Source organism: Emys orbicularis, chromosome 1, assembly GCF_028017835.1.
Source record: "Emys orbicularis isolate rEmyOrb1 chromosome 1, rEmyOrb1.hap1, whole genome shotgun sequence".
Taxonomy (NCBI): Eukaryota; Metazoa; Chordata; order Testudines; family Emydidae; genus Emys; species Emys orbicularis.
The window spans coordinates 145215822-145287910 of NC_088683.1; the positions used below are offsets into that span (position 1 = coordinate 145215822).

Genomic DNA, 72089 nt, shown 5'->3' on the forward strand with positions numbered 1-72089 from the left:
ACTAACAATTTTATTTGAGCATAAGCTTTCGTGGGCTACAGCCCACTTCATCGGATGCATAGAATGGAACATATAGTGAGGAGATATATATACATACAGAGAACATGAAAAGGTGAGAGTTGCCCTACGAACTCTAAGAGGCTAATTAATTAAGATGAGCTATTATCAGCAGGAGAAAAAAAAACATTTGTAGTGATAATCAAGATAGCCCATTCCAGACAGTTTGACAAGAAGGTGTGAGGATACTTAACATGGGGAAATCGATTCAATGTGTGTAATGGCTCAGCCATTCCCAGTCTCTATTTAAGCCTAAATTGATGGTATCTAGTTTGCATATTAATTCAAGTTCAGCTGTTTCTCGCTGGGAAATTTCTGTTGCAAAATTGCCACCTTTAAGTCTGTTACTGAGTGACCAGAGAGGTTGAACTGTTCTCCTACTGGTTTTTGAATGTTATGATTCCTGATGTCAGATTTGTGTCCATTTATTCTTTTGCATAGACACTGTCCAGTTTGTCTTCACCCACAACTATTTCACATTTGGGGACAATATATACCTTCAAGTCAGCGGCACAGTATGCCAACATTTTTATGGCTGACTTAGAACAACGCTTCCTTAGCTCTCGTCCCCTAACGCCCCTACTCTACTTGCGCTACATTGATGACAACTTCCTCATCTGGACCCATGGAAAAGAAGCCCTTGAGGAATTCCACCATGATTTCAACAATTTCCATCCCACCATCAACCTCAGCCTAGACCAATCCACACAAGCAGTCCATTTCCTTGACACTACTGTGCTAATCAGAGATGGTCACATAAACACCATCCTATACTGGAAACCTACTGACCGTTATACTTACCTACATGCCTCCAGCTTCCATCCAGGACACACCACACAATCCATTGTCTACAGCCAATCTCTAAGATACAACTGCATTTGCTCCAATCCCTCAGACAGAGACAAACACCTACAAGATCTCTATCAAGCATTCTTAAAACTACAATACCCAGCTGCTGAAGTGAAAAAAATAGATTGACAGAGCCAGAAGAGTACCCAGAAGTCGCCTACTACAGGACAGGCCCAACAAAGAAAATAACAGAACGCCACTAGCTGTCACCTTCAGCCCCCGACTAAAACCTCTCCAGCGCATCATCAAAGATCTACAACCTATCCTGAAAGATGATCCCTCACCCTCACAGATCTTGGGAGACAGACCTGACCTCGCTTACAGACACCACAGAACAAAAACACTAACCCAGGAACAAAGCCCGATGCCAACTCTGTCCACATATCTATTCAAGTGACACCATCATAGGACCTAATCTCATCAGGGGCTCGTTCACCTGCACATCTACCAATGTGATATATGCCATCATGTAACAGCAATGCCCCTCTGCCATGTACATTGGCCAAACCAATGTTTAAAAATGTTTAATGTTTAAAAAAAGAAAAAAGAACAAAAACCCACCAAACATCAATTGTCTTTAAACTCCTCACCTGGTGTGCTTTATTGGGTAACATAGCTATGAAAATAGTTGCAAGATACACACATCTGGGTTTGTTGAAACATGTTTTGAGTGAGGCTAGGCATGCCTGAGAATTTACATTTTATATTTTTTACAAAATTCATCACCATCTGGTTGTTTTGCCCTAAGTCGTTAGAATACAATTTTAAAATCTGGTCAAAAGATAAACCCTTGCTACAATGATGTAAGGAAAACATGCAGTGATAGCCGCAGGTGACAGAGAGGGGGTCTTGTAATTGTCTAGTGTGAAACACAATGTCGGTGGCATTTTTGTTTAAAAATTTCATAATGCTTCTAGGAAACAACACTGTTCGGGGGATGCCCATATGAATCAAAAAAACTCTCCACGGTTGTGCTCCGCCAGATACAAAGCGAGCCAGTGTTCACCCGGTTGGTTGTGTGGATGCGTGTTGACCACCAAACCTAGGGGTCTCTGTGACAGCTTGCCACCAGGGAGCCAATTGCGAGGGAACACATCTAAGAAATTCTTTTTTGTGTAAGGGTCCGTTGATAAGACAGGTAAGAGCTGCACAGTGTCCATATTCACATGTCGTCAAACAGAACGTATCTCCTCTGATTTATCTCTATGATGTTGTCAAAAACCCCATACATGATCATATTGACGGTTACCGTCAAAGCCTTCCTGAAATGTATTTCTGCTCTCAGTTTCCTGGTTTTAATCGGGGAACAGTGATCGGCGCATTCCTGGTCAGGAGACAGGTCAAAGGCAAACAAGGTGTAACCCTGTGGAAACTTCTCACAGTCGATTAACAGAGAACAATCTTTCATGTGTTTACCAGCCGTGTGTACCAGATTCATGTATTCTCTCACGCAGCATTCGGCCTCGAAGTCTGGTTGCAGAGGCTTGGTTGGTATCTGTTCACCATCCACATACAAGGCCACAAAATTAATATCATAATTTTTAAAATGAAAGGGGTTTTTAACATAACTTCCGCTAACAGCATCATTATCCACAAACCCTAGGACAAGCATTTTGGGTAACTGTCCCAAGAACAGATTCTCCTGGTTACTGACCCTGCTGCCCGCAGGGATGCTAAATACTTACATTCCCACATGGTCCATGGGGTATTTAGCATTAGCAGTAAGCAGGGCCTTTGCATGTCCCAGACGGAACACCCGGTGCCACCTGTACTTTCTTCACAAAAAGGGACGCCGATACAATGCGCAGTTTAAAGCCTTCAGCTGCATCACCCATTAACAGAAGGAGTCTTTACTGCACAACAGTTTAATTTTCACATACACTCCATTCAACAAAACTTTTTCTTAAAAAAATAGGTCGCTGTGTAGCTGACCCAACAGCTCTACCATCCTGCTCTGGGCCATTAGCTTTGAATGCCTCACAAACCCTAGATTCCCACCATCCAACTCCATTTCTTTGTGTTGTCCGGGAGTGTCTTTGTAAAACAGGCCATTGGAAAATTGCGTGGCGAGCATGTCGTCGCTGTAATTGAGCATCGATTCTATAAAGGCCCTGTAAGGATATGTGACGTTATTGACACAAACTGGGACCGTATAGATCACTGTTGCAACCAATCAGTTCCATCTCCTATTACAATCTTGCAACATAGGTACAGGACTGTGGCACTAAATCTTGTATAAAAGGGGTCAAATAAGGTGTCTAAGACAAGGTTATGGTTTGCTGGTTATGATTATGCTATCTGTATGCATGTATCATTTTTGTATTTAAAATTATAAGTATTGACTCTATATTGTCTGTATTTCACACTTGTGTTATGCTTCTGGGTGACACCCCAGATAATTTGGCATCAGCACTGCCTAGCCTGCTTGATGGCCCATTAAGGACCATCAGCTATACAACTGACCCATTGAGAGAAGGCAGATACACCTTGTGACTCAGCAAGGCATGCAGGGACATGCCTATGGACAGTGCTAAGATTTTTCCATGCCATGTGCTGGATAGCTTTTTTTTGGAACAAAGGAAGCAGAGGCCACATGGCAAGAAATTATAAAAGGCTGCTGCATCTCCTCCATCTTATCTTCAATCCTGCTTCCAACCTCTGGAGGAACTTTGCTACACCGAAGCTCTGAACAAAGGACTGAATGACCCATCCAAGCTGTGGATGTATTCCAGTGACTTGATTTGAGCCTGCAGTTAATTCCATCACTGCTACAAGCCTGAACCAAGAACTTTGCCATTACTATATGTAATTGATTCCATTTAACCAGTTTTAGCTCTCACCTGTATTACTTTCTTTTTATGAATAAACCTTCAGATTTTAGATTCTAAAGATTGGCAACAGCGTGATTTGTTGGTAAGATCTGACTTGTATACCTGGGTCTGGGGCTTGGTCCTTTGGGATTGGGAGAACATTTTTTCTTTTACTGGGGTATTAGTTTTCATAACCGTTCGTCCCCATAATGAGTGGCACTGGTGGTGATACTGGGAAACTGGAGTGTCTAAGGGAATTGCTTGTATGACTTATGGTTAGCCAGTGGGGTGAGACCGAAGTCCTCTCTGCTTGGCTGGTTTGATGGGCCTTAATAATAAAGGAAACCCAGCACTGGGCTGTAACTGCCCTGCTCTAAGCAATTTCTCCTGAGTTGATACTCTCTGTTGTGTCCCGCCAGAGGCCGCATCATTACAGGGTAACAGTTGTTGCTTTGGCTTACTAGGTGGTCTCCCAGCGGAACATCCAACTGGCTAAACATAGATGCTACTGGGTAATTCACCAGGCCCACCTCGGCGTCCCTGGCTAGTTCAGTTCCATCTCCTATTACAATCTTGCAGCACAGGTACAGCAACGTGTTGTTTAAATCCATGTAATCTGTGCCATTCCTTGCTATAAAAAGTCAATGGGGGCAGACTCCGTAATGGCCAATAGAGGCGGCACCTCGATGTAGATGCTTTTCCCGATGCTGGTCTGCGTGGGGGCTATTTGGAACAAGTCTAGTTTGGATTTGGTGCACTCTTCAGACCCGCAGCGAACAAAAGCCATGTTGATTAAAATATCTCTCTTTAACCAGGTGGAGAGTGTCTCCTCTTTACCAGGCTTCCTCTTGGCCTTTTGCTTATGGCCTGCCCTGCATGTCAAAGCTCTTCTTTTAAAGGGTTTCAGGGAACCTGTGCATTGCGGGTATGAAGCATATCTCTTTCTCTTCCTCCTTTTAATGTACATCAGCCCCGATTCCTCCTGTGAAGCTGGATTCCCCACCTTTTCCAGAACAGTGTGGGAGATGTGGCCTACCACATCTCTAGCTATGTTTTGAGCAGCAGTTTTTATGTGGGGTTTAATAATCTCTAGCCCCCTCCTCAAAATTGGTACGGCTTTTCGAAAGAGGCTACGGAATATTCCACCCATGGCAGCCCCGTACATCACAGGGGCCCCATGATATCCAGGAAGGGCATATCCAACCTGGGCTTTGTAATAGTTCCTGTAGATGGTAGGGTTGCCGAAATTTTTTAGGATTGCCATAATAGTGTTTTGCTTCTTAGAAACCTTGCTCTCTCCGGGGACGCAGGTGCAGCTTGATGATCACCTTGCCGAAATGAAATGAAACATGTTTGTTCTGATCTGTCTTTATTTCAATGGTGATGGTGTTGATGTGGTGATTACTGACAGGAACGTAATGAGGTTTATCGTAGATGATGGTGACAAACTAATTGTTCCTTCCTTGGACGGGGACGCAGCGTAACAGGGGAATGGAAAGGTCCCCCACAAACTGGTGTTCTATGATATCTGTGTTCAGATACAAGGAGTTGAAACCCCCTGTGATGTCTGCTTAAAAGGGGATTTTTTGGACACTGTGCTTGGGGTCCAAAGCCAGAACATTAGCTAGCTCCCTGCCAGTAGAAAAAAAATATAAGGAAAATCAGCAGATTTAAGTGTAACTTTTCTACCCACAGGGTTGTAGTTCATGTCCACCTCAGGTGGTCCTGGGTGACAAGTCACAGTATTGTTCATATGATCCAGTTATTCAGGTATGGACGAGTAATAACCTTGTCGTAGGATAGTGTCAGGGGGTAGCCGTGTTAGTCTGTATCTACAAAAACAACAAGGAGTCTGGTGGCACCTTAAAGACTAACAGATTTATTTGGGCATAAGCTTTCGTGGGTAAAAACCTCACTTCTTCGGATGAAACTCCATGTCATATCTCCAAAGGTGATTTAGAAACGGGTGTCTTGGTTGATAGTGTTCCAGCTGTGTGGGTGTTGTATTTCCACTAACTCCACCTCCCAGGCACCTGGGAGATCCAAGGGCTTAATTAGCCATATTGTAAAGTTTGAGCTGGTGTTTTGGGGAAAAATTGCAGAGCTGGCATTGCTGGGCAAACTAATGTAAAACCCTCCGTTGCTCATTTTTCTCTCTCTCTCTCTCTCTCTCTCTCTCTCTGTCTTTGCAGCAGGAATCTTTTTTGTTTGTGTCTAAATGTCACAGAGTTGACAAACTTCCACCCAGCTGTTAAACTTATCGGGCCATCCCAACCATTTCACCAGTAGCTGCTTTTTTCTCCCATTTCCTTTCTCTGCTAGAACCTTTTCAATCCTGTAAATCCTGTCTCATTTGGGTTTGACTTTTTTGTAATTCTTCAGGGTAAAAAGATCCAGTAACTGTCTCACCCTCGCAATCTGCCCCCCGGTTAAGGCTTCATCCACTATGAATATCTCATTGGTAAACGTTTGTTCATAACCTTTTTCAAAAGCTCCTTTGGTTTTAGATAGTCTCACGTGGTTGCCTTTTCTAAAAGGGGCAACAACCAGTTTTATTTTAAAACCATCTCCATAAACCGTTTTCCATACCTTCAGGGAATTTGAAAGGTTAACATCAGAGGGTCTGGTATGTATAGTTCTGTGAAAGGTCTGGTTGTAACTCTTTATAAAGTCAGGTAACACATCGATGTAGCGAAAGGTGTTATGGGCTGCAAAATATCTCCACATCCTAGTTTTTAAAGTTCTGTTAAACTGCTCCACAACCCCTGCTTTGACTTCATTATTAGTAACAAAATTGTGAACGCCATGCCGCTTTAACGATCCGCTTAAATGTTTGTTTAAAAATTCTTTCCCCCGATGGGTTTGTAATTTTTGAGGCACGCGACCTTTGCTGAAACTAGCTTTAAAGGCCTTGGATACCTCACCACTTGTCTTGTCTTTTAGGCCTAAGGTCCGGGCATATTTGGATAGAATGTCTATCACTGTTAAGATGTACTTAAAACCCGCTGTTGTATTTGGGGAACCGGTGCATATCCACCAAATCTGTCTGTCATTGCATATCCACATCTGAAACAATGGTCTTGTTTCTTTTAAAACATATTCAATCTGGTTTGTGTAGAGTGTAAGCATCCTGGTCTGAAAGCCAAGCTGTTACCTATCTTCTATTTAAACTTTTAATATGCTTTTTGGCCACTTGGAAAGGAGGGTTTACCCCGCTGAAGCTCCCAACTTCCCCAGGGGTGTAATATATTTTCTTTAACAGAGCTGCATACGTAGACATGACTGTTACTTGTATTGTCTTTTACTAACACGTGTATGGAGGGGGGACATATTCACATTGACACATTGAAATAAGTTTTATTAAGCGCCTGGTTTAACATGACCTTTTACAGTCGCCTGCGAAAATGGACACCATGACCCCTACCATTAGGGAGTCTGAGCTGGTTCATTCCTCCATTTTGTTCTTTTCTGGATTATCCTCTCAAGATCCCTGTCTCAGGCAGGAGCAAAAACAGCTGACACAGGGTAAATTTACCCCCACAGGGCTACCAATGTGTAAGTTCTCAAAGACCTCCAGAAAGGCATCATTGAGCTGTCAAGAGATTTTCAGAAAAGAAACGTATGTTCCTGCTCTTTGTTTTAGATTTATGCAACCCTGGTTCCTAACCCCATTACACACACACACACACACACACACACACACACAAATCCTCTAAAATTACTTCTTAATTGTTCATTTACCTGAGCGACATCTTTTCCATCCATCTTGTCCACCAGTGACTCTCCCGAGCTGTGGTCGCCTTCCTCCATAGGGGTGGACAACAACAGGCCGTCATGCTTGTCGGTCTTCCTCTCAAGTGGTTGGGTTTAGGGGTCAGGTTTTGGGGTCGGGTTCCGGCATATCCATCAATGGTTGAGTCAAAGGGCCCTCATCAGAGCTGTCGCTGATTTAGCACTTTCTCTGCACAAGTCCAAAGGTGCTCGGGGCTAAAACAAAGTCCAAAGTTCTCACGGGGGCAATGAAGTAGTCCATGTTTCCTCTCAGCATTTCCAAAATTTCTAAAACACGCATTCTTGATAAGGGATGGCCTCTTCTGCCCAGCACTGGGACTTATGAGGTGGTAGTGATGCGCTCTGATTGGCAGTGGAAGGTGGGCTTAGAGGGGTCACACGACCCTCTTCTGGACAGTTCATCCTGCCCCAGAACCTGCCCTATTTTGGTAAAATCTGATCTGTGGCCGAAACCCATCATGACTGGTAGAGGACGGTGGGAGGAATTCTTAGAGGAGTCACATGAACCACTTCCGGACATCATCCCGCCCCGGAACTCTCCCGGGTCGGTCAAATATCCTCTCGGGGCTGGTTCTCAGCAGCTGAAACCTCTCCTGATTGGTAGAAGGAAGTGGGAGGAGTTCTAAGAGGGGTCACATGACACACCTTGTTTCCCGTCATGTGTCTGGATTGACCCCAGAAATCCCCCCAGGGGCGGGACTTCCTGTGACAGGTGGGTGGGGTTTAAGGGATCAGAGGGAGGGGCTAACGTTTCATTGACAGTAGGGCCCTTATACTACTCACCAATCATCACCATGCGAATTCTGCATCTGTTCTTGAGTGTTTTAAACTGTCAGCTTTCTGGATCTTGGAGTGTGTCTGTATCTGTGACCTGAATGGGCCTTTGGATGCTACAATAATATACAGGAAATAATGATTTGATTATTAATAACTAATAATTAATACACCTCCTGCTTTATTGCCAGGAGGTTGAAATAAGAAGGCTGCAATAGTGAAAAATAAACCAACCTGGCTTAGGGTATGGCTACACTACTAAATTAGGTCAAATTTATAGAAGTCGATTTTTTAGGAAGGTATTTTATACAGTCGATTCTGTCTGTCTCAAATAAGCGCATTAAGTCGGTGGTGTGCATCCACAGTACCGTTGCTAGCGTTGAGTTTCGGAGTGTTGCACTGTGGGTAGCTATCCCACAGTACCTGCAGTCGCCACTGCCCATTGGAATTCTGGGTTAAGTTCCCAATGCCTGATGGGGCAAAAACATTGTTGCATGTGGTTTTGGGTACATGTCATCAGTCGCCCCTCCCTCCGTGAAAGCAATGGCAGACAATCGTTTTGCGCCTTTTTTCCGTGCGGACGCCATACTGTTTTCAGCAGACGGTGCAGTAGGACTGCTAACCGTCATCATCAAACCACCGCTTCCGCTGCAACTCTGCTCTCTTGCTCTCCTGGTGCCATGAATCCACTTCGCAGGTCCTCTATATGACCGTCGTCATCCACCGCTTCCGCTGCAACTCTGCTCTCCTGCTCTTGTCTCACCATACCACAGCAAGCGTGCAGCCCACTCAGCTCAGCTCACCAATACCGCCGTTGTTGTGTCCTGGTGCTGCTGGCAGCATACAGTGTAGTAGATCTGCAAAACTGGTCATCCAACCACCGATTCTGCTGCAACTCTGCTCTCCTGCTCTTGTCTCGATAGCGAATTTCTCCATGTTGGCTGTCATGGGCTCCCGCTTCCTCTGCAACTCTGTTCTCCTGCTCTCATGAATCCACCTCACAGGTCCTCTTGTCCTTCTCTATAAATATCTATTCTCGTGACATCCGTCGTCAGCCAGCGCTTCCGCTGCAAATCTGCTCTCCTGTAGACTCCATACCACGGCAAGCATGGAGCCCGCTCAGCAAACTGCGGCAGTTATGAGCATTGTAAACACCTTGCACATTATCCTGCAGTATATAAAGAACCAGAACCTGCAAAAGTAGGCGAGGAGGCGATGGCAGCGCGGTGACGAGAGTGATGAGGGCGTGGACACGGACTTCTCTCAAAGTACGGGCCCCGGCAATTTGGACATCCTGGTGGTAATGGGGCAGGCTCATGCCATGGAATGCTGATTCTGGGCCCAGGAAACAAGCACAGACTGGTGGGACCGCATAGTGTTGCAGGTCTGGGATGATTCCCAGTGGCTGCAAAACTTTCGCATGCTTAAGGGCACTTTCATGGAACTTTGTACTTGCTTTCCCCTGCCCTAAAGCACAAGAATACCAAGATGAGAGCAGCCCTCACAGTTCACAAGCAAGTGGCGATAGCCCTCTGGAAGCTTGCAATGCCAGACAGCTACCGGTCAGTCGGGAATCAATTTGGAGTGAGCATATCTACTGTGAGGGCTGCAGTGATCCAAGTAGCCAGTGCAATCACTGAGCTGCTGCTATCAAGAGTAGTGACTCTGGGATATGTGCAGTTCATAGTGGATGGCTTTGCTGCAATGGGATTCCCTAACTGTGGTGGGGCGATAGACGGAACCCATATCCCTGTCTTGGGACCGGACCACCTTGGCAGCCAGTACATAAACCAAAAAAGGTATGTTTCAATAGTGCTGCAAGCACTGGTGGATCACAAGGGATGTTTCACCAACATCAACATGAGATGGCCAGGAAAGGTACATGATGCTCGCATCTTCAGGAACTCTGGTCTGTCTGAACAGCAGCAGCAAGGAACTTACTTTCCAGACCAGAAAATAACCGTTGGGGATGTTGAAATGCTTTTAGTTATCCTTGGGGACCCAGCCTACCCCTTAATGCCATGGCTCATGAAGCCATACACAGGCAGCCTGGACAGTAGTCAGGAGCTGTTCAACTGTAGGCTGAGCAAGTGCAGAATGGTGGTAGAATGTGCATTTGGACGTTTAAAAGCACACTTGTGAAGTTTACTGACTCGGTTAGACCTCAGCGAAACCAGTATTCCCATAGTTATGACCGCTTCCTGTGTGCTTCACAATATCTGTGAGAGTAAGGGGGAGACGTTTATGGCAGGGTGGGAGGTTGAGGCAAATCGCCTGGCCACTGATTATGCACAGCCAGACACTAGGGCGGTTAGAAGAGCACAAAAGGGCGCGCTGCGCATCAGAGAAGCTTTGAAAACCAGTTTCATGACTGGCCAGGCTACGGTGTGACAGTTCTGTTCATTTCTCCTTGATGAAAACCCCCTTGGTTGACTCTAATTCCCTGTAAGCCAACCACCCTCCCCTCCCCCCTTCGATCACCACTTGCAGAGGCAATAAAGTCATTGTTGTTTCCAATTCATGCATTCTTTATTAATTCGTCACACAAATGGGGGGATAACTGCCAAGGTAGCCTGGGAGGGGTAGTGGAGGAGGGAAGGAGGGAAGGACAAGGCCACACTGCACTTCAAAACTTATTGAATGCCAGCCTTCTGTTGCTTGGGCAGTTCTCTGGGGTGGAGTGGTTGGGTGCCCAGAGCGCCCCCCCCCCCACATTCTTGGGCGTCTGGGTGAGGAGGATATGGAACTTGGGGAGGAGGGTGATTGGTTACACACAGGCTGCAGCAGTGGTCTGTGCTCCTGCTGCCTTTCCTGCACCTCAACCATACGCCGGAGCATATTAGTTTGATCCTCCAGTAGCCTCAGCATTGCTTCCTGCCTCCTCTCATCACACTGACGCCACCTATCATCTTGCTCCCACCACCTCTCCTCTTGCTCCTGCCATCTGTCCGCTTGCACATCCTTCCTGTCCTCGCATTCATTTTGTGCTTTCCTGCACTCTGACATTGTCTGCCTCCACGCATTCTGCTTAGCTCTTTCGGTGCGGGAGGACTGCATAAGCTCAGAGAACATTTTATCGTGAGTGTGTTTTTTTCACCTTCTTATCTGTGCTAGCCTCTGGGATGGAGATGATAGGGGGAGTGTTGAAACATTTGCAGCTGCAGGAGGAACAAAAGGGAGAGTAGTATTTAAAAAGACACATTTTAGAGAACAATGGGTAGACTCTTTCATGGTGAACCAAGCTGTTAACATTACATAGCACATGTGCTTTCGGTAGAAGGTCACATTTTGCCTCTTATATTGAGGGTCTGCCCGTTTGGTGTGAGAGATCACACAAGCAGGGCCAGGCAACAGAATTCAGCTTGCAGGCAGCCATGGTAAGCCACAGTCTTTTGGCTTCTTTAACCTTCATAACATGTGGGAATGGTTTCAAACAGCAGCGCCCTCATGTCCCATACCAAGCACCCGTTGGGTTGGCCCTTTAAAATGGGTTGGCCATTTAAAAGGAGGGGCTGCAGTTTTTGGGTTAATGTGCAGCACAAACCCAACTAAATCCCCCTCCCACACACACACACCCAATTCTCTGGGATGATCGCTTCACCCCTCCCCATACCACGTGGCTAACAGCGGGGATGATTTCTTTTCAGCCACAAGCAAACGGCCACCTATGAATGTCCCCTTAATAAAATTCCCCTATTTCAACCAGGTGACCATGAATGATATCACTCTCCTGAGGATAACACGAAGAGATAAAGAACAGATGTTGCTTGAATGCCAGCAAACACCGGGACCATACGCTGCCATGCTTAGGTACGTCTACACTACGGGATTAATCCGAATTTATATAATTCGAATTTGGGAAACAGATTGTATAAATTCGATTGTATGCGGCCACTAAGCACATTAATTCGGCGGTGTGCGTCCATGTACCGGGGCTAGCATCGATTTCTGGAGCGTTGCACTGTGGGTAGCTATCCCATAGCTATCCCATAGTTCCCGCAGTCTCCCCTGCCCATTGGAATTCTGGGTTGAGATCCCAGTGCCTGATGGGACCAAAACATTGTCGCAGGTGGTTCTGGGTACAGCCTCACCCCTCCCTCCCTCCCTCCCTGCATGAAAGCAACGGACGGCAGACAACCATTTCGCGCCTTTTTTCCTGGGTGAACACTGCAGACTCCATACCACGGCAAGCATGGAGCCCGCTCAGCTCAAGACAGCAGTCATGAACATTGTAAATACCTCGTGCCTTATCATGCAGTTTATGCTGAACAAGAACCTGGAAAACCAGGCAGCGAGGAGCAGGCTACAGCAGCGCGGCGACGACAGTGATGAGGATATAGACATGGAATTCTATCGAACCGCGGGACCCGGTGCTTTGGAGATCATGCTGTTAATGGGGCAGGTTATAGGCATGGAACGCCGATTCTGGGCCCGGGAAACAAGCACAGACTGGTGGGACCGCATAGTGTTGCAGGTGTGGGACAATTCCCAGTGGCTGCGGAACTTTCGCATGCGTAAGGGCACTTCCATGGAACTTTGTGACTTGCTTTCCCCTGCCCTGAAGCGCCAGAATACGAGGATGAGAGCAGCCCTCACAGTTGAGAAGCAGGTGGCAATAGCCCTGTGGAAGCTTGCAACGCCAGACAGCTACCGGTCAGTCGGGAATCAATTTGGAGTGGGCAAATCTACTGTGGGGGCTGCTGTGATGCAAGTAGCCAAAGCAATCACTGAGGTGCTGCTACACAAGCTAGTGACTCTGGGAGATGTGCAGGTCATAGTGGATGGCTTTGCTGCAATGGGATTCCCTAACTGTGGTGGGGCGATAGATGGAACCCACATCCCTATCTTGGCACCGGAGCACCAGGGTATCCAGTACGTATACCGCAAGGGGTACTTTTCAATGGTGCTGCAAGCACTGGTGGATCACAAGGGACGTTTCACCGACATCAACGTGGGGTGGCCGGGAAGGGTTCATGATGCTCGCGTCTTCAGGAACACTACTCTGTTTAAACGGCTGCAGCAAGGGACTTACTTCCCGGACCAGAAAATAACCGTTGGGGATGTTGAAATGCCAATAGTTATCCTTGGGGACCCAGCCTACCCCTTAATGCCATGGCTCATGAAGCCATACACAGGCAGCCTGGACAGGAGTCAGGAGCTGTTTAACTACAGGCTGAGCAAGTGCAGAATGGTGGTAGAATGTGCATTTGGCCGTTTAAAAGGTCGCTGGCGATCGCTACTAACTCGCTGTGACCTCAGCCAAAGAAATCTCCCCATTGTTATTTCTGCTTGCTGTGTGCTCCACAATCTCTGTGAAAGTAAGGGGGAGACCTTTATGGCAGGGTGGGAGGCTGAGGCAAATCGCCTGGCTGCTGATTACGCGCAGCCAGACACCAGGGCGATTAGAAGAACACACCAGGAAGCGCTGTGCATCAGAGAAGCTTTGAAAACCAGTTTCATGACTGGCCAGGCTACAGTGTGAAAATTCTGTTTGTTTCTCCCTTCATGAAAACCAGCCCCCTTTATTGACTCATTCATTCTCTGTAAGCAACCCACCCTCCCCCCAGCTTTCTTTCAAAGGAAATAAAGTCACTATCGTTTAAAAATCATGTATTCTTTATTAAGTGATTATAAACATAGGGAGAGAACCAAGAAGGTAATCTGGGTGAGGTTTGGGAGGAGGATATGAGGGAAGTATAAGGCCACTGATCAAATTCAATATAATGACAGCCTTTTGGTTGGGCTGTCCACTGGGGTGGAGTGGGAGGGTGCACGGAGCCTCCCCCGCCCGCGTTCTTACACGTCTGGGTGAGGGGGATATGGAACATGGTGAGGGGGGAGGGAGGTTATACAGCGGCTGCAGCGGCACTCTGTCATCCTGCTGCCGTTCCTGAAGCTCCACCAGACGGCGGAGCATGTCCGTTTGATCACGAAGCAGCCCCAGCGTTGCAGCCTGCCACCTCTCATCTCGAGCGTCCCTCAAGACCTCACGTTCACTGGCATCTTTCCTAAATTTAGATACAGTGTCCTTCCACTCATTCAAATGAGCTCTTTCATTGCGGGTGGATTCCATTATTTCTGTGAACATGTCGTCTCGCGTCCTCTTTCTACGACGCCTTATCTGAGATAGCCTTCGGGACGGAGGAGGGAGGCTTGAAAAATTTGCAGCTGCTGTAGGGAGGGTTGAAAGAAAGGAGTGAATTTTTTAAATTGATACATTTTACAGAACAATACTTATACTCTTTCATGGTGAAAAACACTATTCACATTACATAGCACATGTGATTTCAGTACAAGGTCGCATTTTCCATCTTAATATTGAGTGCCTGTGGCTTTGGTGTTAGAGATCACAGACGCAGGTCCGGGCAACAGAATTCAGCTTGCAGGCAGCCATGGTAAGCCATTGTCTTTCGGCTTCTGCGCCCTCCTTTCCCACATACCAAGCAAAGCCTGTTGACTGCTGTGGTTTTCCTGTTAACCTTCAGCAGCAGAAAACAAACTAACCCCCCCACCATCCAATTCTCTGGGATGATCGCTGTATCCCTCCCCCCACCGTGTGGCAGGTATCAGGGAAGATCCCTGCAGAAACCAAACTAACCCCCCCGCTCCCCCCCTCCCGCTATGAATTCCCTGGGATGATCAATGTACCCCTCCCCCGACCGCGTGGCTGGTAACAGGGAAGATCCCTGCAGAAACCAAACTAACCCCCCCGCCCCCCCCCGCCATGAATTCCCTGGGATGACCGCTTTACCCCTCCCCCCACCGCGTGGCTGGTATCAGGGAAGATCCCTGCTAGCCAAACGCGAAAAGCTCTGGGCCAATTTCCCCCCCCCCCCCGCGCTTGGCTAACTGCAGGGAAGGATTTCTTATCAGCCACAGGCAAACAGCCCAGTAGGAATGGCCACCTCTGTCCCCTTAATTAAGTTCCCGTATTTCAACCAGGTTACCATGAGCGATATCACTCTCCTGAGGATTACACAGCAAGATAAAGAACGGATGTTGCTTGAATGCCAGCAAACACCGGGACCATACGCTGCCAGGCTTTGTCAGGCAATGATACCAGATTACTTGCTGCAAGCATGGCGTGGTCAAGTGTCCTACCATGGAGGATGGAATAAAGCGGCACTGCCCAGAAACCTTGTGGCAAGGCTTTTGGAGTACCTCCAGGAGAGCTTCATGGAGATGTCCCTGGAGGATTTCCGCTCCATCCCCAGACACGTTAACAGACTTTTCCAGTAGCTGTACTGGCCACGAATGCATCCCAAGTCCTCAGAGCAAATTAATCATTAAAAAACGCTTGCTTTTAAACCATGTTTTATAATTTAAAAGGTAAACTCACCTGAGGTCCCTTCCATGGGGTCATGGTCTTGGCTACTGGCTTGGGAGGCTTGGGAGGGTACTTCAGTCAGGCTGAGAAAAAGATCCTGGCTGTTGGGGAGAACGGAGTGCTGGGTGCTCTCTGCAAGCTCGTCCTCCTCCTCCTCCTCCTCCTCCTCCTCCTCCTCTTCCCCATCCGCAGAATCCTCAGGTGTAGAGACTATCCCCGACCCGGATTCCACGATCACAGGTGGGGTAGTGGTGGCGCCCCCCCCTAGAATTGCATGCAGCTCAGCGTAGAAGCGGCATGTCCGCGGCTCTGACCCGGAGCGACCGTTTGCCTCCTTTGTTTTTTGATAGGCTTGTCTGAGCTCCTTGACTTTCATGCGGCACTGATCTGAGTCCCTATTGTGGCCTCTCTCCATCATGCCCTTGGAGATTTTTTCAAAAGTTTTGGCATTTCATCTTTTCGAACGAAGTTCTGCTAGCACTGAATCCTCTCCCCATATAGCGATCAGATCCTGTACCTCCCGTGCGGTCCATGCTGGTGTTCTTTTTCGATTATCAGCCTGCATGGTTACCTGTGCTGATGAGCTGAGGTATCTGTGGTATCTGTGGTCACCTGTGCTCTCCATGCTGGGCAAACAGGAAATGAAATTCAAATTTTCCTGGGGCTTTTCCTGTCTACCTGGTCAGTGCATGCGAGTTCAGATTGCTGTCCAGAGCGGTCACAATGGTGCACTCTGGGACAGCTCTCGGAGGCCAATACCATCGAATTGCGGCCACACTAACCCTAATTCGAATTGACAAAATCGATTTTGACGCTACTCCGCTCGTCGGGGTGGAGTACAGAAATCGATTTTAAGCGCCCTTTATTTCGAACTAAATGGCTCCGTTGTGTGGACGGGTGAAGGGTTAATTCGAATTAACGCTGCTAAATCCGAATTAAAGTCGTAGTGTAGACCAGGCACAGTTATGCAATGATTCCAGACTACGTGCTACTGCCCTGGCGTGGTAAAGTGTCCTACCATGGAGGACGGAATGAGGCTGCCCTCCCCAGAAACCTTTTGCAAAGGCTTTGGGAGTACCTCCAGGAGAGCTTCACTGAGATGTCCCCAGAGGATTTCCACTCCATCCCCAGACACGTTCACAGACTTTTCCAGTAGCTGTACTGGCTGCGAATGCATCCCAAGTCTTCAGGGCAAATTAATCATTAAACATTCTTGCTTTTAAACCATGTATTATGTTTACAAAGGTACACTCACCAGAGGTCCTTCTTTGCCTTCAATGTCTGTGATCCCGCCTTGGGTGGGTTGGGAGGGTACTGTCTCCAGGGTGATAAACAGTTCCTGGCTGTCGGGGAGAATGGTTTCTCCTCTTCCTTGCAGTGTGCTCTCTTCAACCTCCTCCTCATTATCTTCCTCGTCCCCAAAATCTTCATCCCTGTTGCGTGAGACTCCCCCCTTGCAGGAGTCCGCAAACAGGGGTGGGGTAGTGGTGGGGGCACCCCCTAGAATTGCATGCAGCTCATCATAGAAGCGGCATGTCTGGGGGTCTGACCCGGAGCGGCCGTTTGCCTCTTTGGTTTTTTTGGTAGGCTTCCCTGAGCTTCTTACATTTCACGCAGCACTGCTGCGGGTCCCTGTTATAGCTTCTTTCCTTCATTCCCTTGGAGATTTTTTCAAATATTTTGGCATTTCGTCTTTTGGAACAGCGTTCTGATAGTATGGATTCGTCTCCCCATATAGTGATCAGATCCAATACCTTCCGTTCGGTCCAGGCTGGAGCTCTTTTGCGATTGTGGGACTCCACGGACACCTCTGCTGATGAGATCTGTACGGTCACCTGCGCTGATCAGATTGCCACGCTGGCCAACAGGAAATGAAATTCAAAAGTTCCCGGGGCTTTTACTGTCTACCTGGCCAGTGCACAATGGAGCACTCTGGGATAGCTCCTGGAGGCCAATACCATAGAATTGAGTTCACACTACCCCAAATTCAACCCGGCGATGTTGATTTCAGTGCAATCACCTTATTGGGGAGGAGTACATAAATTGATTTTAAGAGCCCTTTAAGTCAACAAAAATGGCTTCGTTGTGTGGATGGGTGCAGGGTTAAATTGATCTAAGGCTGCTAAATTCGACCTAAACTAAAGTGTAGACCAGGGCTTAGAGGGGAATTGAAGGCTGTTATAAAAATTATATATGTGTGATAAGAATGAGTATATATGAGCAGTCAGGAATTGTAGAAAATTGATAAGGTAAGCAAAGGCATACAAGGAGAAATCCATAGCTAGCAGAATTAAGGACAATTGGAAGCAATTTTTAAAGTATACTAGCAACAAAAAGAATCCTAAAAATAGTATCAGTCTATTTACTGGACTGAAATGGTAGAATTATCAGTAGCAATGCAGAAAAAAAAATATGAGTGTTCACTATATATTTTTATTCCATATTTGGGACAAAGTCAGATGAAGTAGTCATATCCCATGAGGATAAGGATGATGATGAAGAAGAAACTCAGGAGAATGTTAAACAGCAGCTACCATTAGACATTTTAGAATCAGCGGGTCTGGATAACTTGCAACCAAGAGTTTTAGAAGAAGTGGCCAAGAAGCTGTCTGAATCATAACTGTTGGTTTTCAGTAACTCTTGGAACACTGAGGAAGCTTGAAAAGACTAGAAGAAAACTAATGTTGTGCCAGTATTTAAAAAGGCTGAACAGCATGACCTAGGTAATTGTAGACCTGTGAGACTGACATTGATTCCAGGCAAAATAATAGAACTTCTAATATGGAACTCATTTAATACAGAATTAAAGAGTGTAATATAATTAATGTGAATCAACGTGGGTTTATGGGAAATGGATCCTGTCAAATTACCTTGATATCTCTTTTTGGTGAAATTACAAGTTTTGTTGATAAATAGCATCATCGTGGTTATGGACTAAAAAGTGATTACCTGACAAGTGGAGCCACTGATAAGCTTAAGGTGCAAATTGCACAGGTCACTAATAACAGTTTCCTTACTCACGGAGCTACCTAAGATTTTTATCTAGTGAGATTGGTGAATCAGACAAATAGAAATAGGAAGAATTTATTTAAAAAATAAATCCAAGCATAATTATATGAAAACAAATACATATAACACAACACCCCCCCAGCTCACATTCTTGCAATCTTATGGTGTCCTTTTGTATCCCAAGCTACTATTGTAAAATTTTGTTAAATCTTATAACATTAGGTTAAGATGTCATGCTAACTCCTTTCCTACATAGGCTATCATAACTACTAACAGACCCACTAGGCCTCATCTTATTGTCAAGCCTTCATTAGTTCATGCACAGATTCTTATGTAAACCTACTAGCAAGTCTTGCATTACAGCTCTAATATCTTCTATTTTACTATCTTCAAACATTTTAATATGCCTTAACACATGATATATAATCTAATCTTGCAACACAGATTAGGTAGGCGTTACAGGTCAACACAGGTCTCAAAATGTAACTGTAAACTGGGATTTATCATTGAGTGGGTGTGTTTCTAGTGGGGCCCCACAGGGATCAGTTCTTGGCCTTATGTTATTTAACCTTTTTTATCAAAGACCTGGAAGAAAATAAAGTAATCTCTGATAAGGTTTGAAGATTACAACAGACTGGGGGAGTCGTAGATAATGAAAAGGACGGGTAATTGATACAGAATGATCTGGATCACTTGGTAAACTGGACACAAGCATATAATATGTGTTTTAATATGGCTACATGTGAAGTTATATATTTAGGAACAAAGAATGTAGACCATGCTTATAGGATGGGGGACCTTATCCTGGGAAGCAGTGACCCTGTGAAAAACTTAGGTTTGCCAACCCTCCTGGATTGGCCAGGAGTCTCCTGGAATCGGGGTCAATTTCCTGGAGGCTACTGAAGCCAATCCAGGAGATTTTAGATGGCTAAAAGTCTGGCAGTGCAGCGGGGCAGGCAGGCTCCTAGACAGAGGTGCAGCCAGGGGGCTCAGCATGCTGCCCCCACCCGGGGCAGAAACTCCACAGCTCCCATTGGCCAGGAACTGCAGCCAATGGGAGCTGTGGGGGCAGAACCTACAGGCTGAGCCACCTGGCCGTCCCTGAGCCTAGGAGCCAGACATGCTGGCCACTTCCAGGAGCCGCCTGACGTAAGCACCGCCCAGCTGGAGCCTGCACCTCTCACCGCGTCCCACATCCCAACTCCTTGCCCCGGCCCTGAGTCCCATCCCGCACCCAAACTCCCTACCAGAGCCTGCATCCCTCGCCCCCTCACGCACCGCAACCCCCTGCCCCAACCCTGAGCTCCTTCCCTCACCCAAATTCGCTTCTGGAGCCCACATGCCTCACTCTCTCCTACACCCCAACCTCCTGCTCCAGGCTCAGCCTGAAGCCCCCTCCCACACTCCAAACTCCTTGGCCCCACCTCCCAGCCTAGAGCCCGCATCCCCTCCCATACCCCAACTGCCTGCCCAAGCCCAGTGAAAGTGAGCGAGGGTGAGGGAAAGCAAGTGACAGAGGGAGGGGGGATGGATTGAGTGAGGGCAGGGCCTCAGAGAAGGGGCGAGGCCGGGAAATGGCCTTGGGGAAGTGGCATGGGTGTTTGGGATTGTGCAATAAGACATTTGGCAACCCTAGAAAGACTTGGGGCTCATGGTGGATAATCAGCTGAACATGACCTCCCAGTGCGAAGCTAGGGCCAAAAGAATTAATGCTTGGATGCATAAAGAGAGAAATAATGAGTAGGAGCAGGGAGGTTAAATTACTTCTGTAGTTTGCGCTGATTCTACCCCTACCGGAGAAACTGTGTCTAATTCTGTTGCCCAATACTTAAGAAGGATTATCAAAGAACCTACACAGATGTAAGCAGAGTCAGAATGAGCTCTACCCTGACATCTGGTGGTGAGATGTGGAAAAAGACTTCAGGGGCTGATCTTGTCTGCATGGGCACACCCACCCCACCTAGCCCATGATGGGACTGCTTGCCCAAATGGTCATTTTGGCTGCTGTGGGAACCACAGTCTCTTGGGGTTAGTGTTATTGGGGCAGGTGTAATAAAGTGTTGCTATCCTGGTTATGTGATTCAAGGACAGTAGAACTGTACTCGGCACTTTATGACGGATGGATTCGCCCTCAACCGAGTAGCACTTGCTAGGCAAGGGACATGGGTTCCAAAACCCAGTGAGTTGACAGATGGATGGATGGAGTGAGCTATTTTTGATTTCTTTAGGAGGCTTGTTACATACTGCAGAGCTGAAATCACTGATTCCTAGGTTTACATTAATACCACTGCTTTGGGCTAGTGGTTCAGAGTGTGCCAGCACTGGGGTCCTCTACTAACAGCTGAAATCACTAAAGACCTGATGTTACTAAGAGCCCCCTGACTTTTGGGAAGGCTCCAATGCCCTTGTTCAGGGCAGATAATTTGCCAAGTGGTACTTGATTAAAACAAAAGCCTCCAAAATGTTCAGGGTATGTTGAAGAACATCAATATGCAGATTCTCTCCTCAATCTTCTAGACCAGTCCAGCTGGTCCTTCCATGGAAACAGAACACACAGAGGTTTGATGGGTTGTACCCTCTCATACAACGGTCTAACCATCATCTCTCAGTCTTTAGTTGTTCTGTCTGCTTCAGGTAGAGAATGTCATGCTCCTATACCAGATATGAACCAGCTACAGTGCTTGCTTCTGAGCGAGATACACACCAAATGTGTTCCTCATAAGATCCTTTAATGCTCAGACAGATGTGACAGAAATTAACTTAAATAAGGTATGTTATGTACATCACCACCTAGTGGCTAAATAGTAGAATACAGTTGAATATGCCATTACATCTCCCCCTTTAAGTTCTACATTCCTACCATTTACAATATTTACAGTCAAGTATCAGAGGGGTAGCCATGTTAGTCTGGATCTGTAAAAAGCAACAGCGAGTCCTGTGGCACCTTTAAGACTAACAGATGTATTGGAGCATAAGCTTTCGTGGGTGAATACCCACTTCGTCAGACGCTGTTCTTTGAAGCTCAGTATATATCAGTCTGTTAAGTGTCTGAATCATACTATTTTTCTAATTATACAAACGCATAACAACTTGGTCATCTGGCTGTGCATTAGTTACAGCGACAGGCTGTAGCTGGTCTAGAATCCTTGGGTCTTCTTCTAGATCTGCATCTGCCATCTGTACAGTTTGCTCTGTTGATTGTTCTTTCTCAGGAATAAACAGATGTCAACTGTTTCTGTTAAACTCTCCACTCTCAGATTCAATCACATATGATCTGGGCATTAAATTCTTTTTTTTCCCCCATGACAGCTGGAGTGTTGCCCTCTGTAGCTCAAAGCAGCACGCTGGAACCCCCACACTCACCCCTGTCATATAAGTATAAATTTCATAGAATGATGCCATGTAAGATATTATATGAAAGGTTATGATCTCCTGAAACCCATTGGACTGTCAAAATACATATATCGTTAATGTGTGTGACGTTATGAAATTTTGCTGTATGGTTGTTAATGTAAATTTGAGATTCTCCACTGCTAGTTACGCAGTGACAACAAAGGAAGTGAGCCACTCCCAGAAGGATGTTAAACGACCATTAATCAGCAGGGGAGTGGTAAGAAAGGGATGTACAATGCTATAAGAGGGGTGTACAAGCATCACACAATGAGGGATTGCTCAAATCTGTGACTCAGAAAAGACCCCCAGGACATGTCTGGGCTAGTGTTTTCCAGGCACATGGACTGAGGATATAAAATAGAGGACAATGGCATCATGCTTTTACCTTTCTCCTCCTGCACCTACTCTGGAAGTAGCAAGAATGCTGGGAAGACAAAGACTTGAACTGAGCAGACAAGTCCCAGGCTTAAAGAGGAAACCTGTGTATTAAAAACGGTAACCTCCCTGCAACATCCAGCGGAGTGAGAAAAACTACTTTATCCAAATACTGCCTAGTCTAATAAGATTTAAGAGTAAGGGTATGTTTACAGTACAAAATTAATTCGAAGTTATTTTATTCGAATTTCCAGAATCAAGTTCATACATTTGATGTTATGTGTCCCCACTAAAGCACGTGAATTCGGTGGAGTGCGTCCACAGTACCGAGGCTAGCATCGAATGGAGGAGCGTTGCACTGTGGTAGCTATCCCACAGTTCCTGCAGTCTCTGCCGCCCATTGGAATTGTGGGTTAAGCTCCCAGTGCATGATGGGGCAAAAACATTCTCGCGGGTTTTTCTGGGTGTGTGCCGTCACTTGTTCCTCCCTCCGTGACAGCTATGGCAGATGCCATGCTGCCAGCAGACGGTGCACAGGGCCGGCTCCAGGCACCAGCTTAGCAAGCAGGTTCTTCGGGCGGCCATCGTGAACAGAGCCGCACAGCTTCCGCCGCTTTCTCCATGTTGTCTGTCCTGGGCTCCCCTGGAAGATACAGAAGGCAACAATTCCCTGCTGTTTCTCGGCCATCATGAACAGAGCTGCACAGCTTCCGCCGCAAACTCTGCTCACGCTTCCGCCGCAAACTCTGCTTTCCCGCTCTTGCAGCTCTAGCGAGCTTCCCGACTCCGTGAAAGCTACAGAAGACAACCATTTACTTCCTTTTATCGGCCATCTTGAACCGAACAGCTCATTTCGCGCCCTTTTTCAAGGATTACCCGTGCAGGTGCCATTGCACGGCAAACATGGAGCCCGCTCAGATCTCTGCTGCAGTTTTGACAATTGTAAATACCTCACGCATTATCCAGCAGTATGTTCAGTACCTGCAAAACCGGGTGAGAAATGACGACAGTGTGATTACTATACTGATGAGGACATGGACACAGACGTTCCTAGATGCATGGCATGTAGCGATTGGGAGATCATGGTGGCATTGGGCCAGGTTCATGCCGTGGAACGCTGATTCTGGGCCCAAGAAACAAGCACAGACTGGTGGGACCGCATTGTGTTGCAGGTCTGGGATGATTCCCAGTGGCTGCGAAACTTTCGTATGCGTAGGGCCACTTTCATGGAACTTTGTGACTTGCTGTCCCCTGCCCTGAAGCACAAAGACACCAAAATGACAGCATCTCTCACAGTTGAGAAGCGAGTGGCCATAGCATGTGGAAGCTTGCAATGCCCGACAGCTACCGGTCAGTCGGGAATCAGTTTGGAGTGGGCAAATCTACTGTAGGGGCTGCTGTGCTGCAAGTAGTCAACACAATCATTGACTAGCTGCTATCAAGGGTAGTGACTTTGGGAAATGTGCAGACCACTGTGAATAGCTTTAATGCGCTGGGGTTCCCTAACTGCGGCGGGGAAATAGACAGAATGCATATCCCCATCTTGGCCCCAGCACACTGTGGCAGACAGTACATAAACCACAAGGGGTACTTTTCCATGGTGCTGTAAGCACTGGTGGATCACAAGGGATGTTTCACCGAAATCAACGTGGGATGGCCGGGAAAGGTGCATGACGCTCGCATCTTCAGGAACTCTGGTCTGTTTGAACAGCTGCAGGAAGGGACTTACTTCCCAGACCAGAAAATCACTGTTGAGGATGTTGAAATGCCTATAGTTATCCTCGGGGACCCAGCCTACCCCTTAATGCCATGGCTCATGAAGCCGTACACAGGCACCCTGGACAGTAGTAAGGAGCAGTTCAACTATAGGCTGAGCAAATGCAGAATGCTGGTAGAATGTGCTTTTGGACGTTTGAAAGGGCGCTGGTGCAGTTTACTGACTCGGTTAGATCTCAGCACAACCAATATTCCAATTGTAATTGCTGCTTGTTGTGTGCTCCACAATATCTGTGAGAGTAAGGGGGAGACTTTTATGGTGGGGTGGGAGGTTGAGGCAACTCGCCTGGCGGCCAATTTTGCACAGCCAGACAACAGGGCGATTAGAAGAGCGCAGCAGGGTGCACTGCGCATCAGAGAAGCTTTGAAAGCCAGTTTCATGACTGGCCAGGGTACCGTGTGACAGTTGTGTTTGTTTCTCTTGAAGTTACTCGCCTCCTATATATATGAAAGGAAATAAAGACAAAATTGTTCAAAAACTGTTCTTTATTATTTGTTGCAGAACGCATTGAGAGAAATTAGAAGGTAGACTGGGGAGGGGGGGGGGTTGGGTTAGGGGGGTGTAGGAGGAGGGAAGGACAAGTCCAGAAACCAAATCAAAAGTTCGCACATGCCAGCTTTCTGGTGCTTGGGCGATCATCTGGGGTTGAGTGTGTGGGTCCCCATAGCCTCCCCCCTCGTGTTCTTGGCTGTATGGGTGAGGAGGCTATGGAACTTGGGGAGGAGGGAGTTTGGTTATACAGGGGCTGCAGCAGCAGACTGTGGTCTTGCTGCCTTTTCTGCGTTAGATCCACCATACAGCGGAGCATGTCAGATTGCTCCCCCATGAGCTTGACCATAGCGTCCTGCCTGCTCTCATCGCGTGCCTCCCTCCTCTCTTCGTGTTCCTGTAATGCTTTACGGGACTCCGCAATTGTTTGCCTCCATGCATTCAGCTGGGCCCTATCAGTGCGGGAGGACTGCATGAGCTCGAAGAACATGTTGTCCCGAGTTAGTTTTTTCCACCTTCTAATCTGGACCAGCCTCTGGGACAGAGTAGATAGGGGCCGCGTTGAAACATTTGCACCTGCAGGAGGAGAAAAAGGGAGGGTAGTATTTTAAAAAATACATTGCAGAGAACAAAAGGGGCACTTTGGTATGAGTAAACCATCACACACGGCTGGGCAATGGAATTCAGCTTGCAGGCAGCCTAGGGGCACACGGGGTTCTGCTTCTTCTACATTCATTTCAATGCTTTCAAACTGCTGAGCCCCCTTTCCCACAGCAAACAATGCCTGGCGGGTTTGCCATATAAAAGGAGGGCCTGCGGACTCTCTGGGATGATCACTGCACACAACAACCCCCCCCACACCCCCGCGCATCCACCATGTGGCTCCGATGAGGCTCAGAGCAGGGATGAGCCCTTTACACTAAATGCGAACAACCCAGCACGGCTGGGTCGTCCCCCCCCCCCGTCACGCCCCGCACCGCATGGCTCCGATCAGGCTCTCATTCATCAGAAGTACCTTCTCCAGGGTCATGGTCCAGGAGCCCGCCTTGGGAGTGAGGGGAGACTATTGGTTCCAGGGTTAAGAATAGTTCCTGGCTGGGGGGAAAACGGATTCCGCACTTGCCGCCTGTGCACTGTCATCCTCCTCCTCCTCTTCGTCCTCCAATGTCTCTTCCTCCTCGCTCCATGCAACTTTCCCCTGGCAGGTGTCCACGGACAGTGGTGGGGTAGTGGTGGCATCACCCCCCATAATTGCAGGGAGCTCACGGTAAAAGCGGAATGTATGGGGCTGTGACCCAGAGCGCCCGTTTGCCTCCCTGGCTTTTTGGTACGCTTGCCTGAGCTCCTTGATTTTTGTACATCACTGCTCTGTGTCCCTGGAGTAGCCTCTTTCCGTCATGGCCCTGGAGACTTTTGCGTAGGTATTTGCGTTCCTTTTTTTGGAACATAGTTCTGCCATAACAGACTCATCTCCCCAAAAGGCGTTGAGATCCAGTACCTCCCGTTCAGACCATGCTGGAGCTCGTCTGTGAATCCGGGACTGCGTGATCTCTTGTGATGATGGACTCTGCATAGTCGCCTGTGATGGTGGACTGTGCTGATGGTCACCTGTGCTGCTGGTGACCAAACAGGAAATAGAACAGGAGTACTTGTGGCACATTAGAGACTAACAAATGTATTAGAGCATAAGCTTTCGTGGGCTACAGCCCACTTCTTCGGGTGTAGATTAAGGCCTTCAAAGTTAGGTCAACATAAGTCACCTTTCGTCAACCTAGTTGTGCATGAGGCTACACTCAGATTTGCCTCCTGCTGATGTAGGTGCCCCGTTATAGTGACACAGTAACACCACCTCCCCAAATAGTGTTGAGTCATGGTCGACCCTACTGTGGTTGACACAGTGCAAGTATAGACGTTGCAGTCCTCCAGCAGCTGTCCCACAATGCCCAACACTGACCGGTCTGGTCACAATTGTAAATACCAATTCCCAGGGGTCACATACACCAGAAGCCAATTCCCCCCCTTTAAAAAGCCCACATATTTTTGGAATGATTGCCCAGCTTGGTGAGCACACCTAGCAGCTCTCCATGGCTGTTTGTGCGGGCTACAGATGCGCCTCACACAGGGAACAGAGAGGTTAGGAAAACCTTGTTCACCAGACCTTAACACCCCACAAGGAACGCCCCTCCGTTTGAAATAGATAAAGATACATGGTAAACAACACATTCATTCAACTCGCCATAACGTAAAACCTTAACTTCTGGCCTCAGCAATACTAACATATTTATGGCTGACGCATGTAAACTGGCCATATATGGGACCATGGGGAATATATGAGACTCACCCCTGCTTGCTTAGTACCCTCTTCAACTCAAGAAATGGGTTTCAGATTCCTGCTGGCACTGCCAGTCTAACCTGCCTTCTCTGGTTTGTCAAATTGGGTTTATAACTGCTGGTGAACCACAGCGCCACTCATTAGACTGCTTCCCAGGCTGGTGAACCACCTGTGGTTCATTAATTATATAGCAGTGTAACTCCACTGATTTCACTGGGGTCACTCCAGATTTACACTGCTACAAGTGAGGAGAGAATCGGGCCTAAGTGCTGAGTCTATGGGTGCTCCGGGGCTCAAGCAGCCATGGGGGAAAAAAACAGTGGGGGTGGTCAGCACCCGCCAGCCACAGCTGGGCTGCCGTTCAGCTGTTTGGCAGCTGGTGTGGAGCAGGGCCGGCTCCAGGCACCAGCTTGCCAAGCAGGTGCTTGGGGCGGCCACTCCTGAGAGGGGCGGCACGTCAAGCTCTTCGGCGGCAATTCGGCGGACAGTCCCTCACTCCTACTCGGAGCGAAGGACCTCCTGCCGAATTGCCATCGCGATCGCGGCTTTTTTTTTTTTTTTGGCTGCTTGGGGCGGCCAAAACCCTGGAGCCGGCCCTGGTGTGGAGCCTCGGAGGAGAGTGTGGAGTGGGGACAGGAAGAGGTGGAGCGGGGCAGAGCCTTGGGGCGGAGGAGCGGGGCAGAGCCTTGGGGTGGAGTGGGAGTGGAGCACCCACTGGGAAAAATAAGTCAGTGCCTATGCTGCCAGCTCAACAATACTTAGGGCTACAATGTAGATGTGGATGGGCACATTTTGTGCATGCATGTGTGCACACATGCCCCATCTCAACGCTGAAATCCTCACCTCTGCTTCCCTTACTTCTTGGCTGCACTATTCCAACTCCCTTCTCCATGGCCAGCTCATGTTCCCGTTTTCCAGACTGCTGAGACCCAACTCTTCACACACACCATACTCATTTTATGAGTAAAACACTGTTTTTCCCCACTGCCAGTGCCACAAACTTCTCCAAACTTCCTCTGAGAGCTAAGATGGGCTCTTTCCTTCATCAGCTGCAGCGGAGACCCAGCAGGAGAAATTCTGCCCCCAGGGTCTTCACATCTCCCCTCAGTTACACCTGCACCATGCCACTGACTGCAAATGTCATTGAGGGAAGAGTTTGGCCCTGCAACTGAAGCTTTGGCCAAGATCATCCCCAGTGCAGGAAACACTCAGGATAGGAAACCTCAGAACCTCAGAACTTCCTCAGGATTGTGCCATCAGGGAAGGGTCTGTTCCCTGCCTGCACAACTAAACAGGCCCATGTGATCAGATCTTCACAGATCACAGGCACCAGGGCTGTTCCCAGAGAGACCCGCTGTCTCCAGTCACTTCTGATGTCCTGCCAACCCCTCCTTGGCACCGATGGCTGGGAACGGCTCTGGATCTGTTTTAAGGTTGAGACTATCCTGCAATCTGATCCCAACAGGGGAGAAGGGATAAGCCTTAGTAACCAGGAAAGAGGCCACAAGCATCTGATCAGAATCATGACAATTTATTTATAACATTAATTATATGGTGCTGAGGGGTTTTCCTCACCACTATATCAAACCACTTCGCCTGGGGGAATTGCTGCATGCCGAGATGAGCAGAGAGGATTCAGCAGGGCCCAGAATACAGCTCCATCACTCACGCATTTTCCTGCTCAACATTGGCTATGATGGGGAAAAGAGAATGTGAGAGAGTTACAGAGGAATCAATGACTCATGGAGGGGAAGCTTTCCCTTTTGTAGGTCACCTCATTCTGGAGCTGCAGAGACACTGCCCTGACCAGACTATGGCTTCTCTACCACAGTGGCCGGACGCATCCCTAGAACATTCAGGGCTTCAGCCCCGACCCCTTTCCCAGCAGTGTTGGGTCACCCCAACCCTGGAAGATGGTTTTTCATTAATCTGTTTTGCTTTGCAGTCTGTTTTAAAAAAGCCCTGATGAGAAGAGGGATCCCAAACTTGGGTTTTGGAAGGACTTGCTCTTGCTCTGTCCCAGCAACAGACACAGAAAGAAGCAGAGACTTGTTTTGACTGAGGGGGAGAATGTAATCTTGGGACTAACCAAGCCTGCTGCCTCAGACTCAAGGCCTGAATCTGGAACTTGACAATGCGGGGGAGTTGGTGTTCCCTTCTCCCCTGAGCACTTAGGGGTGCTGGCAGACCACCCCAGGACATGGGGCAAAAGAGAACAGCAACTTTTACAACCCTTCAGACAGGCTGAGGAGCCTCAGGCTGGGTTTCAGCACTGTTCTAACTGAGCAGCCCTGAGCAGTCTGAAAACCTCACAGTCGTCTCTTCATACGCTACCTTTGCTGCAGGGGGTGCTGTACTCAGCAATGGCAAATTCATCTGGAAGACACAAGGGAAGGGAGATGTGATCAGGGCTGTGTGAGACCCAACCAAGACTCCTCACACTTCCACCAGGCCCTGCGGCAGAGAGCTGGCACCGCACCAGAGATCTCAGGCAGGAGAGGAGGGAGCCCTGTCTCCAAGGGCACTGAAGGAACCTCAGCTGGGCTCCATGGGAGGAAGACAAAGGTTATCCCAAGTCTACAGCACAACAGGCATCTCCAGTGAGTCTGTGCCAAGTGCCCTATGTCTGTTTGCACCTCGCCTGACACATGACCACTGGGGTTGCCGTTGGGCTCTGGTTTTGTCACCCCAATTTCCTAGCTGGGAACAGAGGAGTGAATGTGCCTCCCCCAGGTCACACCCAGAGCTGGGATCCCAGGGCAGGATCTGAACCCAGGACTCTCCTAGATCCCTTTGGCTCTAACCTACGTGGATTAGCAGACCGAGGGGTCTGGGGCCTCAGAGCCTCCCATGGTGCGAGCATGAGGTCAGTGCAGGATGATCCCTAGCATGTAAACCCTGTGTGCCCCGCATTCTCATCCTGGAGCAGGGAGATGCTCAATCCCATATCCCAGCAGGTTCACTGTGGCTCTGAATGTGACTTCTCCCCCCTTATGACAGGCCCACCAGCCTCCACTGCTGCCAGCCCCACCCGCACACACACCTGTCTCATAGTAATCATAGACTTTCACCACCGCTGGCTTCAGGCTCTGCACGGGGAAGTCCTGTTCCACCGCGAAGGAGAAGCTCTGAGTCACGTTGCTCACCTGAGAAGGAAACAGATGAGGCTCAGGAAGCTCTGAGCCACTTCACCCTCTCCTTCCACATCTCCTCCCCCCATTGGTGCCCCCCATGATCCTGCAGGTCCAGCATCTGCCCCCCTTGGCTGCAGGGCCTGGCAGGGATTCAGGCCCTGAGGGAGGTGGGATAAGCCCTGCCCAACCCCAGGGTATGAGCCGCCGTCCCTGTTACCAGTAGGTGGGGGGAGATCAGGGCCCTGGCTCTGTGTTGGGGAAGTGCTGAAGGGAAACACTGGGCAGGAATACATGGGTTTGTCTTTCCCAGCTGAGGCTTGGGAGATCCCCTCCCCCGGGCACTTCTATTGGGAGTACATTGGGGGTGACTCTCCTTGGCCCATCCCGGCCCCATGCAGCCACTCACCTGCTCCATGTAGAGCAGCACGTGGTTGGTGCTCAGTTCTGTGCGGTGGATGTGGTGATGTCCTTCCAGTTGCCAGCAGGCAAGGGAGAGAAGCAGGATGTTACTGAGCTCCCCTTCGAACCACCCCACAGCCCTAAGCAATGGGATGCTTTCACAAATTCATGGAGTCCAAGCCCAGAAGGACCATTGTGATCATGTAATCTCACCTCCTGTATAACCATGGATGTAGTTTGGGGACACTGGGGGGTGTTGTCCCCCCAAACTGCAATCCTTAGGCAGGTGTGGAATTTGTCCCCCCGCCCACATGCGCAGCCCCATTGCCCTGACTGGAGCTGCCCCCACCCCCTGCCACAAATACAGAAGTCAAATTACGCCTATGTGTGTAACACAGGCCAGAGAACTTCCCCAAAAGAATTCCTAGAGCAGATCTTTTAGACAAAGACAAACATCCAATCTCGATTTAAAAATGGTCAGCGATGGAGAACCACCGGGACCTCTTTCCCCTGATGCTGTCAGGGAAGAGGCGGAGTATGTGTCCCCACCCAATTGGTGGACTGAGGTGTAAAGTGCACCTGAGGGGCTGGACCACAATCAAAGGCAGCACCAACTCCAGTATACCCAGCCTCAGTCAAACAGACCTAATAGTTCTTCCTCATTCTCTAGGTCTTAGACTGGCTAACACTGTCTGCAATGCCGAGGTCATTGCACAAGGTCTCCATAAGCCCAGGCTGGAGTCAGACATGGAAGGAGCTGCTGTCTACACTGCAGATCCTGCAGCTGGGAAATCTGCAGGTGAAAGGCTGATCTGAACTGGCCCCTGTGACAGAAGTGGGGTGGGGACTCTCAGACCCTTCAGGATTCCAGTGGAAAAGAAGAGATGGGGTCAGAGAGACAGAAGACATGGGGGGCCCTACTGCTGGAGATGAGACCAGGCTGCACCCATAATATGAGGGGTCAGGAATTGGAGCCCACTGGGGGCCAGATACCTCTCAGGTGGGGCTGAAGGCAAGGGGCTCTGGGGGGGCTATAGCCCATACACAAAACAGGCTGTTACCTTCCTCACTGATGACTTCACAGGGATGAATCCTGACAGCATCTTAACATCAACAATGACCATGTTGGAGACGGGGCGTTTCCCTGTATAACTGGGAGACCAAGCAGGAAATGAAACAAGGTTTAATACATCTCAGCACAGAGCTGATGCACCTCAACTCTGATTGGCACAGGTGCACGCTCCCCCGATCTGTAGCATCTCCCACCCCACTTGCTTGTCCATGTGCAATCTCCTGGAGTGACCCATCCCCAGTCGTAGGGCTCAAAGGCGCTGACTCCATGGGTGCTCCAGGGCTGGAGCATCCACAGAAAAAAAGTGATGGGTGCTTAGCACCAACCGGCAGCCCCCCTATCAGCGCCTCTCCCTCTCCCCAGTGCCTCCTGCCCTGAAGCGTCCAGGAGGAGCTGCGGAGAGGGGGTGGAGCAAGGGTGGGGCGCGCTTGGGGGAGGAGATGGAATGGGGTGGGAAGAGGCGGGCGGGGGCGTGATGGGGGTGGGAAGAGGCAGAGCAGTAGTGGGGCCTTCAGGGAAGGGGTGGAATGGGGGCAGAGCCTGGGGGGGGAGCACCCCTTGGCACATTAGAAAGTCGGCACCTAAGCTAGGGCTGCTCCAGAAGGCCTGGGCCTGTGAGGGGAGTTACCTGATGTTTATGGCAATGCTAAAAGTCCTGTGGACCTGGGGGCTCTCACACGTCTCGGGGACCGTGTACACCTCCAGCGCGAATGGTGCCTCTTCCGGCTTGGGGAGCACGTTGTACCTCAGGCTGGTCTGGAAGAGAATGCACAGTTCTATGTGAGCCTGTGCGTATCTCCTCTCTGCTTATCTCCTCTGCCTCCTTCTCCCGGTCCATCTCATTCCCTCCTTTGTCTTCTCTTTCTCCTTCCTCCTCTCACTAGCTCCCCATTCCCTAACTCTGGACATGCTCTCTCCTCACACCTTTTCCTATTTTCTCATCCTTATCCCCATCTCTTTCTCCCTTCCCTCCCCTACCCATCCCACCTCACCCTGCCATCTCCAGGATGAGCCAGGCGCCCTCAGCAGCAGCCTGTCCCTCTCCCCCTGCCCCTGGGCCCCTCACCTGCACGTAGACACATCCTTCTCCTGTCACCCCCATGCTGTAGTCCCCTGGCACCTCTGGCAGTGCCATACGCTGGAGCAGCAGACGGTTCGTGTGACCCATCTGGAACTGGGTCTGAAAGTTCCCTGTGGATTGCAGGGTCACTGTGGATGCTCCTCCACTCTTGGTGTAAGTAGAGGCTCCGTATCGGGACAGGGCCTGGAGTGCCACCACTGTGTCCTGCCAGTCAAGAGATGGGCCCAGGCGCCCAAGGGAATGAATGAGCCATTTCTATGGGCCTGGAGCCCCTACCCCACCGGCTCCTCCCACACAGCACCGCCCTGCTCAGAAAGGTCGGCTTTTCCCATTTCCATCCATTCTCTACCCATCACTCCCACAAGCCATTCACCTATTCCCTGGGCCCAGATCCTCCAAGGTATTTAAGCATCTTTCTCCCACTGAAAGCAGCCAAGTGTCTAAGTACCTTTGGGAACGTAGGCCTTGGGAATTCTGACACTCCACTACAGGGAGCTGAGGGAAGAAGCCACCCACCCTCCCGTGAAGGAGCAACCTGAAGGGACAGCTGACAGGGCAGACAGATAACAGAGGCAGATGCACCCACGTACATCAGCAGCAGGAAAACAGAATTGCAACCCTACTGTGTTAACCAAATCCCTCCGTGAAGTAGTCTTCCAAAGGGAAACACTTCATGCACTGTCTTCAAGAGGGATGTGTTTTGGGCTGCCTTTAATCAGGTGGCACTTTCTGGTTCTACATAACTCGGGATGGTGCCCCCACCCCACCTAGGGTGGCCAGATGAGAGGAAGAAAATATCGGGACACATAGGGCGGGGGGGTCGCCGGCAGAGCAAAAAAAAAAAGCGGAGCAGGACGCGGGACAAACACCTAAATATAGGGACAGTCCCGATTTTATCGGGACGTCTGGTCACCCTAGTTCCACCAAGGTGTGTCTGGCAGTGGCTAGCTGCTGCTGCTTCTCTGGGGAGTCCTCAGCTCCCGAGCTGGATTGGCTGGGCTGGATGGGGTCAGTGCTGGGGGGAGCTGAGGAAAGCGTCATGTTGGTGGATGCTCAGGGCGACAAGTCTGCCCTCTGTACACAAGAGCATCACTTGTCCAGTCTCCTGCCTCATTAGCCCACTAAGGCCTATGGGGATCTGATGTAGCCATGCTCCATGCTGTGACTATTCCATGATCTAACCCCCTCAGAAACAGAGGTTCTCTAAACCCTGCAGCGAGGGCACTGTCGCCCCCTCCCACTCCCCAGAAGGAGTCTGTCTCTGTTCCAATGCTGGGTTATTCGTTCTTCTCTGGCAACCTGATATATATATCTCCTGCCTCCCCCTCCTGCCCTGGGTGTCTGAGGCCGGGGATGGGAACAGCTCACCTGGGTGGAGGAAAACCCCCCTTGGGATTCTGCTGCTTGCTGATCCACTTTGCAATTTGAGCTGCTAATGACAGGTCTTCTTGGGATGGTGCCGGCCGCTTGGGGAGGTAAGCGAGGAGCACGTAGGACGTCATCTCCACCTCAGCGGAGGGAGCACGGGGGTGATAGAACGGGAGATCAGCCTCTGGCTGCTTCCCGGGCCTCTGCCAGTGAACGGAGCCATCTGCAGTGGGAGAAGGGAGAGGGAGGAGAAAAGGAAATGTTTATTACCAAATATCTGGTTTTTGCCAAGAGGGTTACTGACATACTGTCACTGAGGATGGAGAATGGAGTCCCAACCCTTGCTGGGCATGTCAATACAAAGCATAAAGGTATTAAATAATCCCTCTAGTGGGTCGATACAGTCCAGATGTGGAAACTCTCAGTGTCTAATTAGGTTGCTGCACCTGTGCCTGTGTCTCCCACATTTTATGAAGTCAGATCCCAGGAATGGCCAGTGCCAGGGTTTTTAAGGCTCATTGATCTAAAATGTGTGAAGAGGCTAAATAATCCCGACCTGCCGCAGTACAGACTGAAGTTTATAGCAATAACAATCAAATCCTTCTCCTGCCAGGCTACATAGGGCCAGTGGACCGGGATGCAGAAGAAGAGCCCATAAACAGGTCTCACCCTCTTTCACAGCTTCCTTATCAAGCGAGTCCAGCAGTGCCCTGTGCTTCGCCTCCTTCCCTGCCAGGGTGAAGGCGTAGGCCGTCAGTGCCTTTGTGTACACGTGGCTTCCTCCCTGCTCCATGGCTGTTTCCAGGCAGAATAAAGCACTACGGACCACAGAGTGCTGCGGGGAGCATAGAGGGGAAATAATCAGTGTTTGCAGTGTGACGATATGAGCTAGGCTTTGGGCACTGCCTGTGCAGGCTGTCATCTCATGGCCACAGAGCACAGATGGATTTAAATAAGAGGTGCAGTGGATCTAATATAACACAGATGCTGGTGATGGGATGAGTGACTGTTTGACACCAGTCACTTGCATGGTCCCAGTGAACTCAGACTCTTGTAGTAATTTGGTCACCCCATTACTGTGGGCCACTGAGCACAGAAATATGGCTTAAATGTGTCTAGCTGAGACAGCCTCAGCAGTTACAAAAATCACATTCCTGCCTTCCATGGTGTAGCCATGTTAGATACAAGGCCTTCACAATTTGGAGAAATTAAGGTAATCTGAGGTGTTTAGGGCTATTTATTGAATTTTAACCAAGAAAACATGTGGAAGGCAAATGAAGCAGACTCTGCCATGGATAGCAATGGGCCAACAGCTGTCAACTAGTATATAATCCCTCCCAGTCATTCATCCAATGAAAAGCATGACTAGATGTTAGGATATAGATATTCAGGCCTGTCTGTAAAGGCCTATACTTTAAGAATTTAGGTGTATTCTTATCACTTAGCTAGTTATAGAGGTATAAAAGAAAGAATCAAAATCACTGTCTGTCTGTGTAAGGGCCTTTTCTTACAGTGACAGTCTGAAGCTCTGTTCTTAGGCTAAGGCCTTCAGCTAAGCAGCAGAGGCAGCCATAAACTGGGAAATGTACGGTCACATCCTTACATTCCAAACTAGTCACATTGAAATAAGGTGCTATTGGGCTGTTAGGAATACAATTCTGTCCTGATATTCCTATCACCTCCAGAGAAAGGGAAGAGCCTAGAAAATGTAAAAGGAAACTTTGTTTGATAGCATCCTGTCTGGCAAGAACTCACTTATCAATAGCTGGGATGTGAAATCCTCATCTCTTTGTTATTCTATAGTCTCCACTTCCCTATTGTTTGTCTGTATAATCTCAGTTTGGTTCTGTGATTGTTTCTGTCTGCTGTATAATTAATTTTGTTGGGTGTAAACCAATTAAGATGGTGGGATATAATTGGTTAAATAACCATGTTACAATATGTTAGGATAAGTAGATAGCTCAGTGGTTTGAGCATTGGCCTACTAAACCCAGGGTTATGAGTTTGATCCTGGAGAGGGCCACTTAGGGATCTAGGGTAAAATCAGTACTTGGTCCTGCTAGTGAAGGCAGGGGGCTGGACTCGATGGTCCTTTCTAGCTCTATGAGCTAGGTATATCTCCATATATTTTATTTATATTATTGGTTAGTTAAATTTCAGTAAAATGATTGGTTAAGGTATAGCTAAGCAGAACTCAAGTTTTACTATATAGTCTGCAGTCAATCAGGAAGTAAGGGGGGGGATGGGAACAGGGACTGGGGGTGGGGGAATTAGAATCATGTTTCGCTGGCTGGGAATGGGAACAGGGAATGGGAACAGGGACACAGGCAAGGCTCTGTGGTGTCAGAGCTGGGAAGCGGGACACTGAAGAAGGAAACTGGAATCATGCTTGCTGGAAGTTTACCCCAATAAACATCAAATTGTTTGCACCTTTGGACTTCGGGTATTGCTGCTCTCTGTTCATGCGAGAAGGACCAGGGAAGTGAGAGGGTGAAGGAATAAGCCCCCTAACACTAGACCCCTAGTACATTTACAGAGACTATATAAAACAAACAGGAATAATGAAGAAGGGAGTAGCCACGCTGTCAGGCTGAAAAGCTTCCATCAGTCAGACCCATCTGAGCTGCAGCCAGACACACAGGAGACAGTGACCGAACACTACAGCTCTTTTGACATGAATTTGGGATTCTTTTTTTCCATTGTGCATATTAAAAAAAAACAAATAAATAAAGAGCCAATCAAAGAAGCAGAGCTCGGCCAGAACCAGTACTGCACACCCAGATGCTTCTGAGGCCTGGGGACCATCTCATTCTGGAGCCAGAGCCAAAGCCTTTCCAGACTGGTTTTTTTCCTCCTTTCCTTAGAGGTCCCTTTATCAGGGCAGCAGGCTGCCACTATCAGGACTCGGATGGGTATAGGGAGTGGGGGAGAGGGGAGGCTGCTGACCCAGGGGAACTCATGAAGGGGACTTTGTGCGTGTGGATACGTACAGTGATGGGCAGAGGAATCTCTAGCAGCGCGATGGTGATGTAGGCAGAGAGCGTGACCTCATCGTCCACCCCGCCCTGCAGGGAACCACAGAGAGAGACACATTAAACCCACGCAGCACCTAAAGCCTTTCCCCGCTGGGCCCTCTACATACTACATCCTCATGCCCTTTATCTGCCCACTCTTGCCATGCCCCATGATAGCTCTCACAAATGGGTATGTCTACACTGCAGCGGAGAACGTGAGACATGCACACACCAGCTCCGCCCAAGCTGGTACACTAACAAAGGCAGTGTGGCCATGGGTGGCAGCTCTGGCTAGCTGCCCAAATACAGTCATGCTCAAGCTTGGAGTATGTACTTGGGCAACTAGCCTGAGCTGCCATGGCCACACTGCTATTTTCGTGGCTGTCTACCTGTGCTGGGAAGTACACTCCCAGCTGCCGTGTAGACACACTCGGCGTTTCTGTCCCCATTTACCTCCCATGGTAGTTACCATGTATCTGCCCCCTCCTTTCTCCTCCCCATAGTAAGTCCCACATACAGTACAGTATCTGCCCATCCGTATCTCCAGGGTAGTTCCCAGGCCCATGTCATCCCCTGCTCCTCCCACCCTGACCCCATGTGCTGAAGTGTCTGAGCTGTTCCCATGCGGAGTTGTAGCTCTCTCCATGTCACTGAAGTCCTGTATGGGTCCCATGGGAAGCCAGCTGGGCAGATACGTCACCTTTATGGCATTGTTCAGGAGCGTCCCGGAGCTGCGGAAGCAGCCGTTTTCCTTCTGCTTGCCAGCGAGCCAGGCCAGGGCATCCTGGATGTGCTTCTCCTCGATGAAGATGTGAGAGCGGGCCTGCGCGAAGGACTTGAGGACGAAGGCCGTCAGCCTGCGACAGAGTGCGGACAGCGGTGAGAGCTCCCTCCCATGCCCTGTGCTCGCTGGAGGGGATGGGGTCCTGGGGCATCGCCAGCCTGAGGGGAAGCAGCAAGGGCCAGAGAGCTGGTGGCCATGGGGCAGAGAGCATGAATACATTGCCTCCACCTTCACCCACCTCCACAGTCTCCTTCACACTGATTTCAGGATCCAGTTCAAGCTCTCTCTTCCTGTTTATAAAATCCTCCCTGGACACAACCAGTCTCTCAAACTTAGGAGCCCTCTTCATGCTAAATACAGCTCTTATAGCAGAGGGTCGCAGGGTTGCAAATGTTGAATCTATATTTAAACAGGGCTCCATGGGAGTTCCAAGGAGTTATACACCAGTTTGCCTGTACTTAGTAAACTAGTCAAAATGACAATTAAAAATAGCATAATAAAAGATTCAGAAGATCATGATCTGATGGGGTCTAAGCAGCATGGCTTCTGCAAAGGAAAATTGTGTCTCACTAATCTCTTAGAATTCCCTGAACATGTCAGTAAAGTGCTGAATGAAAGAGAATTGATTGACATAATTTCTTCAGTAGTCTCTTATGACAGACCTTCTCAAAAGCCTTTTGGAAAGTCTAAATGAATTGAATAATCATGGGATGAGGGTCAAAGTGTTGTCATGGATCAGAAATTGGTTCAGGGACAGAAAACAAAGATTAGAATTAAATGATCAATTCCATCATAGCACAAGGCTAACAGTGGGGTGCTGCAAGGTTCAGTACTAGGACTGGTGTTGTTTAATATACCTATTAATGATCTTGATAATGGGCGATCGATGGCATAGCAATTCCTATGGTCCTATCTAGCACCAGGTTGCTCTCTACCTCTAACCCAGTTCCACCACTACGGGTATGAGAGTCTCCCCTCTGCAGCTCCCTGTCTGGAACAGCCTCCCCTGGATCTCTTCATCTTTTTTCAAAAATGATCTGAAACCATCCCATCCCCTTTGCCTCTTCAGTTCTCTCTCACCTCAGGGCCAGTGGGAACAGGTGCTTATTATACACAGCAGGCTGATGAAGCCTATTCCCTTTGGTGTGATATGCCAAGGGACTGTGAAAGCTCCAGCAAGCCCTCAGGCCTTTAACAGCATCACCAGTTGACTAAAATTTAACACTTCCTTTATAACTATATAACAGAGGAGGTTTAGGGGAGGCCTGACTGGCAAGAAATCTCACCAGGTATTCCCCGGCTGCCTGTAATGCTCCCCAAATGTGCTGTAAGAGCCATCCAGGTGCTTGTAATTCAGCTGCCTCTGATAACCTGAAATGGAAAGTTAAAGCAGGATTTATACATCAGAAAAAAAACAGTAGGGGGTGAGAGAGCAGCTCACCAGCTCAGCCAGTAAAGGGGCTCCTAGGCCTGATGTGTACTAGCCAGCACTGGTACACAAACATACACGTCTCCATCCCACGAGCTAGTCAGCAGAGGGAACTGACATAAAACACAAGGGCAGCACCATCGTATTCCAGTAGGGGGAGTACCACACAGTCTGGTTAGCTAGAGCACCCAGGCTGAGAAGCCATTTCACCTGGCTACTGTGTGCAGCATTTCCACACTATAGCGGTGACTCATAGGATGGACACAGCAGCCAGTAGCTCTCGTGGGGCAATGAGTGCGCGTAGCCGTAGTGCTCAGACAACTGACAAGAGTGTGTCGAATGGGGACCCCACTCCCCAGATACACAACCCAGTCCCTCTGTCCTCAGCTGAGGGAAGTTCTGTCTGCAGGTCAGGCAGAAACAGAAAGCTCCCAGCACAACCTTGGAAGGGAGCAAGTGAAGAAAGAAAAGCCCCGTCCCTCCTCACCACTGACTAAGTATCCAATGGCCTTGGATTTGGTCTCCTCGCTCAGCTGCCCCGTTTTATTCAGATAGTCCAGGACGTAGATGTTGGGGGCAAACAGGACCATGTTCTGCTCCCTGCAGCCGAAGGGCATCTGGAGGAGCTGCTGCAGGTTCTGCATGGCTGTGCCCAGGATATCGCCTGGGGATGGAGACACAGGGAGTCAGTGTCGCACAGAGGTGGCCTGCGGAGGCAGAGTGCACCGTAGAGCACAGGCAGTAACAGGTGAGAGAGAAGGACAGAGAGAAAAACAGGACAGAGCCATACCCTGAAAGAGGAAACACAGAGAGAGAGAATGGGGAGAAGGAAGGGTAGGAAGATGTCTGGGGTAGGAATAGGGATACTTAGACAGAAAGGCCAACACACAGGGAGACTGATAAAGGGAGGTCAGGGAAAGGAGAACAGGAACAGGAAAAGAGACAAGAAGAGATGAATGGAGAGATGATGGAGACACTGATGAAGGGAGTGAGTAGCTGACCAGGTGGAAAGGCTGGCACAGCAGGCAGACAAGGAGCAGTGGCCGCAGCTGCCAGGGCAGGTCCTTTCTGAGTTGCTGCACTCACCCAGCACTGTCACATGGTCTGGCTGAGCCCTGCACCACGTTCACTGGAAGCTTCAGGGAAATCTTCCCTGCTTCTGAATTTCCTGAGGGAAAAAATCAGACAGATAGGATGCAATAAAATGCCCCCATGCTCAGCAGTGAATGGGTCCCAGAGCAGAACCTGGAATGCTGCCTTCCACCCGCCCCCTGCATGGGGAACCCCTGCTTTCAGCAGCTCCATTCCTCCTAGCTGGATAGTGAGACGCCCAACTGTCCCCTCTGGCTTGGGGTCCTGTGACCCATGGGAAACACTCCGCTCTTTCTATGGAGTGAGGTGCACCACCTGGCCCGATGGGAAACTGCAGTCTCCAGTTCTTTGGCCCTTCCTGTTTGCTGGCAATTGGCAGATGGTAGAATCCAGTTTGTAATTTCACTCTATAGAATAAGAGATTAGAGATGGAAAAGTCCCATTAAACCCCTTTAAGCCCATCCTCCAGGGACTTGGGCCAGGATTGCTCATGCAGTCTATTCTCCGGGGCTTTGTCAAGCCCTAGATCTCAATGTTCCAAGCAATGTCCTCATGATTAGGAAATGTGTCTCGTCTCTCCACACAGAAAAATCCCCACCATTGCTTAGTCGCTATCCTGACACCCCAAGTTCTCACTGCACCCTCAAGAGTCTCCCAAATAATCCCACTCCCTCCTTGGGGCTGTCACTCTTCATCCGCTGGCAAAAGACATAGATGAAGAAGGAGCAGAGAGGTCCTTACCATTTGCACAGAGCAGAGAGTTTAAGGTTGCTTCCGTCTCAATCCCTTCAGGCTTGGGAGGGGAAGGAAAATGAGAAAGGTGAGAAGCTGCAGACAGACTGAGCATCTGGCATCAGGAACAAAGTCTGTGTGAGGACAGGGCGGGGAATCTTCAGAAAGGGACAGAGAGGCAGCAGGAAAGGTGGGGAGAAGAGAGAGTTCGACAAAATTGGAGAGACAATGAATGAAGACAGAGAGAAATGTAAAGGGCCAAGTGGGTGAATCAGAGGAAGAGGGAGATTTGCAAATTTCCATGGACTGATGCTTGTAGATTCCTAAAATAATAATTGGTTAGAATAAAATAAAAACCAGCTACTAATAAGTTATTGTCTCTTCACACCTAAGGGAAGAATAGTGCAGCTCTATTGCATGGGTTACTAGTTACCTGAAGCACACTGTGCAAGATGGTACCTTAATGCCCCTATAACAGAGAGGACATGCACTATGTGTCATTGCTAACATCAGGTGATGCGATAAGTTAAAGACAACTTACTACATGGTGGAATATGAGCAATTCTACATACTGTAATGCTGCAGATTTTCTCTTTCCATTAAAGGACAGCAATAGGGTATATGGATAATAGGAAGGGACAATATTACACATTATTATAACTGGTGTTACTGTGGGTATCGTGAAATGTCATTAGTTATCGTTGCTTTTTTATGACACTCGGAGAGGCTATGCAGCTTTATGTATCATTTGTTACTGATTATAGATGCTGTATAATGAGCTATTGCTTTCCTGCAAAGGTGAGGGTATGCAGCATTACCCTGTGCTATTTCATTTCACTGGGTAACAATGTCAGCAACCATTGCTGCCCTAGGAAAGAGAGAGGTTATGCAATGTTACCATGTTATGCTTATTTGGCACACTATGCAATGTTTTTTCTGTAAGGGAATATACAGTATTATATCCTATAGTGGGTGGGATTTTCCAAAGCACACCTAATTCCCCTAGGTGCTTTGAATCTCCCACACGTGTGCTTCTGTTAGGCTATGTAGCAAGTTGTCACAGCTTCCCTGTAACAGAGGAGGCATGGACAGTTATAGTGTCACACTCTATATACGTTATTACTGTTTTCCTATCCTACACCGAGCATTATAGCGCGGCTTATTGCCTACGTCACACTGTGTGAAAACTTACCACTTCTCTATACCGCAGGGACTAAGCAGCCCACATACCTCCACTAACAGCTGTTTGATCACTGTATCGTTCTGCCCTGTCTCAGGGAGCACTGCTACCTCGTTCCCACAGGGCAGCTCCGTCTTCAGGGCCTCTGCACTCACAGAGAAATTCACATTACCTGAAACAAAGAGAGATAAGTGTTCTGCCAGGCACTGCAGCTACAGGAGTGTCAATGTCATTTCCATGGTGCTCCACTCTTCAGCACCATTGATTACATGGAAACCTCTCTGTAAAGAGAGAGCTCATGTCACATCTCATGTAGGCCTGGTCTACACTACAAAGTTAGATTGATGCAAGGCAGCTCATGTCAATCTAGTTGTGCATGTGTCTATATTTCAGTTTGGTTCCTACAGACGTAAGTGCCCTGTTGCATCAACTTAATAACATCGCCACCCTGAGCGGCATAGAGCCAAGTTTGATGTCCTTAGGTCAATGCAGTGATAGTGTAAATACTCCACTGCTTATGTTGACTGTTAGTGTCCTCCAGCTGCTGTCCCACAATGCCCCACGCTGACTGCTCTGGTCACCATTGTGAACTCTGCTGGCCAGGGGTCACAGAAACCAGAAGCCTCTCTCCCCCCCTTCCCCCTCCCCCACCCTTTGAAGCCCTGCAAATTTTTGAAATTCCTTTACTTGGGTACACCTAGCAACTCTCTCTTGTGGAGTGCAACTGCTCAGCTGACATGCCAGCTACGCACTCCAGACATGCTTCTGCCTGGAACAGACAGGAGATATTGGAGCTTTTGGGCTTGTGGGGAGAAGAGGTTGTGCAGGCACAGCTCTGAACCAGGCATAGAAACATGGCTATCTAGGAGCAGATATTATGCAAGTGAACAATGCCAGCGCCCCTTCCAATGACCAAAAGGACATTCAACTGTCATTCTGCACCTGCTGAGCCTCTAGTTGAAATATTCCTTGGTGCTGTTGAGGTGGCCGGTGTATGGCTTCATGAGACAGGGGAGCAAGGGTTAGGTTGGGTCGCCCAGGATCACAACTGGCATTTCAACATTGCCACTGGTAATCCACCAGTCAGGAAAGAAGGTCCCTGCTTGCAGCTTTCTGAACAGTTCTGTGTTCTTAAAGACGCGAATGTCATGCATCTTCCCTGACTAGTCAACACTGATGTCAGTGATCCACTAACACTTGAATAACCACAGAAAAGTAGCCTCTTTTGTTGATGTACCCTGAGGCAAGGTGGTCTGGTGCCGAAAGAGGGATATGTGTGCCATCTATCACCCCACCGCAGTCTGGGAACCCCATTGCTGCAAATCCATCCACTATGTCCTGCACACTGCTGAGAATCACAGTTCTGCATAGCAGGGGGCGATCAATGGCTTTTCATACTTGCATGACAACAGCCCCTGCGGTGAATTTCTTGACTCCAAAGTGATTTTCAACTGACTGATAGCAATTGGGCATAGCACATTTCTACAGTGTGATCGTCGCTTGCTTCTCCACTGTTAGTGCACCTCTCATTTTGACGAGTGGCAGTGGAATACCTATCCATGGTGCACCGATACAAGCACTCCTGGTAAGTACGCGTATCTCTGACATAAGGAGCCAAGTATGCATGCATACAAGTAATGTGCTAACTGTGGCAGCTGTATGCTGATGTAACTTGAGTCGACATAAGTTTGTAGTGTAGACATGGTAGTAGTACCTTAGACCATGCCTGCACTGGGTTTTTCACACAGATGCAGCTGCACCAGAGCAAACCCTGGGAACAGCCTTGCTTCACTGGTGTGAAAAGTGACTCACCCCAGTGAAGCAGGACTGTTCTAAGGGTTTGCTCTGGTGCAGCTACATCTGTGTGAAAAACCCCAGTGCAGGCACGGTCTAAGACAGGGATTCTCACCACAAATTATTTGGTGGCCTCAGAGTACAGCCACCAACTCTTGTAGGTGGCTACTCTGACACTTTCATTTCAAACCAGGGCATGTGGCACTAGTGCAAGTCACAGATTACACCAGTTAGTGTGTTTACACTAAGAGTTTGTTCTGGTGCTGCTACATCAGTGACATCAGCAGCTACATCACTAGTGCACTACAATAGTGCAAAAAAAACAAAACAAAAAACAGTGCAGACAAGACATGAGGATCACTCTGCAGCAGCCTTCCCAGTCCTGGCAGGAATTGGGCAAGACGGATAGGAGTGCAGGGAGTAATGGCTCCGATTTCTGGCTGAGGATGATGGCCTCTGTTACACAGGACTAAAGGGTCATTATAGCCCCTTCAGGCCTTAGAATCTATGAATCTATGATTCTATCCATAGAGCCCTGGCTGAGTCAAGCAAACAGTTAATGCTCCCGTTTAGCCCATCAGGGCCATGAGGGGAAGAAATAATTAAATTCTCCATCAGATCCACAAATTACTTAACAGGGTCAGCACCACTTATTCCAGATGTGCTCACCTGAGATGTTTCCCAGGAAACGGTTTTAGCCTAATGACAGTGAATGGCAGTGACAACTGCTGAATCAGGATAGTATTTGAAAAAATTCTGCTCCTTGGGGACGCAATTGGCTAGAACCAAGGAGTTAAGTGGAGGGTAGTCAGGAGTTTATTAAGGGCATGTCTACACTACAAAATTAAGTAGACCTAAAGTAGGTCAACGTGCAGCCACGGCAGTAATTAAATCGCTTTTGAATGTCCACACTATGATCCTTGTATCGGCAGTGCGCGTCCACACTAACAGTGCCTGCATTGATGCAGCGAGCAGTGCACTCTGGGTAAGTATTGCACTGTGCAACTCACCACCATCTAGCACAGGGTATTTTGGGAAGGGTTTGCAATGCATCATGGGGGCAAAAAAGTCATGCAGGAGTGATTGGGAACATGGTTTCAACATCCCATGATGCAGTTTTCTCCATCCCATAATAATATCTGCATCCCATAATGTTTTGCACCTCTTTTCAAAAACACTGCAAACCTGCGCATCCGCCATCTCTGTGGGAAGCATGGATCCTGCAGAGCTCTGCACTATTGTGGTGAGCATTGTGAACATAACACGCCTGATCCCACAGAATTTCCGGAGCTTCAAGAGGAGCACTGGGGAATATGACAATTCCTTGCAGGCTAGCTTGTCGTGCACCATGGAAAGAAACAATTCAAGGTTGTTGTTGGCAGTGATGGAGCAGCTGCAGATGGTGGCATGCTGGTTCTGGGCCTGAGAAACAAGCACTGACTGGTGGGATCACATCATTTTTCAGGTATGGGATGACAAGCAATGGCTGCAGAACTTGTGGATGTGCAAGGTCACTTTTCTGGAACTGTGTGCAGAGCTCACCCCAGACCTCCGGCACATTGACACCAAAATGAGAGCTGCACAGACAGTGGAGAAGTGAGTGGCGATCGCTGTGTGAAAGCTTGCAACACCAGATTGCTACCAATCAGTTGGGAATCAATTTGGAGTGGGAAATCCACCGTGGGAAGTTGCTGTCATCCAAGTGTGCAGGGCCATTAATCGTTTCCTGCTACATAAGACTATGACTCTCAGCAGTGTGCCAGACATAGTAGATGGTTTTGCAGTGGTGGGGTTCCTGGGCTGCAGTGAGACAACGGATGGCACACATATCCCTATTTTGGCACCAGACCACCTTGCCAGAGTACATCAAAAGAAAGGGGTACTTTTCTATGGTAATGCAAGCTATGGTGGATCACTGGGAAAGTTTTACCAACATCAACACGGGATGGTCAGAGAAGGTGCATGACACATGCAAAAAGCTGCAAGCAGGGACTCTCTTTCCAGAACAGAGGATTACCAATGGGGATTTTGAAATGCCAATAGTGATCCTGGGAGATCCAGCCTACACTTTACTCCCCTGGCTCATGAAGCCATACACTGGCTACCTCTATAGCAGCAAGGAGTGCTTCAACCACAGGCTCAGCAGGTGCAGAATGATAGTTGAATGTGCCTTTGGCCACTTGAAAAGCCGCTGGTGCTCTCTACTCATGAGTTTAGACCTCAGTGAAAAAAATATCCCCATAGTTATAGGTGATTGCTGTGCACTTCATATCTGTGAAGCAAAGAGGGAGACATTTCCACTGGGATGAAGGGCAGAGGTGGAATGGCTGTCTGCTCATTTTGAGCAGCCAGATACCAGGGCTATAATAAGAGCTCAGTGGGGAGCTAGACACGTCACGGAGGCTTTGAGAAATGCTAAGCTCTGATTCATTACTAACAAAGCTGCCAAATGAAGAATGAAAGAAGAAACAAAGATCAAATAAAGGAGAAAAGTAATGAATCTCATTGTCACACTTGTATTTGTATTCAGTGGCGAGATGATCTCAAACCACAAAGCTGTATCCAGATCTGAGCTGGATTTCAGATACCTCAGAGTTCAAAGCTCTTTTGGATCAGTGGATTGGCTTCATGCCTGTCTCTAAATCAGCACAGGATTTTACAACAATTTAAGTTCTTTCAGATGGGCTCTTCTCTTAGTCAGGATGGCCATTTAACCAGGACTTTAAGTTTTCCATGGGGTATCTCAACTAAATGGTTTCTCCACTATGTGATATGGGCAGGTATGAAGCAGGTGGGTGATAATTGTATCTCAGGCTTCCAGTCTCATCACAAATCACCCTCATTCTGGATGACTGTCCTGGCCCAAGTGAGAACCAAGGACTATAACCTGCTTTTCTTGCTGAAAGAAGAGACCCAGCCAGCTCTCATCTTTCACTGGTGTGTTAGAGAGCAGTATGTTGATGGAGGTCCTCACTGTACAGACAGTGTCTTTTGAATGGAGGGGTCCAACAGCTGAAAACCATCTAGGGTTCTCTGACTTGTCTGAGGAGGAGCTTATCACTCCCCAACCAAGGATGGGAGTAAAACACCCCAAAGAAGGGTCTTGGGGAAGTTGAATCCCCTACCAACAGATTTTTGAGCTACCAGGTCCCTGCCCCCTGAGATTTCTGTGCCACTCCATCTGGCCCCTAAAGATATCAGAGCTAGAATGCTTCTTACCCAGAGATATTGGGGTCACAGCCCAGGACACCGTTTTTCTTCCATTCACGCAGAGACAATAAGAGTCCTCTTCCTTCTCCACAGGGGTAGCTCGGAAGTCGGCAGATGAAGCCAGTGAGATGCTGACCTGTCAATTGTCCAGAGAGGTGTCATCGGGGAGGGGGCCAGGGAAATTAGTAGTAACTAGAGATGCAGACAGTACGGCAGATGGGATGTGCAGAGAATTGGGCAGAACAGGGTTTGTGGTACTATAAGGGACAGAGAGGGTTGAGGGAACACATGGGTTTAGAAGTGTAGATGGTTACAGGGGTGTAGAGATTTGGAGTTACAGGGGTTTGGGGTGCTTGGGAGTTACAGGAGCATAGAGGCTTGGGTGCACAGGTGTTTGGGGAGGACAGGGGCTGCAGGGAGACCGAGGGCTAAAAAGAGCTACAGACACAGGAGTTTGTGAAGCAGAGAAGTGTGGCCTGTGGGTTTGGTTGCACGGGGATGGTGTGAGTGTCTCTTACCCTGATGCAGCGGGTCAGGTAATTGAAGACAGTGGCCTTTAGCGTGAAGGCCTCGCCACGCACCACGGAGTAGGGCAGGGTGAGCTCCACGAAGAAGGGTTGGAAGGCTCTGAGGGACACGGTTCGGGACAGGCCAAAGCCAGTGTCACTTGAGGTGCAGAATGCATTAGCTTTCCATTCTGTGATGGTATCAGGGATTGTCAAGGGCAATTCAGCACTTCTGTTGGAGCTGGTGACAAAAAGAAAGATAGGATCGTGATCACAGCCTGGTCAGACACTGAAGGAAAACCCAAGTGTTCCAGGGAGTGATGTGGGGAACTCAGTAGATAATGCTCTCCCCTCTGAGTCCACACTGAGCTCAATGCTCGAGTATGATGCAGTGCTTCAGGGAGTGATGTGGGGACTCAGTAGGGGGTGCTCTCCCCTCTGAATTAGCACTGAGCCCATTGTACTGGGAGATGTTGTGCCAGAGGAGGTGCTGTCTTTCAGATAACACATACAGCTGATATTTTGACAACTTGTGATAATTAAAGACCCCACAACCCTTTTAAGAAGAAGAGGGGGGCTCACCCTGGGTCATTACAATGCAAATGCTTAGATTCCCCCTGCAATTTCAATTGGAAATGGGGCTCTTTTTCACTTTCCTTTCTAGATGTTTGTGCAGTGTTCTTCTGCACTGTAAACATCTGCCATTGGGGAACAGCCCGCAGGTGGCTGAGTGATTTCTGCATACACAGAGTTTGAAAAGCACTTTGGGATGATGAAAGAGGCTCAGTAACCATCAGGAATTCATATTATCATCACAAAAAATAAGGGAATGTTAAAACAGCAACAACCAGCTATTCACGTCAAAGGCACTAAATCCCAAATCCATGTCTCTGGGAAATACTTTCGAACTGTCTCCACCGCTGCTGGAAGGGTCTCAGCCATGACAGGGTAACCTGAGTCCAGTACCCTTGCATGTCCTGGGTGGTGTGAGTATAACTGATTAACATAGATATAATGCATCAATACCAGCCTGATGCTTCCATCTCTGAGGGTAGGTCAACACTGCAGCTGGAGGTGTAATTTCCAGCTTGGGTAGATGTATGTACACTACACTACCTGTGATCAAGCTAGTGTGCTAAAAATAGAAGTGTAGCAGTGAGGGCATGACAGGCTAGCCTCCCAAGTACATACGTAGGGTCCCAACCCCCCATCCGTACTGCAACAGCTACACTTCTCTTTTTAGCGCACTAGCTCTTGATCAAAGCTAGCACGTGTGTGTCTGTCAGACCTGGAAATTACACCTCCCACTGCAATTTAGACACACCCTGGAACACTTTCCCCTCCAGCTACACTGGTGCAATCAGACACCCAAATCGGTTGTGGTGGGTAGGGTGGGAATGGAAAGTTCCATGTCTGAAGCATGTTTGAGGGGTCACATCATGACTCCAGCATGTCATTTTCTGCTCCACCATCACTGCGAAGCCCCCAGCCTTTCAAAGGATCGGCCTTAGAGCTGGTCACAACAATTTTCTCAAAGATTTTATTTTGACTCAATGGAAATTCTCATAAAAAAACTGTTTCCATCAACAGTTTCTGGGGGGGCGGGGTTTTTTCGAAAACTGAAAAAAAAAAACAACACTTTTTTTATTTTGGATGAAAATTTTAAAAATCCACCAAAAATATGTTTAAAAAAATTATTTTCTCATTTTTCCTTATTTTTTCGTGTGTGGAAAATAGCCATTTTTTTGCTCACCTGTGTATTAGTATTGTTAAACTAGGCATTAGAGTTATAAAAATGTGTTCAGTGTTTAGACTTTACGGAATCCTTGTAAGCAGCTGCAGCCATTAATCTCACTTATAATATCTGTATCCCATGTTCGAAGGTAATATTTAGTGTGTGCTCTGTAACTGTGACTCACCAGACAGAAAAGAAGCATCAACGAGTGTGAAATACCAGTCTGACACAAAAGAAGGCCCATCAACACCAGACAAACCATTGTGGAACATCAGTTGATTGTTCCCCTCCACCAAGAAGAGGAGACGGGCCACTGAATTACTCCCAATGACTGAATTTGCAACTCAGAGAAGGGGCAAAGGGATAAAAAGCCCTAATAAGGAGGAACTGTATTTTTTATGCTGCTTGGAGTCTGAGGGGCAAGGATCACACAAGCAAAAGATCCCCAATGCTTGGCCTGGGTTAGCCCTAAAGGTTATATAGATATTGCTTATCATAGAAGCTACTATTACCATTTGAACAGGACTGGACTAGCAAGAGGTTGCAGGGCAGGACTCAGGGGCATCGGCAGAGCTGTGTGGGGAGCCCAGGTCTGGACTAGCAGGGGGGCTGCAAGGCAGTACTGAGGGGCATCGGCAGAGCTGTGTGGGGAGCCCAGGACTGGACTAGCAAGAGGTTGCAGGGCAGGACTCAGGGGCATCGGCAGAGCTGTGTGGGGAGCCCAGGTCTGGACTAGCAGGGGGGCTGCAAGGCAGTACTGAGGGGCACCGGCAGAGCTGTGTGGGGAGCCCAGGACTGGAATAGCAGAGGCATCAGAGTTTCTGCCTACAATATGTTTAACTAGCCAGATCTATTGGCACCTCACCACTATTTATTTATTTGGATTTATAATACACACAAAACCCCACCAATCCAGTGCTCTAGGCTCTTTGCCATACATTGAAAATGCACCTCTGAAAATCAGATATACACCAATTAAGCATCTCTCCTGCTGGTGGGAAATGTTCAAATCAGTCACCAAGCAACAAGAGCCCAGGTGTTTCCAGACTACCCACCACGCCAAAAAAACCCACTGACTCTATGATAGTGGCAAACAATCCTTTTTTATTTTATTTTATTTTTTTTGCCCCCTGTACAGCTATGGCATAAGAGTTAAGAAAATCTTTGTATTGGAATTGGTCAGCTTCAACCTCTCTAATGTCTGGTGGCGGAGGCAGTCCAGAGCAGTGGTCAAATGTGGGCAGATGATGGAGCAGCTGGGAGGTTGATCAATATCAGAGGCAGCCTGGGGCAGTGGTCAGAGTTTTCTCAGGGGTCAGTAGCTGGAAGCTCCAATCCAAGGGGTCAGGTCAGTGCATCAGGGAGGCCAGACCAGGCAAGGCAGCAAGGCAGGGTCAGGCGAGGCTGTCTAGGAAGCAATCATCAGGCAATGATCTGTTGCTCAGACAGCTTCCTCTTCCTGGTGGGGCCTTTAAATAGCCCAGGTACGAGTGCTGCCTGTCCATCCAATTGGAGGACCGGGACATGGGTGCTGTGGGTTTGTAGGCCATTAGCACTAAAGCTGTTGGTCAGGGGCAGCAGCTAAGGATACCACCTAAAGACCTGGATTCACTATCAGGGTCTAACAACCTGGGGTCTATTGGTGCCATAACGTGCCAGTGGCAGAAGACCCAGGCTGAAGCTGACTAATTCCATCATCAAGATTTCTCCCTCCCACTTCAATTGTCCCTAATCATCCATAAACCATGGTTGTGACCCTGACTGACCAGGTGCCAGCTCATGCCAGAGCCCCCGGCCAATTCACCTGTGAGTGAGTATAGATCAAAGTGATTGCTAAATGTATCAGAGTGTATGTGGTGTTTCAACTTCATGAAAATGAGTAGGATGTTACTTGCTTTGTTTTCACTTATCTGTATCCTGTTATAATGTAGTAGCAAACATTTACATTGTGTAAACCCTGTAACTAAATAACCCATCAATCAAGAAAGAAGCCTTGTGCAATGCAAATGAAGAACTTTAACAGAAAAGTGCAGATTTCAAAGCAAGTGGTCATTATGTGTGATGATCAGAGGTCAAACACTCTAAATGCATTCCTCACTCTGTCATCAAAGGAAAAACCCACGTGGGTAGTAACCCTGTCAGCTTGTTTTTGGTGAGAAGAATCTATAAGTATGGATTCAAGGAAAGATCCTGCAACTCTGAACTGTTTGGACTCTTACAGGGAAGTGTACCAGATGCGAAGCGGAGATCCCCAGATGCGAAGCGGAGAGACAATCTGGGTACCCTGAAAAGACTTGGGAAACTGGCAGTTTATTACATCACTGCCACCATTTGGAATTACAGACTGTGACTCATCTATGCATATATTTTACCTGCTTTAACCTCTCAATAACTCTAATTTCCTTTTCTTAGCTAATAAACCTTCAGTTAGTTTACTATAGAATTGGCTACCAGCATTATCTTTGGTGTAAGATCTAGGGGTAAGTGACTAGTCTCTTGGGACTGAAAGCCTTCTAAAATGTGAGCTGATTTTTGTATAAGTGACTTTTTATCACAAAGTTCAGTTTGTCTGGGTGGCAAGATAGACTGGAGAATCTAAGGGGATTGTCTGTGACTCCATGGTAAGATTGATATAGTGATCCAGGAGTTAACATTTGTCCCTGGCTTGGTGAAATCTAACTATAGAATACACCACCAGTTTGGGGTGTTGCCCTGTTTTCTGACAATCTGCCCTGAGGTAGACAGCCATGGTTGTGAGCCACTCCAGACAGCGTGACAATGATGACTCTGTAGAAAGCTGTGCTTGGGAAACTCTCTACTGATGCCTGAGGATGGAAGATCATTGTAAAGTCTTAGCGAGCTACTCACAGATTTGTCTGCCAGCAGCATAATATTCTCCCTCAGAACTCCCAGAAACAATTTGGTTCCATTAACCTCCAAGGGTGAGGCTATCAAAGCAGGCCCCTCACTCTGTCAGGAGAAGTGTGCCCCAACTTCAAACTTCAGGATGGAGTGGTCACCTCATGATGTGGGAAAAACTTCCAAATGCTCAATCCACAACCCCAGTCCCAACACTAGAGCTAGCATGCGGCCAGCTATGAGCAACAGCGTTCACCCCAAAACACAGATGCGCTCTCTGCTCAGAACAGAATGCTTGTGAGGCCTTTGGCCTTTACCAGTTCTCCTGAGTGCTTGTGCTGATATCCCGGCTTCACTGTGAAATCCTTCAGAACTTCTGTAACCCCAAGCAACTTGAGGGAACTGGAGGCAATAATGTGGCTTTCTCACCTTGGAGTTTGTGAAGACCTTTAAACCCATTTCCTGTAGGGAAAAACCCAACACACATTTTGTTATTTATTTCGGTTGAGGTTGAAATTCCAGAACTGACACCAGTATTAGGGAGACAAGTTGGGTGAGGTAATATCTTTTATTGGACCAACTCCTGTTGGTGGGAGAGACAAGCTTTTGAGTTTACACCAACTGGCTCAATAAAAGATATTACCTCACTCACCTGGTCTGGGACCGACATGGCTACAACACCACTGCATACACCAGTATTAGGGGTTTAATGAGCAAGGAGGAAACCTGGACACTTTTCCTTGATGGGATATGGAGCCTATTACCCACAGATAAGGCTATGATTTAGTCATGGAGGTCACAGCAGTCACGGATTCCATGACTTTACCGGCCCTCCGTGATTTCTACACTTCAGGAGGTGGAGGCAGGACTGTGTGACCCTGCCCTGCAGCTGGGACTGGCTGCAACCAGGACCCTGCAGCCCCAGCCCTGTGGCGTCCAGGCTTGGCGAGGGCTGCAGCCGGGTCTGTGTGCCCCAGCCTTGTGGTTTCTGCTGGGGGCTGCAGCCAGGGCCATGCACCCCTGCCGGGCGGCTGCAACAGGGGCCACGTGCCCCCCTTGCAGCTTCCCAGGGCCATCCGCCCCGCCAAACTCTCCCCCTCCTTGCTGCAGCCAGGGCTTGGTGGGAGCTGCAATAGGGGCCGCACACTCCTGTCCCGCAGCTGCGGCCAGCTCCAGAGCGGGGGCTGTGTGCCCCCCATGGCTGCACCCCCACTGCAGCCCCTGGGACTCCATTCCCCCTCCTACTTAGCCCTGCGCCCCCCCCGTTATTTTTAGTAAAGTCACGGACAGGTCACGGGCTCTGTGAATTTTTCCTTATTGCCCGTGACCTGTCCGTGTCTTTTACTAAAAATAACCGTGGCGAAATCTTAGCCTTATCCATAGAGCACAGGGTGACACTCAGTCTCAGGTCTGGGAAACTGGATGGCTCAAAGGGATAAGGGATTAGGATACAGGGTCCTTTTATCTCTAGGGCACTGGTTCCAATTTCCAATCCAACCCCAGGTCAGAGGTCTGAGTGAATCAGGGAATGGAATACAGAGTCTTATCTCTAGATGTCTGGTTCCAATCTAGTTCCAGCTCAGAGGGCATTCGTTAGTCTTGGGGGATGGTAAGGGCACATGGATTATTTTGTTTCTAGTTCACCAGTTCCAGTCTAGTCTCAAATCAGCACTGAATCCAAGGCGTTCCTATATACTGGTCATTCATTGCTATGTGAAATGAGCTGGTGAGTATTAGGCCAGTTCTTAGTGGCTCAGGTGCCCCCCTTTTCAAAGAACACCTTCACCATAAGCACTAACACGCCCCTTTTTAGCAGCCGTGGAAGAGAGATCAAGGATTGAAAAGCCCATGAAGACAGCATTTGCCTCACCCTAGAGGTGCTCATACCTGATCTTTCCAGGTCAAAGCTGAAGCACATTGATGAGGGACAGTGCATGGTGGAAGCTTGCACCGCCATTGTACTTGCTCCAGATATAGCTCCGTGATCAGCACTCCAGAGCAGCTAGCCCTGCACCACATGCCACTCACAGCAGGTTTAAATGTCCTCATCTCCCCACAGCCACAAGGACAGGATGAGGAGACTTTACCTTTAAGATGCTATAAGTGTCCTCTTCATCTGGCTCCGACACTGGAGCATAGGTGACTCCATTCACAATTATCTTCTCTGCGGCAATGCACTCCTCCTGGGGATCCATCGGCAGCATGTCTGTGCCATGATGATACCCCTGAAGTTCCTTCACTGGTAGCAGGTTATACACCTGGGCAAACAGAACTGTGTCACTTGGCCTCATCAGTACCAAGTGCCATGAAACACCGCTGGGGGAGACAGACAGGCAGAGGCAGACAGACGGATATATACAGAGAGAAGGTGGAAGTGATAGAAAATAAACCAAGAGCAGTAAATACACTACAGAGCAGGGAGAAGGAAAGAGGGAAGCTGCTTCTTTGGCTGAGGGCAGTTTGTTGCTCTGGCTATTATGATCAACTATATCAAAGTACCTGCTAAAGGCTCTAATGCTCATATCAATGGTCCTTCTTTCTTAGCCAGGGACTGTTACTTACTATATGTTGGTAAAGTGCCTGAGACTGGTCTAGGCCTGTAGGCGCTACACCAATATAAGTAAATAAATAAATGAATAATAGGCCCTGAACAGGAGAAAATCAGCAGCCCCATTGACCAGGGCTGTTTCCAGACATGGTAGCATCCCAAAGGAGTTGAAAAAGTTCCTGCAATCTAAATGGTGCCCAGTTCTCTGCTTCTCACCTAGTGAAAGAAGATAAGATAAGGGCAGGACAGCATTAAGACATCTGCACTGACTGAAGGGATTTTTTTTCCTGTAGATGCCACTCCTCAGCACTGAGTTGGTCTTGCTTGGACCAGGCTGCATCATTTTCTGCTACCACAGCCCCTAAGAGAAGCCCAGTTCTTGCACCTGCTGATCACTGGGCCAGGCTGGCACTTACAGAGCTGGGCGAGAGCTCGGCTTCAGGCTTCATGAGGAGGACGCTCTTGTCCACAGCACGGACGGCGCACAGGGAGCCTGGGGAGGCCCCGACCCGGAGGCGAGTGTCGGAGGCGGGGAGGCCCTCGGCCGGTGAGAAATGCAAGTCGACCTGCAACCCCAGAAAAGGTATTAGAGGAGCTATTTCTCCAAGTACCGTCACACACTGCCCCGCAGCACAACTCAGTCCTGGAACCGCCGCACACAGCTCTGTCAATGCCCCTCAACCCTGCCCTGCAGCCCCTTGCTAGTCCAGTCCTGGGCTCCCCACACAGACCTGCCAATGCCCCTCAGTCCTGCCCTGCAGTCCGCTGTTAGTGCAGTCCTGGGCTCCCCAAACAGATATACATTATTATCTACTGAAATTCAGTTACTCTCTAAGGTGGCATTGGAGCAATTGGTGCTTGGTAAATTCTCTGTTCACACTGATGACTCAGTTCATGATTTTAGGGCTACCATGAACACCAAGACACTACCCCAAGTGGTTGCTGGCTCTGCTTGTACAGTGGACACACCCGTGCTCTGGGCCCAGAGCCTATGCTGCATCCTGGATATACCAGGAGGGATTGTGGGCCATCAGGGAGCTGATTTTACAGCAGCCCTGGTAAAATGAAGAACAGCCTAGGACCTGGATGCTGCAGATGGGTAATAGCTCCCAAGAATCCCTCCACGAGCTGGAAATTGCCAGAGCAGTGGTTTGAGCATTGGCCTGTTAAACCCAGGGTTGTGAGTTCAATCCTTGAGAGGGCTATTTAGGGATCTGGAGCAAAAAATTGGTCCTGCTAGTGAAGGCAGGGGACTGGACTCCATGACCTTTCAAGGTCTCTTCCAGCTCTATGAGATAGGTGTATATATCTCCACTCCAACAAGGCCCACTCCTCATTCTATCACCTGACAAACACTAAGCCCTCCTCTTGTTGAGTTTAGGCCAGTGATCCTCAATGAGGCTCTAGAGGTATTGGGAATACACTGAGCTACACAGGCAGTGCTTTGGACCCATGTCTTCATTGGCTGATGAAGGCTAGCGGGGAAGGACTGGGGCCTGGTGGAAACTGTCAACCATTCCCAGGCTGTCAGCTTCTCTTAAGGAAGCTACTGTGTGGCTGTCACTTGATGCTGACAATCTGGTTGACTGGGGCCCAGTACCTGTTATTCCATTTTTTGATTAAGATTATTGAGAAGGTTGTGGTGAAACAGCTCTCACAGTATCTAGATGCCTCGGCTCCCCTTGACACTGGCCAACCTGGGTACAGACCTAGATCTGGTATAGTGACTGCACTAACTGCTTAGGTAGATGATCTCCAGATGATGAATAAAGATCAGGGCCCAGATCCTCAAAGATATTTAGACCCCTAACTTCTATTGAAATTAATGGAAGTTAGGCACCTAAATACCTTTGATCTGGGTACAGGTGTCCAAGCGGATATTATCAACCACCTTTGATACCACTGATCTCAAAGGGGCATTCATTTGCCTGTGAACCCTAGGAGAAGAGGGGCAGCCCTTAGGTGGCTTGGTGCCTGTCTCTCAGACGGGTCCCCAAGGGTAGTTTTGGGCAATTGCTCTTCCGCTCTGAGGGCCCTCTCATGTGGGGTTGCACAGGGCACATCTTGTCCTCTCTCTTCTTCAAAGAGTATATGGGGTCATTAGGAGGACATAGTCTATGGTCTTTCAACAGGCTGAGGACACCCAGCTCTCCTCTGTCTCATCCGATCTAGTCAGTGCTACTGAATGATTTACTGATTGCTTGATACAACATGTGGCTTGGATAAGGGTAGGCTGGCTGGAGTTCAGTATGGAGGAGATGAAAGTGATGCTGGTAGGATGGAGGGAAGCAGTCAGAAGATACAGCAAGAATTAGATCTGTCCCTTGAATGGAGGCTGTACGGCTGTTACCTGTCCTCCATGATCTGCACTGGTTGCCTATCAGTTACTGGGCTGCGTTTAAGGTGATGGTAGTAAGCTAACTAGATTGTGACCTGGTTACCTGACAAACCCACCTCCCTTGCCATCCCACAGTGCCACAGTAGAGATCAGTGGAGGTGCTAGAGCTGGAGCCCTGTCAGTTTTACAAGGAGGGGCTCTTGGTAGTGTGTTGTCTGGGAGGACCCTTCGGCTATGAAATCTATTCCACCTCCTCACCTCATCTGAAATACCACAAATCAGTTAATCTTAGGGCTATTTTTAATATATGGTAAAATCACCCAGAGCATTTGATGATAAGTGACTGTTTTAATGTTTGCAAATCTAAATAAATAGATACAAACAGCTGCTGCTCTCTAATCCATGACTTCAAGTGAATTGGGGTTTCTCAATCAAGACACCCACCTTACTGGCAAAGCAATTTTCGACCTGGAATTTGACTGAATCAGCAATAGGCTCCTGATTGGGTGAAATGGTGTATATGAGCATCTGCGCCAGGGGAGCAATATCCGACTCCATGGGGAGCATCAGTGAGAAGGTCCCATTAACTGGCAAATAAAACAAGAGAGAAAGGCTAAGTTACAGGAAGTTGGCTCCAGGCTAGGGCCACACACCTCTCTAGAGTCTCTAGGCTTCCCTTCATGCCAAACTTGTTACGGCTGGGATTCCGACCACATGGAAACACAGGGAATGGAACTTGATTTACTGATGAGAACATCGGCTCTTACTGCTTTGGCACATACTGGTGACCTGAGTTTGGTGAGACTCAATCTAGTTTCTAGACCCTCATCATTAACTGTGTCCCTCAGGAACCCAGAAGCCCCACGTGCCCCAGAAAATAAAAGGGAGGATTTTGTAAGAGCCTGGTGGCTGAGGAAGGGATGCAGATTGGGTGGGATTTCTACACAAGGGTTAAAGCAAACCCAGCCTGAATTACTCAAGATGAGAGTCTCCTGAGACTGACATCAGTGACAAAGAATATATCAGTCAGGAGATATGAGGCGCTGGGGGGGGATTAGAGCTCGGCAAGAGCTGCAGAGCTAGAATGGCAATAGAGGAAAGAAATTCGTTCTCCCCCTCTTTTTTCCCCCATCTCAGGGGATGGCACATGATGATCCTCTCACTGCATATGGAAGCAGCCTGTGTTTCAGTCACAGTGGCCTAGCCTCCCGGGACAAAGATAAGGGAAGGGGTGGTGAGAGCTCACCATCACCATGCTCCACAGCCAGAGCCTGGGTCCCTGCTCGCACAATGCCTCCTTTGGCCATCACCTGCATGGAAGAAGAAGCCTTCCTGTTATGGATATTATGAGTAGGAGTGGTGTTAGAATGGGGGAACCTGTGAGAGGAATGTCAGGAATTTTGGGCCTCGGGTGGCTGGAGCCAGCAGAGCTGCTCTATTGATCTCTGCTAGCAAAAATCTTTGTGTTTAATCAGGGGCAATAGAACCCAGTTCCTCTTCTTCTCCTCATAAAATGTTGGTATCCAGCATTGGGGCTCAGCAAAGAGCATCAGCCCAAGGAAAAGAGTGTGAAGGATTATGGGTAATATAGGTACAAGTTCTTGCCCCAGGCCACACACAATTTGGGGCCCCACCTAGAATTACTGTCCAGGGACTGATTGTCTGGCAGGCACTTGAGCCTATCTCTTGTTGTCACCTATATGTAGACAAAGATCAGTATGTCCAGGTTTACCAAATAGTAAAAGACGATTTCCTTCTGCTCCCCCACGGCCTCTGGCTTCAGGATATTCCTGAGTGTGGCCACAGCTTAGCGTCTCTGATAATGGGGTAACTAAAAAGAACAAAACAAAAAGACCCATGGGAAGGGTTCTTTGCCATTCCAGAAAGCCAAGTGTTCACCATTTGTCACTCTCAGGTTTGATTAGCCGCTTCTCTTGTTCGTGAGCTATTTTCTGAGACCGGTTTAAAAACAGCATCTGGAGAGAACCCCTCACATCAGGCCAAATCCATTGTGTGATGTTGCACTCTATAGGATTTTATGAAAATATGCTAATGAGTTAAATATAATGTAACTGGAAGATGCTTCATGCAAAAGGTCTCTTGTAAGGTATCATTACAAAGCTTATAATCTACTGAGTGTGGTCATCCTAGTTGTATAAATGTACCACTCATGTATCTGAAACTAGAAATATGAAATATAACTCTGAGGGCTTATTGTAATTATGCAAAGTGTGGATTAATTGTGGTTTGGAATCTTGATGACTCCCATTAACCAGGACAATCGTCTGCAGATGGCTCTCTTTTACTTGTAAGTCTCCCTGTATACCTGTGTGCTGGCAAGTGGGTAATGTTTTCCCTTTAAAAAGGTGATCAAAGTTTATGTGAACCCCTCCAGGTATTTAATAATTTCAGAAAGCCTGATTCTAGTATCACTTATACTGTATAAATCTGATATTACTCTAAACGAGTCAATGGTTTTATAATGGGGTAACTAAAACAAAACAAAACAAAACAAAAAGAACAAAACAAAAAGAAAAAGCAGGCCCATAGGCTTTATCCTTCCTGTGTAATGGATTAAATTTTTCTGTCATGAGTTTGTTCTTTTTTCTGTTTTCACAAAACATGCAATACACATCAACTTCACTATGGGAAAAATGTTCCTAACATTCAATCTATTGGGGAAATGCCTGAAAAAAACACAGAAATCACCTCCCAGAATCTACACGATTTAGACATTTATGCTCCAATAGGTCTGTTGGTCTATAAGGTGCCACAGGACTCTTTGTCGCTTTTTAGAGATCCAGACTAACACGGCTACCCCTCTGATACTTGACACCATTTAGACAATTTCTGATGTAAATTTCTTAATGAAATGATTGAGTTCTATCTTTCTAGGCTTTTATACCATATTATCAATGCAGCTACCTGACCAACTGAATGATCCCTTAAAATTGTAGGATAGTAAAAGAGGAAATTAATTCACAAAAGAAGACCAGGCATTTTAACTGCTTTTATTAGACCATACTGATGCATTTGAAAAGAGCCTTGCAATCAAGTCAATGTCATTTCTCCCAAATCTGGGGTGGCAGTCTCCCCTTTGCTCTGTTCTCACTTAACAGGGACAGGAGCAGGGGCAATCCTTCTCTTGATGGCTCTCCTGCCATTCCTCTTCTTGGAAGGTAAAACCACAGGCTGATTTAAGTGCAGGACTCCGCCCTGAGAGATGGTGACACCTCCCAGCAGTTTCTTGAGCTCTGAGTCGCTGTGAATGGCCAGCTGCAAGTGCCGTGGGGAAATCCGACGCTTCTTGCTGCGTGCAGCGACTTCCCCAGCAATATCCACAATCTCATGAGACACTTATTGAAGCACCGCGGCCATATATACTGGGGCTCCAGCTCCAACACGGTCTGCAAATTGTCCTTTGCGGAGCAATCTGTCTATGCGACTGACAGAGAACTGCAGCCCAGCCCGGGAAGAACGGGTGATTTTGGCCTTAGGGTCTTTTGCGGTTGAGGTCTCACCAGAGTGCTCAGACTCAGACTCAGTCTCAGACATGTTGCAGACTTCTCGTGTTCCAGCAACACTTGGCTTGACTTTCTTGGCTTTCTTTTGTTTTCTCTGCTTGGTTTACCTGAGTCTTTCCTCAGGAATTGGCCTGCCTAGCTTTTTTCTTGACTTGCTTGGCTTCAGTGGATGTTTCCTTGCTTGGCTCCACTTGCCTGTGTCTTTCTTTGCTTGGCTTGCCTGACTCTCTTTCCTTCTGTTCCTGGCTCTGTTCGCTTGGTTTTCTCGCTCTTATTTTGCCTTCTTTGATTTCTTCCTGGTCTGGCCTGATTATGACTGGCCTGACAAAGTGTGGCTTGGCTGAGCCACCTCTTGAAATCACCACAGTAGTATGCTGACCCTGTCTGAGCCTGCAGCCTTTTATAACCTCAGTGCAGACAGAGAAAACATACTTTCTGAGTGGTTGTCTGAGAACCAATGGGCAGCTACTTCATTTGTTACCCAAGCCAGAGGGGATATGTCATCCTTTGATGACATCATTCCCATTGATTCACCGTTTGTGTTGGATTTTTAGTCAGTGATATCTGCTATTAGCAAAACTCATCCTGTAAGGGCATGAAATAGGCTTTGGTTACATTTTGAAAATGAGATGCCTTAAATTAGGCACCTAAATAACTTATACGTGGCCTGATTTGAAGAGGAGCTGAGCACCCACAGCTCCTGTTGATTTCACTAGGAGTTTTGAGTGCTCAGCACCTATGGAAATCAGGTCACTTTTAGTTAGTTGCTTAAAAGTGGGTTTAGGGGCGGAAATTCAGGCATCCTAAAGGTTGAAAATATTGGCCAGTTTCTCTGGAGCCCTTAACTTGGTGATGCTTCCCGTCTCTTAGAGAACCCTCATGGCACCCAAGCCCATGGGAAGGGTTTTTTGCCATTCCAGAAAGCCAAGTGTTCACCATTTGTCACTCTCAGGTTTGATTAGCCGCTTCTCTTGTTCGTGAGCCATTTTCTGAGACCGGTTTAAAAACAGCATCTGGAGAGAACCCCTCACATCAGGCCAAATCCATTGTGTGATGTTGCACTCTATAGGATTTTATGAAAATATGCTAATGAGTTAAATATAATGTAACTGGAAGATGCTTCATGCAAAAGGTCTCTTGTAAGGTATCATTACAAAGCTTATAATCTACTGAGTGTGGTCATCCTAGTTGTATAAATGTACCACTCATGTATCTGAAACTAGAAATATGAAATATAACTCTGAGGGCTTATTGTAATTATGCAAAGTGTGGGCCATTAATGGTGGTTTGGAATCTTGATGACTCCCATTAACCAGGACAATCGTCTGCAGATGGCTCTCTTTTACTTGTAAGTCTCCCTGTATACCTGTGTGCTGGCAAGTGGGTAATGTTTTCCCTTTAAAAAGGTGATCAAAGTTTATGTGAACCCCTCCAGGTATTTAATAATTTCAGAAAGCCTGATTCTAGTATCACTTATACTGTATAAATCTGATATTACTCTAAACGAGTCAATGGTTTTATAATGGGGTAACTAAAACAAAACAAAACAAAACCAAAAGAACAAAACAAAAAGAAAAACCAGGCCCATAGGCTTTATCCTTCCTGAGTAATGGGTTAAATTTTTCTGTCATGAGTTTGTTCTTTTTTCTGTTTTCACAAAACATGCAATACACATCAACTTCACTATGGGAAAAATGTTCCTAACCTTCAATCTATTGGGGGAAATGCCTGAAAAAAACACAGAAATCACCTCCCAGAATCTACACGATTTAGACATTTATGCTCCAATAGGTCTGTTGGTCTATAAGGTGCCACAGGACTCTTTGTCGCTTTTTAGAGATCCAGACTAACACGGCTACCCCTCTGATACTTGACACCATTTAGACAATTTCTGATGTAAATTTCTTAATGAAATGATTGAGTTCTATCTTTCTAGGCTTTTATACCATATTATCAATGAAGCTACCTGACCAACTGAATGATCCCTTAAAATTGTAGGATAGTAAAAGAGGAAATTAATTCACAAAAGAAGACCAGGCATTTTAACTGCTTTTATTAGACCATACTGATGCATTTGAAAAGAGCCTTGCAATCAAGTCAATGTCATTTCTCCCAAATCTGGGGTGGCAGTCTCCCCTTTGCTCTGTTCTCACTTAACAGGGACAGGAGCAGGGGCAATCCTTCTCTTGATGGCTCTCCTGCCATTCCTCTTCTTGGAAGGTAAAACCACAGGCTGATTTAAGTGCAGGACTCCGCCCTGAGAGATGGTGACACCTCCCAGCAGTTTCTTGAGCTCTGAGTCGCTGTGAATGGCCAGCTGCAAGTGCCGTGGGGAAATCCGACGCTTCTTGCTGCGTGCAGCGACTTCCCCAGCAATATCCACAATCTCATGAGACACTTATTGAAGCACCGCGGCCATATATACTGGGGCTCCAGCTCCAACACGGTCTGCAAATTGTCCTTTGCGGAGCAATCTGTCTATGTGACTGACAGAGAACTGCAGCCCAGCCCGGGAAGAACGGGTGATTTTGGCCTTAGAGTCTTTTGCGGTTGAGGTCTCACCAGAGTGCTCAGACTCAGACTCAGTCTCAGACATGTTGCAGACTTCTCGTGTTCCAGCAACACTTGGCTTGACTTTCTTGGCTTTCTTTTGTTTTCTCTGCTTGGTTTACCTGAGTCTTTCCTCAGGAATTGGCCTGCCTAGCTTTTTTCTTGACTTGCTTGGCTTCAGTGGATGTTTCCTTGCTTGGCTCCACTTGCCTGTGTCTTTCTTTGCTTGGCTTGCCTGACTCTCTTTCCTTCTGTTCCTGGCTCTGTTCGCTTGGTTTTCTCGCTCTTATTTTGCCTTCTTTGATTTCTTCCTGGTCTGGCCTGATTATGACTGGCCTGACAAAGTGTGGCTTGGCTAAGCCACCTCTTGAAATCACCACAGTAGTATGCTGACCCTGTCTGAGCCTGCAGCCTTTTATAACCTCAGTGCAGACAGAGAAAACATACTTTCTGATTGGTTGTCTGAGAACCAATGGGCAGCTACTTCATTTGTTACCCAAGCCAGAGGGGATATGTCATCCTTTGATGACATCATTCCCATTGATTCACCGTTTGTGTTGGATTTTTAGTCAGTGATATCTGCTATTAGCAAAACTCATCCTGTAAGGGCATGAAATAGGCTTTGGTTACATTTTGAAAATGAGATGCCTTAAATTAGGCACCTAAATAACTTATACGTGGCCTGATTTGAAGAGGAGCTGAGCACCCACAGCTCCTGTTGATTTCACTAGGAGTTTTGAGTGCTCAGCACCTATGGAAATCAGGTCACTTTTAGTTAGTTGCTTAAAAGTGGGTTTAGGGGCGGAAATTCAGGCATCCTAAAGGTTGAAAATATTGGCCAGTTTCTCTGGAGCCCTTAACTTGGTGATGCTTCCCGTCTCTTAGAGAACCCTCATGGCACCCAAGCCCATGGGAAGGGTTTTTTGCCATTCCAGAAAGCCAAGTGTTCACCATTTGTCACTCTCAGGTTTGATTAGCCGCTTCTCTTGTTCGTGAGCCATTTTCTGAGACCGGTTTAAAAACAGCATCTGGAGAGAACCCCTCACATCAGGCCAAATCCATTGTGTGATGTTGCACTCTATAGGATTTTATGAAAATATGCTAATGAGTTAAATATAATGTAACTGGAAGATGCTTCATGCAAAAGGTCTCTTGTAAGGTATCATTACAAAGCTTATAATCTACTGAGTGTGGTCATCCTAGTTGTATAAATGTACCACTCATGTATCTGAAACTAGAAATATGAAATATAACTCTGAGGGCTTATTGTAATTATGCAAAGTGTGGGCCATTAATGGTGGTTTGGAATCTTGATGACTCCCATTAACCAGGACAATCGTCTGCAGATGGCTCTCTTTTACTTGTAAGTCTCCCTGTATACCTGTGTGCTGGCAAGTGGGTAAAGTTTTCCCTTTAAAAAGGTGATCAAAGTTTATGTGAACCCCTCCAGGTATTTAATAATTTCAGAAAGCCTGATTCTAGTATCACTTATACTGTATAAATCTGATATTACTCTAAACGAGTCAATGGTTTTATAATGGGGTAACTAAAACAAAACAAAACAAAACCAAAAGAACAAAACAAAAAGAAAAACCAGGCCCATAGGCTTTATACTTCCTGAGTAATGGGTTAAATTTTTCTGTCATGAGTTTGTTCTTTTTTCTGTTTTCACAAAACATGCAATACACATCAACTTCACTATGGGAAAAATGTTCCTAACCTTCAATCTATTGGGGGAAATGCCTGAAAAAAACACAGAAATCACCTCCCAGAATCTACACGATTTAGACATTTATGCTCCAATAGGTCTGTTGGTCTATAAGGTGCCACAGGACTCTTTGTCGCTTTTTAGAGATCCAGACTAACACGGCTACCCCTCTGATACTTGACACCATTTAGACAATTTCTGATGTAAATTTCTTAATGAAATGATTGAGTTCTATCTTTCTAGGCTTTTATACCATATTATCAATGCAGCTACCTGACCAACTGAATGATCCCTTAAAATTGTAGGATAGTAAAAGAGGAAATTAATTCACAAAAGAAGACCAGGCATTTTAACTGCTTTTATTAGACCATACTGATGCATTTGAAAAGAGCCTTGCAATCAAGTCAATGTCATTTCTCCCAAATCTGGGGTGGCAGTCTCCCCTTTGCTCTGTTCTCACTTAACAGGGACAGGAGCAGGGGCAATCCTTCTCTTGATGGCTCTCCTGCCATTCCTCTTCTTGGAAGGTAAAACCACAGGCTGATTTAAGTGCAGGACTCCGCCCTGAGAGATGGTGACACCTCCCAGCAGTTTCTTGAGCTCTGAGTCGCTGTGAATGGCCAGCTGCAAGTGCCGTGGGGAAATCCGACGCTTCTTGCTGCGTGCAGCGACTTCCCCAGCAATATCCACAATCTCATGAGACACTTATTGAAGCACCGCGGCCATATATACTGGGGCTCCAGCTCCAATACGGTCTGCAAATTGTCCTTTGCGGAGCAATCTGTCTATGCGACTGACAGAGAACTGCAGCCCAGCCCGGGAAGAACGGGTGATTTTGGCCTTAGGGTCTTTTGCGGTTGAGGTCTCACCAGAGTGCTCAGACTCAGACTCAGTCTCAGACATGTTGCAGACTTCTCGTGTTCCAGCAACACTTGGCTTGACTTTCTTGGCTTTCTTTTGTTTTCTCTGCTTGGTTTACCTGAGTCTTTCCTCAGGAATTGGCCTGCCTAGCTTTTTTCTTGACTTGCTTGGCTTCAGTGGATGTTTCCTTGCTTGGCTCCACTTGCCTGTGTCTTTCTTTGCTTGGCTTGCCTGACTCTCTTTCCTTCTGTTCCTGGCTCTGTTCGCTTGGTTTTCTCGCTCTTATTTTGCCTTCTTTGATTTCTTCCTGGTCTGGCCTGATTATGACTGGCCTGACAAAGTGTGGCTTGGCTGAGCCACCTCTTGAAATCACCACAGTAGTATGCTGACCCTGTCTGAGCCTGCAGCCTTTTATAACCTCAGTGCAGACAGAGAAAACATACTTTCTGAGTGGTTGTCTGAGAACCAATGGGCAGCTACTTCATTTGTTACCCAAGCCAGAGGGGATATGTCATCCTTTGATGACATCATTCCCATTGATTCACCGTTTGTGTTGGATTTTTAGTCAGTGATATCTGCTATTAGCAAAACTCATCCTGTAAGGGCATGAAATAGGCTTTGGTTACATTTTGAAAATGAGATGCCTTAAATTAGGCACCTAAATAACTTATACGTGGCCTGATTTGAAGAGGAGCTGAGCACCCACAGCTCCTGTTGATTTCACTAGGAGTTTTGAGTGCTCAGCACCTATGGAAATCAGGTCACTTTTAGTTAGTTGCTTAAAAGTGGGTTTAGGGGCGGAAATTCAGGCATCCTAAAGGTTGAAAATATTGGCCAGTTTCTCTGGAGCCCTTAACTTGGTGATGCTTCCCGTCTCTTAGAGAACCCTCATGGCACCCAAGCCCATGGGAAGGGTTTTTTGCCATTCCAGAAAGCCAAGTGTTCACCATTTGTCACTCTCAGGTTTGATTAGCCGCTTCTCTTGTTCGTGAGCCATTTTCTGAGACCGGTTTAAAAACAGCATCTGGAGAGAACCCCTCACATCAGGCCAAATCCATTGTGTGATGTTGCACTCTATAGGATTTTATGAAAATATGCTAATGAGTTAAATATAATGTAACTGGAAGATGCTTCATGCAAAAGGTCTCTTGTAAGGTATCATTACAAAGCTTATAATCTACTGAGTGTGGTCATCCTAGTTGTATAAATGTACCACTCATGTATCTGAAACTAGAAATATGAAATATAACTCTGAGGGCTTATTGTAATTATGCAAAGTGTGGGCCATTAATGGTGGTTTGGAATCTTGATGACTCCCATTAACCAGGACAATCGTCTGCAGATGGCTCTCTTTTACTTGTAAGTCTCCCTGTATACCTGTGTGCTGGCAAGTGGGTAATGTTTTCCCTTTAAAAAGGTGATCAAAGTTTATGTGAACCCCTCCAGGTATTTAATAATTTCAGAAAGCCTGATTCTAGTATCACTTATACTGTATAAATCTGATATTACTCTAAACGAGTCAATGGTTTTATAATGGGGTAACTAAAACAAAACAAAACAAAACCAAAAGAACAAAACAAAAAGAAAAACCAGGCCCATAGGCTTTATCCTTCCTGAGTAATGGGTTAAATTTTTCTGTCATGAGTTTGTTCTTTTTTCTGTTTTCACAAAACATGCAATACACATCAACTTCACTATGGGAAAAATGTTCCTAACCTTCAATCTATTGGGGGAAATGCCTGAAAAAAACACAGAAATCACCTCCCAGAATCTACACGATTTAGACATTTATGCTCCAATAGGTCTGTTGGTCTATAAGGTGCCACAGGACTCTTTGTCGCTTTTTAGAGATCCAGACTAACACGGCTACCCCTCTGATACTTGACACCATTTAGACAATTTCTGATGTAAATTTCTTAATGAAATGATTGAGTTCTATCTTTCTAGGCTTTTATACCATATTATCAATGAAGCTACCTGACCAACTGAATGATCCCTTAAAATTGTAGGATAGTAAAAGAGGAAATTAATTCACAAAAGAAGACCAGGCATTTTAACTGCTTTTATTAGACCATACTGATGCATTTGAAAAGAGCCTTGCAATCAAGTCAATGTCATTTCTCCCAAATCTGGGGTGGCAGTCTCCCCTTTGCTCTGTTCTCACTTAACAGGGACAGGAGCAGGGGCAATCCTTCTCTTGATGGCTCTCCTGCCATTCCTCTTCTTGGAAGGTAAAACCACAGGCTGATTTAAGTGCAGGACTCCGCCCTGAGAGATGGTGACACCTCCCAGCAGTTTCTTGAGCTCTGAGTCGCTGTGAATGGCCAGCTGCAAGTGCCGTGGGGAAATCCGACGCTTCTTGCTGCGTGCAGCGACTTCCCCAGCAATATCCACAATCTCATGAGACACTTATTGAAGCACCGCGGCCATATATACTGGGGCTCCAGCTCCAACACGGTCTGCAAATTGTCCTTTGCGGAGCAATCTGTCTATGTGACTGACAGAGAACTGCAGCCCAGCCCGGGAAGAACGGGTGATTTTGGCCTTAGAGTCTTTTGCGGTTGAGGTCTCACCAGAGTGCTCAGACTCAGACTCAGTCTCAGACATGTTGCAGACTTCTCGTGTTCCAGCAACACTTGGCTTGACTTTCTTGGCTTTCTTTTGTTTTCTCTGCTTGGTTTACCTGAGTCTTTCCTCAGGAATTGGCCTGCCTAGCTTTTTTCTTGACTTGCTTGGCTTCAGTGGATGTTTCCTTGCTTGGCTCCACTTGCCTGTGTCTTTCTTTGCTTGGCTTGCCTGACTCTCTTTCCTTCTGTTCCTGGCTCTGTTCGCTTGGTTTTCTCGCTCTTATTTTGCCTTCTTTGATTTCTTCCTGGTCTGGCCTGATTATGACTGGCCTGACAAAGTGTGGCTTGGCTAAGCCACCTCTTGAAATCACCACAGTAGTATGCTGACCCTGTCTGAGCCTGCAGCCTTTTATAACCTCAGTGCAGACAGAGAAAACATACTTTCTGATTGGTTGTCTGAGAACCAATGGGCAGCTACTTCATTTGTTACCCAAGCCAGAGGGGATATGTCATCCTTTGATGACATCATTCCCATTGATTCACCGTTTGTGTTGGATTTTTAGTCAGTGATATCTGCTATTAGCAAAACTCATCCTGTAAGGGCATGAAATAGGCTTTGGTTACATTTTGAAAATGAGATGCCTTAAATTAGGCACCTAAATAACTTATACGTGGCCTGATTTGAAGAGGAGCTGAGCACCCACAGCTCCTGTTGATTTCACTAGGAGTTTTGAGTGCTCAGCACCTATGGAAATCAGGTCACTTTTAGTTAGTTGCTTAAAAGTGGGTTTAGGGGCGGAAATTCAGGCATCCTAAAGGTTGAAAATATTGGCCAGTTTCTCTGGAGCCCTTAACTTGGTGATGCTTCCCGTCTCTTAGAGAACCCTCATGGCACCCAAGCCCATGGGAAGGGTTTTTTGCCATTCCAGAAAGCCAAGTGTTCACCATTTGTCACTCTCAGGTTTGATTAGCCGCTTCTCTTGTTCGTGAGCCATTTTCTGAGACCGGTTTAAAAACAGCATCTGGAGAGAACCCCTCACATCAGGCCAAATCCATTGTGTGATGTTGCACTCTATAGGATTTTATGAAAATATGCTAATGAGTTAAATATAATGTAACTGGAAGATGCTTCATGCAAAAGGTCTCTTGTAAGGTATCATTACAAAGCTTATAATCTACTGAGTGTGGTCATCCTAGTTGTATAAATGTACCACTCATGTATCTGAAACTAGAAATATGAAATATAACTCTGAGGGCTTATTGTAATTATGCAAAGTGTGGGCCATTAATGGTGGTTTGGAATCTTGATGACTCCCATTAACCAGGACAATCGTCTGCAGATGGCTCTCTTTTACTTGTAAGTCTCCCTGTATACCTGTGTGCTGGCAAGTGGGTAAAGTTTTCCCTTTAAAAAGGTGATCAAAGTTTATGTGAACCCCTCCAGGTATTTAATAATTTCAGAAAGCCTGATTCTAGTATCACTTATACTGTATAAATCTGATATTACTCTAAACGAGTCAATGGTTTTATAATGGGGTAACTAAAACAAAACAAAACAAAACCAAAAGAACAAAACAAAAAGAAAAACCAGGCCCATAGGCTTTATACTTCCTGAGTAATGGGTTAAATTTTTCTGTCATGAGTTTGTTCTTTTTTCTGTTTTCACAAAACATGCAATACACATCAACTTCACTATGGGAAAAATGTTCCTAACCTTCAATCTATTGGGGGAAATGCCTGAAAAAAACACAGAAATCACCTCCCAGAATCTACACGATTTAGACATTTATGCTCCAATAGGTCTGTTGGTCTATAAGGTGCCACAGGACTCTTTGTCGCTTTTTAGAGATCCAGACTAACACGGCTACCCCTCTGATACTTGACACCATTTAGACAATTTCTGATGTAAATTTCTTAATGAAATGATTGAGTTCTATCTTTCTAGGCTTTTATACCATATTATCAATGCAGCTACCTGACCAACTGAATGATCCCTTAAAATTGTAGGATAGTAAAAGAGGAAATTAATTCACAAAAGAAGACCAGGCATTTTAACTGCTTTTATTAGACCATACTGATGCATTTGAAAAGAGCCTTGCAATCAAGTCAATGTCATTTCTCCCAAATCTGGGGTGGCAGTCTCCCCTTTGCTCTGTTCTCACTTAACAGGGACAGGAGCAGGGGCAATCCTTCTCTTGATGGCTCTCCTGCCATTCCTCTTCTTGGAAGGTAAAACCACAGGCTGATTTAAGTGCAGGACTCCGCCCTGAGAGATGGTGACACCTCCCAGCAGTTTCTTGAGCTCTGAGTCGCTGTGAATGGCCAGCTGCAAGTGCCGTGGGGAAATCCGACGCTTCTTGCTGCGTGCAGCGACTTCCCCAGCAATATCCACAATCTCATGAGACACTTATTGAAGCACCGCGGCCATATATACTGGGGCTCCAGCTCCAATACGGTCTGCAAATTGTCCTTTGCGGAGCAATCTGTCTATGCGACTGACAGAGAACTGCAGCCCAGCCCGGGAAGAACGGGTGATTTTGGCCTTAGGGTCTTTTGCGGTTGAGGTCTCACCAGAGTGCTCAGACTCAGACTCAGTCTCAGACATGTTGCAGACTTCTCGTGTTCCAGCAACACTTGGCTTGACTTTCTTGGCTTTCTTTTGTTTTCTCTGCTTGGTTTACCTGAGTCTTTCCTCAGGAATTGGCCTGCCTAGCTTTTTTCTTGACTTGCTTGGCTTCAGTGGATGTTTCCTTGCTTGGCTCCACTTGCCTGTGTCTTTCTTTGCTTGGCTTGCCTGACTCTCTTTCCTTCTGTTCCTGGCTCTGTTCGCTTGGTTTTCTCGCTCTTATTTTGCCTTCTTTGATTTCTTCCTGGTCTGGCCTGATTATGACTGGCCTGACAAAGTGTGGCTTGGCTGAGCCACCTCTTGAAATCACCACAGTAGTATGCTGACCCTGTCTGAGCCTGCAGCCTTTTATAACCTCAGTGCAGACAGAGAAAACATACTTTCTGAGTGGTTGTCTGAGAACCAATGGGCAGCTACTTCATTTGTTACCCAAGCCAGAGGGGATATGTCATCCTTTGATGACATCATTCCCATTGATTCACCGTTTGTGTTGGATTTTTAGTCAGTGATATCTGCTATTAGCAAAACTCATCCTGTAAGGGCATGAAATAGGCTTTGCTTACATTTTGAAAATGAGATGCCTTAAATTAGGCACCTAAATAACTTATACGTGGCCCGATTTGAAGAGGAGCTGAGCACCCACAGCTCCTGTTGATTTCACTAGGAGTTTTGAGTGCTCAGCACCTATGGAAATCAGGTCACTTTTAGTTAGTTGCTTAAAAGTGGGTTTAGGGGCGGAAATTCAGGCATCCTAAAGGTTGAAAATATTGGCCAGTTTCTCTGGAGCCCTTAACTTGGTGATGCTTCCCGTCTCTTAGAGAACCCTCATGGCACCCAAGCCCATGGGAAGGGTTTTTTGCCATTCCAGAAAGCCAAGTGTTCACCATTTGTCACTCTCAGGTTTGATTAGCCGCTTCTCTTGTTCGTGAGCCATTTTCTGAGACCGGTTTAAAAACAGCATCTGGAGAGAACCCCTCACATCAGGCCAAATCCA

At 47.5% G+C, this 72089-nt stretch overlaps 1 pseudogene; it reads right to left on the reverse strand.

Annotated features, from left to right (window-relative positions):
• Window positions 1-28649: 28649 nt before the first annotated feature.
• Window positions 28650-59118, reverse strand: LOC135887013 (alpha-2-macroglobulin-like; annotated as a pseudogene).
• Between the last annotated feature and the right edge of the window lie 12971 nt (window positions 59119-72089).